At 43.5% G+C, this 72,089-nt stretch overlaps 1 long non-coding RNA gene across 1 annotated transcript; it reads right to left on the reverse strand.

Moving 5' to 3' along the window:
* Nucleotides 1–20,184: 20,184 nt before the first annotated feature.
* Nucleotides 20,185–21,122, reverse strand: LOC144785514 (uncharacterized). Its single transcript, XR_013601938.1, has 2 exons — nucleotides 21,030–21,122; nucleotides 20,185–20,672 (listed from the first exon to the last, which is right to left on the reverse strand). It is a non-coding gene; the product is annotated as an uncharacterized LOC144785514 (long non-coding RNA).
* Between the last annotated feature and the right edge of the window lie 50,967 nt (nucleotides 21,123–72,089).

Raw genomic sequence — 72,089 nt, forward strand, 5'->3', positions numbered from 1 at the left:
ACGTATGCTGTAAATACCATGCTTTGGAAAATTAAAGGAATTCCAGGACTCTAACCTAACGTAGTTAAATGCTTTTCCTGTACTCCCAAATTAAAGCACAGATTATTTGTTGTCTTCATTCATTCCTGAAATAATCCAATCAGTAGAACCAGAGATATGCAATGTTAAAGATACTAGACCAGGGGAAAGTCACAAATTCAGACAGACCACAATGGAGAGCGGGTTGACTACAGGCACCAAGTTTGCCCCGAAAGAAGAGTTACCTTCTGAGTCTAGCACTAAGAGTTCCGTTCATGGTGGAGGAGGCTGCGAGGAGCAGGTAGAGCATCGCGGATGGTGGAAGCTGTAGCACGAAGAGCAAACTGGTCTTTGCAGACAATCATTGCTGTAGCTTTCCGTTGACGCTAATCGCAGATTGTCATTGCTGTAGGGCAAAGTACGGCTCTGGCGTTGATGTAGTCAGAAGAGCAGGTTTCACTGGAGCTTCGTGTTGGCAGCAATGTGTAAAGTATTTGTGCAGCACTTCACATAGTAATAAAGTGAAAGCATAACACAAGAAAATTCCCACATCAATTTAGAAAAATAGAAAACATTTTAATAAAGAAAACAAGGCCAAAATTACAACTGGAGATATGCAAGTTTAAAGATCAGTACAAATAGCGCCAAAAAGTACAAAGCACCAACTGTGGCTATCTGGTTGCACCGAACTGGGACAAAGTCACAAGTCCAGGACAATTGCGATGGACTGCAGGCCGGCTACAGGGACCTAGTAAGGCCCGCTGAACAAAGCCCCTCAAATCCTCGTTGCGAAGCATTGCAAGGTCCTGCTCCACGGGGCAGAGGCGATGTGTCGGTTCTAAAGAGCTGTGATGCGAGGTCCTGCACTGTCAAGGGTTTATGATAAAAAGTCCAGCATCGATGATGCATCACGCAGGCAAGGCGAGGCATTGGTGGCAACGAGCTGTGAAATGAGAACCTGCATCCTCGTTGAAGCTACCTTTGAAAAGAGATTTGCAATGCAAGGGCCTGCATTGGTGTAGCTTCACGATGAGATTTGCGATGCATGGGCCTGCATTGGTGTAGCTTCACACAGCAGCGGTTCCGATGTAGGCTGCAAGGTTAGCACAGAGTCCTTGCGCTGGTTGCACCCTACCAAGCGATACAAAAGGGGGATGATGGACGGAGCGTTTGAACAAATCAAACGCTCACCCCCAGTCAACTGATCTGGGTTTAATCCATCACCATTCTTTAGTTCACTCAGACACCCCAGTTCAGACATGGCTATATGCAAATCAGTCTGACCCTGAGCCTCATGGGAACAGTCCAGCCCGAACTGCCAAGCCATGTCTTCCCTGGACCGGAAACAAGCATCCTGGGACCGGTTTCAGATTCATAATCCTCATCAGCCAGGCTATCTTGAATCCAGTGGCCAAGTGAACAAGGGACTCACGTCTGAGCATACCCTGCCACACTTAGGGCGAACAAAGCGATACAAAAAGGGATGATGGACGGAGCGTTTGAACAAATCAAACACTCACCCCCAGTCAACTGATCTGGGTTTAATCCATCACCATTCTTTAGTTCACTCAGCCACCCCAGTTCAGACATGGCTATATGCAAATCAGTCTGACCCTGAGCCTCATGGGAACAGTCCAGCCCGAATTGCCAAGCCATGTCTTCCCTGGACCGGAAACAAGCATCCTGGGACCGGTTTCGGATTCATAATCCTCATCAGCCAGGCTATCTTGAATCCAGTGGCCAAGTGAACAAGGGACTCACGTCTGAGCATACCCTGCCACACTTAGGGCGAACAAAGCGATACAAAAGGGGATGATGGACGGAGCGTTTGAACAAATCAAACACTCACCCCCAGTCAACTGATCTGGGTTTAATCCATCACCATTCTTTAGTTCACTCAGCCACCCCAGTTCAGACATGGGTATATGCAAATCAGTCTGACCCTGAGCCTTATGGGAACAGTCCAGCCGAACTGCCAAGCCATGTCTTCCCTGGACCGGAAACAAGCATCCTGGGACCGGTTTTGGATTCGTAATCCTCATCAGCCAGGCTATCTTGAATCCAGTGGCCAAGTGAACAAGGGTCTCACGTCTGAGCATACCCTGCCACACTTAGGGCGAACAAAGCAATACAAAAGGGGATGATGGACGGAGCGTTTGAACAAATCAAACACTCACCCCAGTCAACTGATCTGGGTTTAATCCATCACCATTCTTTAGTTTACTCAGCCACCCCAGTTCAGACATGGCTATATGCAAATCAGTCTGACCCTGAGCCTCATGGGAACAGTCCAGCCCGAACTGCCAAGCCATGTCTTCCCTGGACCGGAAACAAGCATCCTGGGACCAGTTTCGGATTCATAATCCTCATCAGCCAGGCTATCTTGAATCCAGTGGCCAAGTGAACAAGGGACTCACGTCTGAGCATACCCTGCCACACTTAGGGCGAACAAAGCGATACAAAAGGGGATGATGGACGGAGCGTTTGAACAAATCAAACACTCACCCCCAGTCAACTGATCTGGGTTTAATCCATCACCATTCTTTAGTTCACTCAGCCACCCCAGTTCAGACATGGCTATATGCAAATCAGTCTGACCCTGAGCCTCATGGGAACAGTCCAGCCCGAACTGCCAAGCCATGTCTTCCCTGGACCGGAAACAAGCATCCTGGGACCGGTTTCGGATTCATAATCCTCATCATCCAGGCTATCTTGAATCCAGTGGCCAAGTGAACAAGGGACTCACGTCTGAGCATACCCTGCCACACTTAGGGCGAACAAAGCGATACAAAAGGGGATGATGGACGGAGTGTTTGAACAAATCAAACACTCACCCCCAGTCAACTGATCTGGGTTTAATCCATCACCATACTTTAGTTCACTCAGCCACCCCAGTTCAGACATGGCTATATGCAAATCAGTCTGACCCTGAGCCTCATGGGAACAGTCCAGCCCGAACTGCCAAGCCATGTCTTCCCTGGACTGGAAACAAGCATCCTGGGACCGGTTTCGGATTCAGAATCCTCATCAGCCAGGCTATCTTGAATCCAGTGGCCAAGTGAACAAGGGACTCACGTCTGAGCATACCCTGCCACACTTAGGGCGAACAAAGCAATACAAAAGGGGATGATGGACGGGGCGTTTGAACAAATCAAACACTCACCCCCAGTCAACTGATCTGGGTTTAATCCATCACCATTCTTTAGTTCACTCAGCCACCCCAGTTCAGACATGGCTATATGCAAATCAGTCTGACCCTGAGCCTCATGGGAACAGTCCAGCCGAACTGCCAAGCCATGTCTTCCCTAGACCGGAAACAAGCATCCTGGGACCGGTTTCGGATTCATAATCCTCATCAGCCAGGCTATCTTGAATCCAGTGGCCAAGTGAACAAGGGACTCACGTCTGAGCATACCCTGCCACACTTAGGGCGAACAAAGCGATACAAAAGGGGATGATGGACGGAGCGTTTGAACAAATCAAACACTCACCCCCAGTCAACGGATCTGGGTTTAATCCATCACCATTCTTTAGTTCACTCAGCCACCCCAGTTCAGACATGGGTATATGCAAATCAGTCTGACCCTGAGCCTCATGGGAACAGTCCAGCCCGAACTGCCAAGCCATGTCTTCCCTGGACCGGAAACAAGCATCCTGGGACCGGTTTCGGATTCATAATCCTCATCAGCCAGGCTATCTTGAATCCAGTGGCCAAGTGAACAAGGGACTCACGTCTGAGCATACCCTGCCACACTTAGGGCGAACAAAGCGATAAAAAAGGGGATGATGGACGGAGCGTTTGAACAAATCAAACACTCACCCCCAGTCAACTGATCTGGGTTTAATCCATCACCATTCTTTAGTTCACTCAGCCACCCCAGTTCAGACATGGCTATATGCAAATCAGTCTGACCCTGAGCCTCATGGGAACAGTCCAGCCCGAACTGCCAAGCCATGTCTTCCCTGGACCGGAAACAAGCATCCTGGGACCGGTTTCGGATTCATAATCCTCATCAGCCAGGCTATCTTGAATCCAGTGGCCAAGTGAACAAGGGACTCACGTCTGAGCATACCCTGCCACACTTAGGGCGAACAAAGCGATACAAAAGCGGTTCTGCTCAAGCATGCATAGCACAGAAGAAACGATGTGCCAATTCTGCTGGGTTCACAGATAGAAGCAGGCCTGAAGGTGCTCTGCCAGCCCAAAGGTTCAAGACTGGAGTGGCATCACTTAGCAGAGTTGGACTCACAGATGGCAGAGTCCAGGTGCTGGGTTCAAGGAGGGGTGGGGACTTCTGTCCCTGATGCTCTAGGCAGGAGGCCAGTCAACTAGCCCTTGGAGTCACTCTGGGGTCCTGGGTTCAACAGATGCCGGTCCAGTCCTTCTCACCCAGGCAAGAGGTCAGCAAGTCAGCACAGCAGCAGAGTAGCAGTCCTTTCAGCAGCAAAGCAGTCCTACTTCCTGGCACAGCATCCACATGTCCAGATGTATACTGAAGAGTTAGTGCCAGGGTCCTATATTTATACCCAGGCCTTCCTTTGAAGTGGGAGAAGTAAGGATTCATTTTGAAGTGCACAGGTTTCCTGCCTTCCCTGCCCTGGCTCCAGACTAACCACAGGGCGTTTGCAGCCACTTGTATGGAGGCAGGACACAGCCTATTCAAGTGTTAATAGAGATGTGCCTAGCTCAGCCCTCCCATCCTGCCAATGATGGCCCATCCAGGCACACATAAGCTCTCTATTGTGTGTGGCTGACTAGGAGGAATACACAAAGACCAACTGTCAGCTACATCCCATCCTGTGGCCCAGAGATGGGTTGCAGCCATTAAATGGCTACAGCAGAAAAAAAGTGCCATTTTCAACAAGAGAGGATTTTTCATTCCAATTCCAAAGACTCCAAACATGAACGAATTACTTTTTCCCATTTGGTAATTATTAAGTATTAGATGTAACAAGATAACTCTAATGTCAGCCTATGGGAAAGGTAGGCCTTGCAGTAGTAAAACATGGATTTAAGAGCTTTTCACTACAAGGACATACAAAATCAGAAAGTACATGCCTCACTTTTTAATTACACTGCACCCTGCCCTCTGTCCAGGGCATACCCTAAGAGTGTCTTACATGTATTAACAAGCATTTGCAATGCAATCAGTCTAGCCTTTGGGATTTTATAGGATCTTATAAGTATTTAGACAAGCAGCACATTATCCTTCTGTCTTCTGTAGCACTTTGGATCGTTGAAGCAACAGAAAGGCAGTAAAAGGGCAGTAAACGTGTTGCCAAAGCTCCAACACGACACACACAGAAGAGAACCAAGCAGGCATGTACGCATATAACCACAATGCTCAGTATTGAAAAAATAGACAGTAGTGGCCTTGCTTACAAGCAGTAATTTTCTTAACCAGAAAATTACAACACTTTCAGAAATGAACTGAGAAGTGGGTACCTGAAATGTTAACGGCGGGCCTGCCAATTTCCGTCAAATTTTAAAGAAAGATTAATGTCGGGGCTCCGCCTTTTAATCAAGACACAGATTTCACACAAGTGGCAGCAATGCGTGTTAATGAGTAGACGGGGAGATTAAGTGAACTGGGTGGGCAGTGGGGTGGTGGTACGGCTGGGAGCAAAAGCTGAACGGCACCAAAGAGCATGTAAGAAAGAAATAATAAACAAGCATGAACTACGGGGCGAAAGGGACAGTCGGGCAAAATACAATGTCTAAGGTCCTCTTTATTAGACTTTGTTTAACTTAACATCGGCAATACTGCTGCTTTCAAGTGTGAGGACAGTTAAGAGTACAGCTCCGTTTATCAGCAAAGAGTTGTCCGTAGAGAGTCAAGAGCATTTTTTTTATGCACAGAACAAAATCTGGCTACGTGTCAAAAGAAGCTGTTGTGTTATGGGAATGTAATGAATACAGTAGAACAGGTTTAGGGATTAATAACTAAAACAATACAAATAAATAGCTGTACCAATTACACTTCATGGCTACGGTGACGGCAATGAGTGTCTCGGGCAGGAGTGCACATTCACTGCTTCTACACCATCCAAGGGGCTGATCAAAGAGCTGTAGAACGTAAGGCATAAAATCACTCCTGAGCCAGTGTGCAACTCTGAATTACTAACATTGGCATGTGTGAGATGCTTAGGCATAAATAAACGGTGTTAGAGAGATTAATTAAATCAAAACATCCATGGAATTAGTGTGGAAAAGTAAATTTTGCCATGTTCTGTGTCCCTACGTGTCCCCCATCTTATGTTATGTGTGTATGATTAATATGCATATGTATTCCCCATGTTTGATTAAAGACGCAATTACAGTTGTGTCCATCCCTAGTATGCTAGTTTCCAGTTCTCGTGAAAGCTACGAGTATTAGGCCTATGTAAAGTTACGTTGCCACGTTTCTCAGTGTGCACGTTATTTCATTGAAAAGTCCCCGTTTCTAGGCCTCAAAAGGGCCCGGACACCAGATTCAGCTCCAGTCTCCTGAACCCTCGCTGAGGAGCGATACAGCCCCCACCTGTATCCTCGACCCTTCACTTACTTCCTGCCTCGCAGTGCCCGGCTCGGCCTGGCTCTGCCTACGAGTCTGCCAAGAGTATGTTATGATTCTAGTTATCAGTCCAGCCCTCCTTCTCTGCATTCCTAAGCTACTGAATCGCATCAATAGTTTCCGTCATTGTCTAGCCTTTACGTCTCCATGTAGGAGAAATACTGTATTAATGGTCATTTAATATTCCTCAACACGCACTACATGTAGAATAATGCATGCTCCAGTCTTAGAGTCCGTTAGCCTCTCCCCTCCTGACTCTTAGTTTATATCAACATGTCCTCTAAACATTAGATACTAGATAGGGTTTAGGTACATGTCGCCCTGACTCTCCAGACTTCAGTCTCTGCTCCTAGCGCAGAGTTCATAGCCCCCAGCTTCTCCTAGTAACACGTCATTGTCAGTTTGCGCGCACCATTAGGTTAGAGGTCCCGGCTCCTTAGGTAGCCCCCTCCATGTTTCCGCCCCATTTATGACATATTCTGTTACGTTTACATCACATGTCCATGTATACGCCTCTTGTTACACCCACTTTCACCCTTATCTTTCGCGACTGCTATTGACCACACCCACTGCTCCGCCTATTGTATGTATTGCAATGCAACAGTTTTAGTATATATGCTTGTGTACTGTTATTAAATGTTACGCCAGTCCAATCCTGTCCCAGGCAGCGCTGCCATCCTATTCCTGTGCAGGTTGTCCTGTTCCTGTCCTTTATGCTGTATTAAACCTGCAAACTCCTACTACCTCGAATCTTGACTCTTATTTATTGAGCTATCTGTTATTGCTATGTCCAGTCAAACCTAGATCCGGTATTATTTATTTATATACCACATAATGGCGCCCGAACAGGTACTTGCCCTTTCCCCACGCGCCGGTGAAGCCACGCCGGCCCCCTGACCCTCTGCAGCCGTGACGGAACCATACCGTGCACGTGCAGATATTTCTGCTTCAAGTATCCCTCAGGCCCACGGAGGAGACGGAGGTTGCGGTCCAGCATCCAGACGAGGCGGTGGAGGAACGCGGCGAGTCCCGACCAGAGCCCAAGCCGAGAGTCCAAGGTCCGAGGTATCCGGAGGCCCACCCGTAACAGAAGTCCGAAGTCCGTCCGTCCGGCGTCAAAGCAGTCCAGTCCAGTCCGAGGCCTTCCGTTCTTGCTGCCCGGTGAGTACCGTTGCTGGGGTAGTATCTAGACAGGGTCAATCTAATTGACTCTGGTCCGTGGGGTTTGGTGGTACACAGATCCCAAAACGAAGTGTCCACTTCAGTGGATGCGGGTCCTGACGTGTCTCTTTATGAGACCGGTAAGTTTCGTACTGTTTTAGCAGTGCATCTAGTTTCTGTTCTAGTCAGTTCTGTTCTCGAGAAGATTCATGTATTCTGTTTTCAGTATTCCAGGTAGTATTCTGTTCGAACTGTTATTTTAAATGTTCTTCATGTATTTTTAATGTCGTGGTATGAAAGTGGTGTAATTACCGTGTTCATTGTGTATTGTATTGTGTCTAGATTACAGTTCAGTCATGCCGCTATTTTCCAAACTACGTCAGTTGAAAACTAGAAAAGGTCTGTTAGAAGCAGCAGTTCCTGTCCCGCCTAGGGACAGTCCAGGTCACTTTATGTATCAGAAGCATGGCATAAGTGCCATATTATATCTAGATTTATGGGTGGAGTACACCAAAGAGTTAGAAGAAAAGTATAGATGGCCCGTATCGGGTACATGGGATGCCGAGTGCATCATGCGAGTAGAAGAAGCATTATGGAAAAAGAAAGCCAGACAGTCACAGAAAGATGCCATCGAGTTATGGCGCAAAGAATCTCATAAAAGAACCGAAAAAGAAATCAGAAAGTCAGAACTAAGTAGAGAATCCTTAGAACGAGCCCAAGAAAGGGAACTAATCGAGATAGGTGAACGAGTTAAAATCGAACAGTCAGACAGACAGAGGCATGCCCTCATTAAGGGTATGTATCCTCTTCTTGCCGAGGGCTTGCCAAAAGCGACCCCGGAGGCATCCAGTAATTTTCCGCCACCATTAGTTCCGACCAAGCTACGTCACAAACCGACCGCAGCTGATATTTTTATTTCGTCCTATTTGGACGACACAGTCCCAGAATATACAAATCCTGTTCCGCCAGCTCCTGTAAATAATGTAAATCCTGCTCCTCCAGTCACCGGAGTACCTGCTACGGTACCCCCGGTCCAGCCCACATTACAATTTCCCACCGCGCCAGTACGAAGAGTATCAGTCGACGATTCTAGTTTAGGGGCCGCAGGAGGAGGTCCTCCTGGTACCCCGCCGCCACACCAACGTGTAACGTTAGTCAAGTTACATGAACGTGCGTTACAGCGTACGCCCAAATATAAGTCCGTTGCAGAAATCCGACGAGCCCTTACTGAATGCCGCTATGATCCAGTCGCAGGTGATGATAGTACAGTTATATATTCCATCCGTGTAAGACGGGTGACCGGGTATTTGGACACCCTACCGAATATGAAAGAAGATCTAGACAGAATTTATCGTTTCATCCGTACAGGGGATGATCCAGAAAGTATTGGCGAAGCCATGTCTCAAAGGAAAGCTGAGATCCAGCTCATGTTATTAAAGTTTCTGATTAATTGTTTAATAAGAGAACAAGATTCTCCGACTAAAGATCCGGCCGAAATGAGAATCCTGACAAGGTGGAGTGATAATATAGCCGAGGGTAAGCACAGAACCATCAGTAGTATAGAGAGTATGTACAAGAAAATTCGTAAAGAAATAATAAGGTTACACGAGAAACGCAAAGAAGCACAAGGAAGCGAGAAAGAGAATGACTCTTCTACTGAAGAGGTAGACGACGAGAATCCCACCAGAATAGCGTATGTAGGTAGAACTAGACTTTCCGATCGACATTCACGTCTAGACTACAAGAAAACTGTTCCTCATCCAGCACCAGAGCAAGGTTCTCTAGAACAAGTATTTCAAGTTACCGATCATATTCTGAAATCACGAATCGGTTACAGTGAGTTAAGTACTATGCATGAACAAGAACTAGCCCGATCAGCAGTCCGATGGATCACTGATTCTACCACTTTTCCAGACGAAATAGTGGCACAAATGTTTCTGAAACTGCCCCCAGCCGAGCAACGACTGGTGGGTATGTATATGATTCAGCACCTCATTACTCTGTATGAGGGTCAACATTCTGATCCAGGTCCGTTACATGATGTCCTGAACGAGTTACTCCAGTATAGATGGAAAGGTCTAGGTACCGATTTAATTAGTGTCATTCTAGAACAGCGCCATAAATATAGTACGTTTTTGAACCCGCATTTTGTTCATGTCTCACCCCCAGAAAGTAAACCCTCTTACATAGACAGACAGAATCCGTTACGAGAAGTACACCCAGTCAGGACAGCAGATGGTGAAATGCAACGAGTATTTGTTTACACCCCAATTACAAAGATGGAACTCTTAGAAATGAAGAAATTAATTCCCTGTCATGACAAAGATCCAGCAGGGTTCCACCGAGAATTAAAAGACATGCTCCGTATGGGAGAATACACGTATCCAGATATAATTAAAATGTTAAAAGTCCTGTTGCCCGCAGGGGTATACGAAAAACTCAAGGAAAAGGAATGGGAGGTGGGAGAGAAAAAGATCGATTGGGCAGTTCTAGAAGCTGAAGATAAGATACGAGTACCAGGTACCGGTCTTGGAGAGAAATGTAAAGAATTACCAGAATTATTAATACAAGTTTTACCTAGATTATTAGCAACTAAAAAGGAAGACTGGGATGCAATCTCAGCCTGTAAACAGAAACAGGACGAAGACACTAGTGATTTTTATTCTAGATTTGAGAAATGCTTTAGTATAAACAGTGGCCTCAAGACAAGTAGCGAGTCATACCCTCATCTCTTTGTTACTAAATTAGTCGAGAATTCAAGTCCACAAGTTAAGAATCGAGTTTTGAAAGTCGAAAGTACCTGGCAAGCTAATACCCCGTCCCAAATGTTACAGATGCTTCAGTATCACCAGAACAGAATCAGAGAAGAGCAAGATCATGAAAGAAAACGTATGAAAGACACGAAAATGAAAGTACTAGTTGCACAATCTGTTCCTCAAGACAGTCAGAAGAAGGGTACGAATCAAGCCAGTCATCCTGCAGTTCCCGTTAAAGGGACCTGCAATTATTGTAAACAGCCAGGTCACTATATAAATGAGTGTGCAGTTCTGAAACACAACATAGCTACCGGTAAGACTAAAGAAAGACTACGTCCGCCTAGACAAGAACAAGTTCCACAGATTTCTCAGCCACAGAATGCACAACAGACAGTTCCAGCACCGCAGCCTATTGCTGCAACACAGCATGTTACACAGCAGATGTACCAGTATGCACAGTCCGAGTATCCAGAGTATCAGCCATATTCATGAAACAGCCTAGAGAGGGAGGTAGGCTTGCCTCTCATCGAGATACCTGTAGATCAAGAGGGTCCCTATGTTCACAGTCAAGTATTAGGGAAAGACAGAAAGTTTCTGATTGATACAGGGGCAAGTAGGACGACCATCAGTCACGCCGAAGTTCCAGGGGCTCCGCTCTCAGGCTCTAGAAATGTTTCCCTTGGATTTTCAGGAAAGCCTATTGTAAACGAGATATCTAAGCCAGTCACTCTAGAAGTAGGTCCATTGTCCCGCACTACTGATCTGTTACTTACGAAGTCATGTCCAGAAAATCTGTTAGGTATTAAAACACTGAAAGAATTAGGTGCAGTCATATGTTGCTCCCCAGAGGGAATACGACTGTTTCTACGTGACTTCAAGGGTCACTATGTATTACGAGATTTTGATCCGAGATTGTCCAATGTTCCACAGCATTTATGGGCGCAAGGTCCGACTGATGTAGGTTATATGCAAATCACACCCCATCGTGTGACTCTCAAACCAGGTGTAGTGTTACCACGAATCAGACAGTACAGATTGCCACCTGAGGCTGTAACAGCCTTATCCAAAATTATTGACGAGCTCATCGCTCAAGGAGTAGTTGTAGAAACTAACTCCAATGTATGTAATTCTCCGATCATTCCAGTCATGAAACGTACTGATCCAAATGCACCCCCAGTATATCGATTAGTGATTGACCTTCGAGAACTCAATAAATGTATTATTCCCCAGTATCCAGTTGTCCCAGATATCTCTTCCCTATTGACAGCCATTGATTCTGAAGCCTCATTTTTTACAGTCATAGACCTCAAGAACGCGTTTTTCAGTGTCCCCATTCATCCAGACAGCCAGTTTCTTTTCGGATTTTGTTTAAATGGAAGGAGCTACCAATTTACACGAGCTCCTCAAGGTTTCACAGAAAGTCCTAGTATTTATAGTCAAGCACTTAAGAGACAACTAGACAACATTCACATGCCAACTGACACTGCCCTGCTCCAGTATGTCGATGATCTACTGATCACAGCCCGTTCTGAACGTGCTTGCGAGCGAGCATCACTTACGGTCTTGTATTTCCTTGCCGAGATGGGGCACAAGGTGTCCCCTTCGAAGCTTCAATTCTGTGTCCAGCAAGTGATCTATTTAGGCCACTTACTGTCCAAGAGGGGTAGGCAGTTGACACCTGACCGTATCCAGTTAATAGCGAGTCTTCCTCAGCCCAAGACCCAGAAGGAGGTACGTGCTTTTATCGGCCTTACTTCTTACTGCAGACAATGGATTCCTCAGTATGCATTTCTAGCCAAGCCACTGATACAGTTAACGACACAGGAGGCAGCCGTATCGACTGTCCTCCCTTGGACATCTGAACATACACTTAGTTTCAATGAGTTAAAGAAAGCTTTATGCCAAGCTCCAGTTCTAGCTACACCGAACTACAGTAAGCCTTTTACACTTTTTGTCACAGAACGTGAAGGTACAGCATTATCTGTTCTCACGCAAGATCAAGCAGGACAATACAAGCCCTGTGCTTATTTTTCGAGCACACTAGATCCTGTAGCCCAGGCGCTGCCTGCGTGCCTCAAGTCAGTTGCAGCCACAGCACTAGCTATCAGACAAAGTGATTCCATAGTATTAGGACATTCCTTGACAGTACAAGTTCCACACTCCGTGGAAGTTCTTTTAAACCGAACACAGACTCAGCACTTGACAATTGCACGTCTAACAGGTTATGAACTGACACTGTTCCAGCCACACATAGAAATCAGACGCTGCAACGTTCTAAATCCTGCTACACTGTTACCGTCAGTTAATTCGAATCCTGCCACACACGACTGTGTGGAAGTAGTTAATACTATGACTAAGCCAAGACAAGATCTGACAGATATTCCATTACCAGATCCTGACCTGACACTTTATGTGGATGGTTCATGTATGAGAACAAGTACAGGAGAACTAGTAGCCGCGTATGCAGTGACTACTGACACTGAAGTTATAGAGACACACCGTATTGACACCCTGTCTGCTCAAGCAGCAGAGCTAGTTGCTCTGACTCAAGCCTGCATACACGCCAAGAACCTGAAAGTTAATATTTACACAGATTCACGTTACGCATTTGGAGTCGTCCACGACTTTGGAGTGCTCTGGCAGGAGAGAGGTTTCATGACTTCTCATGGAACCAAGATTCAGCATGGTCTCCTTATTCAAGCTCTGTTAGATGCCATACACTTACCGACATCTATTGCTATCATGAAATGCAAAGCACATACGAAAGTTACAGACATTGTTTCTCAAGGTAATGATCTAGCAGATCGCACAGCCAAGCTTACAGCACAGACTCCAGACATGTCAGTTAATCCGACACAGACACACACTCCAGATCTGACTACCTGTATGACAGTTAAGGACCCCACTCAAGATGTCATAGATATCCAGTTACATGCTACTCCCGATGAAATCAAGAAATGGTCCGAACAAGGAGGGGTCCAGACAGATCAGGGATGGGTAACGAAGGGAAAAGCCACATGGTTTCTCCCCGACTCTATGGTTCAAGTCATTATCAATACCGCACATAGTCCAGCACATTTAGGAGAAAAAGCTATGATAGATAGTATCCAGAACATTTGGTTTAACAAGCATTTACGAGCTGCAGCCAAGCAGAAGGTCCGTACCTGTATGATATGTTGCCAGTTTAATCCAGGTAAAAGTGTCCCGGTGGAACAAGGTGGATTCCAGCCCCCTGACCACCCTTTTGAAGTCCTCCAGATGGATTATATTCAGATGGAGCGATGTCGAGGTTTCAAGTATGTCCTCGTAGTTGTATGCGCTTTGTCCAGGTGGACAGAAGCATATCCAGTCCCAGATTACACAGCCACGACCACTGCCAAGCAGTTGGTTCGTGAATTCTTCCCCCGCTATGGACTCCCTAGGGTCGTATATTCTGACAACGGCCAGCCATTCTCATCTGAGCTCATGAAACATATCTCCCTTTTGTTAGGGTACCAGTGGAAGTTCCATTGTGTACGCCATCCTGAAGCAGCCGGTCTCGTAGAGAGACATAATCAGACCCTGAAAATCCGCATTGCCAAAGTATGTAAAGAGAAAGGTGTGGACTGGCTAGTAGCTCTGCCAGTCGCTTTGTTTTATATGCGCATGGTCGCACATTCCAGATCAGGTCTGTCCCCGTACGAGGTCGTATTCGGCCGCCCCCCTAACATGTGGGGTACACCTAGACCCCGAAGTATTACCGATGTTTCAAGTAATATGCTGACAGATTACCTAGCTTCCTTGATGTCTGCCCTACACTCTTGTCGTTCACAGGTTGCCGCCGCATTTCCAGACAATACCGAGGTGGCACCGCATGAAATCGTTCCCGGATGCATGGTTCTTGTCCGGAATTTTGATCGTTCAAGTCCGCTGGAGCCCCGCTGGAAGGAGCCCAAGCAGGTCCTCCTGGCCACCCGTACTGCCGTCAAGCTGGAAGGCAGGAAGGGCTGGGTCCACCTGTCTCATGTGAAAAAAAATTACGGACTAAAGACTGTTTCCAAGAACATTTCCGAGGATTTTAAGGACTGCCAAAGTACTATTCTTAAGGACTGTCCCGCAAAAGACAATGATACAGATTCCTCCCTGTTAGAGAAAACTCCGCAGCAGGAGTACAAGCTAAAATTAAGGTCTAGTAAAATAAGTCAGCCAGTTTGATTGTCTAAGTCCTCCCCTAGGTGAAACGGTTAGACCGGTTTCTGACATGTATATAATAGACCCCCACAGAGAGAGAGTTAGTGAGAACTCTAAAAGTTGCACTATTATTTTATGTTTTCTGCTATATCTCAGCCTTATGATTACCTGCATAAGTTATGCATTGTATTTATATTTTCCAGTTTCTCATGTAAATGAGTCTGCTAATGCTACAGTAGAGCACACGTTTAGTGATCTACCTCCTCATGAACTCTCATATCGTCTTGCTATGCGTAATAATTCCTTTATCCGCATGTTACATTATTCACACCAGACCAGCAATGCCACTAATTGTTGGGTGTGTGGTCGACTCCCCCCTTTCCAGACATCGAAGGGAGTTCTGCCACTCTTTCCTTATCCATTTTCACATAACGGTTCGTGTGGAGCATGGTCCACGTTAACGTCATCCTCAACAGATATGTCTTTTCTTAACAGTACATGTTTCCCAGGCAAGCAAGGTCTGCCCCACAGAACAGGGCTAGATCTAGAAAATGAAGTTTATAATTTGGGTAATTATTCTTCGAATTTTATGGTCCTGAATGTTCAGTCTGATACTACTCCAGACTTACCTGCTATGTCAGTATTACCAGTAAAAGGTGAATTATGTGTCAGAAAGAATGGTTCCGTACATGTAGGCCATAGTGATTGTACTACTATTGTCAAGTATAGTGACAGTAGGAAATCTATTTTCAAAGCTTCACGTCATTCTTATTTTGTTTGTGGTCAGACCGCATATGTTCGTCTGCCCCTCGATTGGGAGGGAACCTGTTACATTGCCTTCCTACTGCCACCAGTTTTTCTAGCCCCACCTGACTATCATAGGAATTCTCACCTAGTACATACTAGACACAAGAGAGACCTCCCGATTGTCGATTATACTGAAACTGCTCTAGAACAATACATAGATATCAATAAAGGTGTCTTCCCCTATTTAGGTACTGTCGTGAATAGTAAACTGATACGTAGATTAACGAGAACCCTTGAAGCAGTAGTGATTGAGACTACTTCTGCTCTAGGTAACTTAACCGAAGAGCAATCCTTTATGAGAATTGTCGTGCTCCAGAATCGTCTCGTCCTTGACGTCATACTGGCCGATAGGGGCGGGGCATGTAGAGTCATCGGATCTAGTTGCTGCATTTTCATTCCTAATAACGCACCGTCTGTTTATTCAGCTATTACCAGACTCCATAAAATTGCCCATATGTTACACCAAGATCCAGGCACCTGGACATGGTCCGGTTGGTTCTGGAATATAATTTCCGCCTGGGGATGGAAAGTATTGTCCTTTCTAGGTATTGCAGTAGCGATCATATTCAGTTGCTGCCTCTGTTTACAATGTGGCCCTGCGATTTGCGGCATTTGTGCTACCTCTTGTATTCCTAGTCCCAAGTCCCGTTCTAAATCCCGTTCCAAGAAAATTCGAGACGAGCAAATGATACTGTATGAAATGATAGATGGTATCATGAATATTGATGTTTCCTGATGGAAACGTAGTGACAAGGAGGGAATGTGGAAAAGTAAATTTTGCCATGTTCTGTGTCCCTACGTGTCCCCCATCTTATGTTATGTGTGTATGATTAATATGCATATGTATTCCCCATGTTTGATTAAAGACGCAATTACAGTTGTGTCCATCCCTAGTATGCTAGTTTCCAGTTCTCGTGAAAGCTACGAGTATTAGGCCTATGTAAAGTTACGTTGCCACGTTTCTCAGTGTGCACGTTATTTCATTGAAAAGTCCCCGTTTCTAGGCCTCAAAAGGGCCCGGACACCAGATTCAGCTCCAGTCTCCTGAACCCTCGCTGAGGAGCGATACAGCCCCCACCTGTATCCTCGACCCTTCACTTACTTCCTGCCTCGCAGTGCCCGGCTCGGCCTGGCTCTGCCTACGAGTCTGCCAAGAGTATGGTATGATTCTAGTTATCAGTCCAGCCCTCCTTCTCTGCATTCCTAAGCTACTGAATCGCATCAATAGTTTCCGTCATTGTCTAGCCTTTACGTCTCCATGTAGGAGAAATACTGTATTAATGGTCATTTAATATTCCTCAACACGCACTACATGTAGAATAATGCATGCTCCAGTCTTAGAGTCCGTTAGCCTCTCCCCTCCTGACTCTTAGTTTATATCAACATGTCCTCTAAACATTAGATACTAGATAGGGTTTAGGTACATGTCGCACTGACTCTCCAGACTTCAGTCTCTGCTCCTAGCGCAGAGTTCATAGCCCCCAGCTTCTCCTAGTAACACGTCATTGTCAGTTTGCGCGCACCATTAGGTTAGAGGTCCCGGCTCCTTAGGTAGCCCCCTCCATGTTTCCGCCCCATTTATGACATATTCTGTTACGTTTACATCACATGTCCATGTATACGCCTCTTGTTACACCCACTTTCACCCTTATCTTTCGCGACTGCTATTGACCACACCCACTGCTCCGCCTATTGTATGTATTGCAATGCAACAGTTTTAGTATATATGCTTGTGTACTGTTATTAAATGTTACGCCAGTCCAATCCTGTCCCAGGCAGCGCTGCCATCCTATTCCTGTGCAGGTTGTCCTGTTCCTGTCCTTTATGCTGTATTAAACCTGCAAACTCCTACTACCTCGAATCTTGACTCTTATTTATTGAGCTATCTGTTATTGCTATGTCCAGTCAAACCTAGATCCGGTATTATTTATTTATATACCACATTAGCCATGTCTGAATTTCGCTCGGCCCGCTGTTTCCTAAAATGGCTCCTGCTGGAGCCTAGTTCAAAGGTCAGCGACAAGAGGGTTCTCTCTCTATCTCTAGTACACTAATGTAACTATTCTACAACTAACAATATGTGTGAATACCTGCAAGAAACGTCATGTTAGCAAAAGCATGAAGAATTATAGGCTTATTGAAGACAACTAGGTATTTTGAACAAGAGAGCACATTTAATATGCGTGTGCACATTTAAACATAAATGAATATGGAAAATCAGTGCATTCGGTTCATATTACATAGGGCACACAGTAAATCCTTTGAATAATCATAAGTATGGCTAAGAACTGCATTTAAATGAAATATATAAAACATTAAGGCACACATTACATAAACTTTTATCGTTTATAAAGTAATCACATTCTACATATGTGATAATGGTTTCGATCCAGTTATCTAAACCGTAAATATTATTATTGGTATTCGGCACACATCATGAAAGTCGAATTTCATCTTTATATTGAATACGTCTTGATTGGAGCACTGATCATTTGGAAGGGGGTTGCTGGAAGACTATACAAGAGAATATATATTTAGCAATTGTCAGTGACCCGGCCAAAGAAGGCATGAAAGAGTTGAAAAAGGGTAATAAATTCAAGCTTGGTCCGAACAGGGGCCCCAAAATATGTTTGGCCCAGGGCCTCCAAAATCCTTAAGATGTCCCCGCGCACCGCCCTGCAGCACTCCTTCAGCGAGCCGCCACTGAGTGATGGTCTGAAGCCTCCATCAGTTTGTGGCTCCTATCAAAGTATCCAATATCAGTTATCTTGGTGCTCGAATGTGTTAGCAGCAGCTGTCTCTTCAATCTTAGACTCTAACACAGTAAGTCCCAATGTATCTCTTTTAATTTGTGTCGCATTGGTAAAGTCAAACTTGCATAGTTGCTATCTGTGCATGCTTCTGTTAAAGCTCAGGCTCCTGTAGCAGGCGCAGAATGCACCCCTGCTGAATAAAATAGGAAGCACACATCATCTTCTCACAGGTTGGTCCATTGCTTACATGTCATTGGCCTGTTCCCGGCCCAATGTTAGATCCACATTCATTATACTCAGTAGGCCTTTCAAAGTAAAGCAGGTCTTAATTCCTGCAGTAAACGGTGAATATTCACTTTTGGTTTGGCAACTCAATATTCACTTGCAGCAAGCGTTTGTCTGTGATTAAATGGGAAACTATTTTAAAGGAACAACATTATTTGTGGTGTTGTTCTACGTGGTGTTAGATGAACACCTTTGGGCTTTCTCCAACAGTAACCATCGACTCCCACCTAAACTGGGGCATGCTTTTGTAATGCTCATTTTGAAACTGACAGAGAAGTTTGGGAAGAAACTAACTCATTGTTCACTCACACTCAGTTCTGTGATCTGCATGTTACACCTTTGTAGCAGGCACATTAACCCTTTGCTCTACTTTAGAATATAGGCTGACCGTGCCACTAGACATTCTCTGCTCTCTCACCACCAGGAGCATTGATCACCAGAGTTGTCTCGACACTTATTGTTGCAAGAAACTGCTGGATACCAAAGGAAATATGTAGCACCTGCTTTTATACTGAAACTTTATTTTGAACACAGCACCTCCCACCCCACAAGGTCATTGCCAGGTATGACTCACCAAGCGCTAAAGCCACACAGCAACAGAGCCACAGCATAAAAAAATCAAAGATGTCCATCATAAGTCATCATTTGAAACAAAACCCAAAACATAAAAAACCATTAGAAAAAAGCAGTCAAAAAATATTTATCCGTCTGAAAGTCTGAACCTAAAGCACAGCCGTTTAATTATTTAATTTGAGCAACTCGACCAGGGGGCGGTCTCTATATAGTAGGCGGGGGAGGTGGAGAAGGCATCACGTGGAGCGAGCCTGCACTATAGGGACTGGCATGTTGTTTACAGTTCATGTCATAACAATGAAAGTGCAAAGCAGCTCCAATTCTACAGTGCGAACAGCGGTAGTTTGACAAGAGCTTACAAGCATACCAAACCAACATGAAATAAGAAATTATTGTTTCTTGTAAAGAGGGTGTGCTGCACGGATGCTACAAACCGAGCATACTCACTGAATTGAAAATAAACATTTCTGGTGAATGCTTGCAGGTCCCCCACCCCTCTGACACAAAAGCAGAAAGTATAACTGCTGCCTTCCCTAGACTTTATGCTATTCCACGTGACCTAACCAGAAAATAAAAACCTGCTGCTCCCCCTTGCGTTTTAGATACCCACTGCACTTCACCACCAAGGAAAAGACCGTACTTTTCACTGCGCTCCTATTCAAAAGGCTGTGGCTGGTGAATCGTCTAAATCCCTTGTGAATGTGAGACGTGCACGCTTTGATAGACTGTGTGCGCGCTTGGGAAATGACCTGTACGCGCGCGCACATGCGCGCATGTTCCAGGGAACAATGTTTATAACATTCTCATTTGGTGGAGTTAATCATGAAGTGTAGGTAAATTAACTAGTCCTGCAGTAAATGTACTTTCGTTACGAACATCAATATCAACACTTAATCTTAATATCATTAGACCATACAAGAATCATGTGCTAAGTGCACACTCCTAAAAACTGCAAAAACCTCCGATCTGACCCATATCACTTATATGGCTGGCCACTATGACTCATGCATAGAAGAACTTGTCCCCAAAATATTTTGGTTTTTCTCTTTTTTGTAAAGTTCATTATTATAAATTAGCAGAAGACATAAAAACAAACATACAGAGTAGTCCAATAATGTTAATACTTTAATACATTTCATGTACTTAGTTTCATGAATGGCTTGGTTTCTCAATTAATCCAGCATGGCTAAATAGGACAAACAACACAATTTCATCATGGACAAATATACAATACACATGAGAAAGAAACAATTGCAACATGAAATTAGCCTGAAAATAACTCCACACTCAATCATCAAACCTACATTCATACCCATCACATGCCTCATCCATACTATCATACATACTGCACCAACAGATAATACAAATAACTATTCAAAAACATAGAAGGGATCCAGTAAGTTAGGAAAAAGTCACTAGCAGTGTGACTACACTATGCTGATACACCACAGCATTTTCTTATTTTATTTGTGTCTCAAACTGGATTCCCGTCTGTGAAAAGTAGGTCATCGCACGTTTCGGTGGGACACCAATAAGACCACCTTCATCAGGACCAATTATAATTCATTAATTTTTCAAAAATGTGTGGGGTTAATCTGAAAAAATGATAAAACACAAATTTGAGTCAAACCAGCCTGTTACATGGGACAAAAGACTAATTTTCAATAATTAAAGGTTACTAAATCCAAGTATCACAGCTAAAAAAGTAGAGGCTGTGAGCCTATCCCAAATTAACCATAGAATGTGACAGTTATCAATTGCATGCCATTGTTAAAGTCAAATAACATAAGATATTTTGACTGACTTTCTCCTTGATATAATTAAATTATATTGTATAAATAGGCCGCATACCCAGAAGCGACACAAGGGAACATCAGATGATACCACAGTCAAAGTACTGGAATACCATGTGCGCACATGCAACATGAACGCATCCCTATATTTGGGCACACCTTTAGGTTCTTCATAGAAGACTCGTTTCAACATAAAGAGTACTTATTGTGTTCTTTAATGTTCAAATTGATTCGTATTCATCAATGTCTTTTCAGTGTCTTTTCTCCGTTTCAAAATAAAGATTTTCACATATAGTTAACTTTCAGTGTTCATATCATGTTATCATGAAAAAATGCTCCAATGCATTTCAGGCTCCTCCGCACTTTATCAAGGAGCTCTGTAAACAAAACATACATTGTAGCCCATCAACATAAAAACTCGCTCATGTATTCATTTATCGTATATAACAAATATGTATATATATATGCATTTAAAATTAAGCTTTTTTTAACACTACGCTGTGCACCTTGCCTATTCTTATTGAATACCACAGTCAAAGTATACACTACAAACAAAAAGGAAAGAGATTTCACCAAATAAATCCGTGAAGAAAGGAAAAATCTCTAAAATATAGAAAAGTGCCCAATAGGTAAAGCAGATTAATGAATAGAATATTTACACGTGAGGAGATTTTAATAGGGTAAGCACCCGAGTTGATTTATTTGTTTCTCATTTGTTGGGCACGCAGTGAGTCAACCTACAAAGGTGACCCTGTTTATTTTACCAGCTATGCAAATGCGAAACCATTTCTATCTGGAAGAAAAAGAACAGAGGGAGCTTTAAATAGAGTGTGTCCCTAGATGTGGATCAGATGCCGTTAGACAGTAGGGTTTACGGAAGGCATCTCACCCTAAAGGACAAGCAGTTCTCCTATTCTTTCTCATTCATGTGATTTGGCAGCTGCAACAAGGCGTCAACAGTTGATCGTCCAGTAGGATTACATAATCATCCTGAGCTGTAAGGAAAGTACCAATACTTTTGTTCAGTGAAAGGGGTATGTAATAGTATTACAAGGTTATTGACTAGCAGAAGACTAAGGTGAATAAATGTCCTACTCGGTTGGGTGTATCCTACATAACGGATATATTAAGCGTAATGGTCTTCATATTACATTAATATAATTATTTTAAAGAGAAAAGTTTGAAAAACTCTACGTGCCTAAAGAGTGCTCAAAAAAAGTATTGGGCATGCTACTAGCTGTTAACAGAGCTTAGAATGATGATATCAGCACTTCTATCTTGCACTCGTATTGCTAAGGTCCAGCTCTCTGGATGTGTACATTAATGGCCGCTAAGCTAATAAATCGGAGATACTCGGTTTTTATCTTATTCAGGGGAAGCATATAAGTGGCGGGTAAGTCCGAATATAGGCTACCTTTACAATCCACATGTCGCTAGTTTATCTACTACTGATATTTACCATGTAGCTGGATGTTTACTGCTGTCGGCACATCTCAACCGGCTTTCTTCGGTGTGGCGGCGTTTCCCCAAGGTTTCAAAAATTACTAGTGTTACTTCCTGTTAAATAGGGCATACGCGTGAAAAGTGCAGACCTCTCGCTTTATTTCACTATCTGTAGGTCGTAGGGCGATAGACTAAGGTCGTTTTGATGTGCTGACGCGTAGGTGACATATTGAAGATGTAAAACACGGTCTGAGAATAAGTATATATCTCTTCAGGTAAGGGCATAATAGACCCGACAACGCCCCAAATCGGATAATGGCAGTTAAACTGATAACCGGTTTATGGTATAGATACGGTGTGTCTTATTCACATCATTGAGAGAGCTCAAATCGGATGTGTGAGTATGTTGTCACTACTGAGGTGCAATTAGACTCAATTATGAAATTGAGGCAATAATTCATACCACTAAGCCTAAAATGTCTTACAGAAATATCAATAGGAGGCTGGTCACACCTCGTTTCTTATCAGTGTTTATGTGATATTATCTTAACAACAGATAGATGTATTTAAGTTTTCTGCTCTCCACTCATATGCTCAAATGGGGCTTTTATGTAATGGCAGTTAAACTGATGACCTGTTTATAGTATAGATAAAGTGTGTCTTATTCACATAAATGAGAGAGCTTCAATATAATTAGAATGACTACCGTCTATGGGGTAACACTAAAGATACAAATAGTGGTAGAATTTTCCAGGTAACGTGTGGGATTAAATACCATGTTCCAGGGACTATATTTTGGCTGACAAAAATTAAGCAAGTTACTAAAAGCTAGGATGCAAATTTAGCTATACGGTTGCATTGCCCTAATGTGATGATTCCTGCTACTGGGGAGATATTTTGGGGTAAAGTGTGTAGCTCCTAATGGTACAAAATCATCATTCTTAGGTCACTATCCAAATAATGTCTTCATTCAGACCTCTGCGTACTGTCAAGAGTATGGATCCAATACTCTCCCTGTCCTTTGTCATCTTTTCCACATTCTTGCCTGGTACGTGTCTTACACGTTCCAGGATCAGTCAGCTGGGGGGTCACACAATCCTGTCATATATCTGTTAGGAAACTGTGACATGTAAAGGGCGGGCAAGATTGCGCCGCACCAAGAACATTCAGGATCTTGAGGTGCTCTGATGAGTGGTTTCGTCTCATAGTATGATTACAGTCTGATGTAATGTGGAGTATCCCAAAAACTCAATAAAATAATGTTTGCACTCATGGATCAGGTGCACTGGGGATTCAGATCGGGGGCCTTGAGGAGCAAACATGTTACCTTAAAAAGAAAAGAAAAACACCAGCCATTTGTAGTGGATGTGTTATGTTATGTTAAAATTTCTTATAAAGCGCACTTGCACCAGACGGCTTCATGGCGCTGAGAGCAAAGGGGAAAAGAGAGACGTTCAGCGGTAAAAGGTGAGAAGATGTTAGTCATAGGCTGAGCGGAACAGGAGGGTTTTCAGACAAGACCTAAAGTGAGCATAGGAAGTGGTAAACCTCAGCTCGGGAGGGAAAGAGTTCCAACGGGTAGGGGCAAGAAACGAGAATCTGAGGACCCCATGTTTTTTGCGCTTAAAAGTAGGGGTCATAAGCAGGGCAAGGTGGGAGGAATGCAAATTACGAGATGGGCAATAGCGGTGGAGGAGAGAAGAAATAAAGACTGAACCAAGGCCGGCCAAGGCCTTGAAGGTGATGCAGCCTAATTTGAATTCACAACGTTTGGCTACTGGGAGCCAAAGAAGGGTTTTGAGCAGAGGGCGAGCATGATGGTGTCTGGGTTGGTGGAAGATCAATCTTGCAGCCTGATTCTGGACCAGCTGTAGCCGGTTCAGCTGATATGAAGGGATGCCGACATAAAGGGAGTTGGCGTAATCTATCCTGGAGATTACGAGGGCCAGAAGGGCTAAGGTAAGGGCCTCTGTGGTAAGGAAGCGGGAGATCTTGCGGATTTTGCGGAGATGGAAGAAACTAGAGGAAACCACTGCATTAATGTGAGGCTTCATCGAGAGGTCCTTACTGATAATGACACCAAGGCTTTTAGCAGAATCAACAGGACAGGGAGGTGGACCAAGACATGGCGGCCAAAAATTGGAGTTACAAGGATTGGAGACGCCCCGATCAAGACCAACTCGGTCTTGTCGGGGTTAAGTTTTAGATGATTTTCCCCCATCCAGTCACTGATGAGACACAGGGTCGACTGGAAGTTGTGGATGGATTGATCCGAGGAGTCGATATGTGCAGTTGTATATAGCCATGCCAGCCTTTTGACAGTGCGTTATCTTCTTCAATTAAAAAAGATGCGACTGGGAGTGTTCATGCTTTGCCTAGGGCCCAGAGTTACTAAAGTTCCTGCTGCACTCTTTGAAAATCTGGCACATATCCTTAAATAGTCACAAGGTGATTACATCAACAGTAGTGTTCACGCAAAAAAGTAGGTTTTGCACAATGCTTTATGTGAGCGTGATATTGGTACTCAAGGGCCACCACCCGTAGGTTAATAACATAATTATATGTGGAATTTACAGCGTAGGAAAATCAAATTTGTTCTACTTTCAATTTGGAGGTGGGATTTCACGGACAGGCAGGACGGGTGGAATCATTCATATGGCTGGTTGTGCAGGTTTTAACCTGTTACGAACTCATTGTGTACACTATCAGGAGTTTGGCACTTTGTGACGCAAAGTACATTTATGGAATGCTCGTGTCAACTCTTTAGCACAAGCAAACAGATGTGGGAAAGTAAAGATGAGCACTTTGCGACGTGTAGCGATGCTGAGCATCGCCTGAGTAGAAGTGCAAAAAAGTAAGCAGCCCAGATTGTTTCTCCTACTTGGTCGTCCCCTTCTACCATCTCCGATATAAGGCCTCACATGGAGAGAGGAGATATCTGGGAGGTTTGTATTTATTGAGCCTGGCAGGAGGGGTTATAGGCCAGTGGTTTATTATCATTAAGACAAAGCGGTGTTGTCCAGATCATTGGGAGATTCATCCCTTACCAGCTGATTAGTTGCAACAGCCAGGCTTGAAGACCACAGTGAATGAGGCAGAACCAGAGAGGAGCACTCCATAGCAAGGCAGAGAGGCCCGCTATTTAACACCATTCCTTCACAGATGAGGCGTATAAATAAACTCCATGCACTGAGAACAGTTACAAAACAAGATAAAGGCACAAGCAGCCTGCACGTCGCTGATTGTTCCAGTTAATACTCTATGGGGTGTGGACAGGCGGTGTGCATCTGATGCAGAGTTTCATTGGTGTCAGCACACCGAAAGTACATTCAGGAAGAATCAAACAAAAAGATACAGGCACGCAAGCAGCGTGTGTGGCGCTGCTTGCTACCAAGGCAATACTCCATGTGAGTTAACTTGCAAGAAAAGGTGAGGCAAGGGCCAACCATTAGCCAATTGCAGGCTATGAATTTGGAATGACACAGACGTAAGTCAATCCAAACTGGTGGGATGGGTCAGACCCCATATACAACAGATCACCCTACAACTGCACTGTCTAGACTCAACCTAAAAAGGAAGTTTCGAGCCTTGCAACAGGTTTATTTTTCCAGATCGACACGGTAGTTCAAAACTGCACACAGAGGCTGCAATTGCAGGCCGGATACAAGTTTAAAGTCTAATTAAGTGGGTGGCACTAGCAGCATTTAATTTACGTAGCCTGGGCATAGGTAGTGCCACTTTACTAGTGACTTACAAGTAAATTAAATGTCAATTGGGTACAAGCCAATCTTACCATGTTTTAAGGAGAGAGCACAAGCAACGTTTTAGCAGTGGTAAAGTGTGCAGAGCCCTAAACCAGCAAAAACGAAGTCACCAAAACAGGAGGGATGAAGGCAAAACGTTAAGAGGACAACCACGCCGGGATGGCAGGTCTAACATTTGGCATCTGGAGATTCTCATGCAGTATATAGAGATTCTAGAGGCTCACGCATCTATGCCACTCCTTCCCCCCCTGCTGGTGCTTGGCAAAGAGGGTGAGAACACACAGGAAATTGGAAAGGTCAAATTCTTTCTAGTAATCCTGGAGGTTATGGTGATCTGAACAGGGTTATGGATAAATACCCTGCTCAGAATAAAAGATGGAGTTCTGGGGCTGAAGTTCCCCGCAAGTTCTTCAGACATCTGTGGCATCATTGTTGTCTAATATAAGGAAAGAAGGCCCTGTAGATCTGTCAGTAGCCTCACTCTCTATTTTTAGGCACAGAAAGACTGACACCAAGCACAGACGTGTATCAGATGAATCAGTCTATGTTGCCACACTCCCTATGGAGCGAACATTTAAAATGGTTGCACCGCTTAAAAGAAATTCAAGGCCTAAAGGCCAGCATGCTTTGTGCGTGAGCTCCTGGATAAGGGTGATAAATTCCTTAGCACAGTTAACCAGAGGATATACTAGAAGCCTCTTCCATACCAGGCCACTGCGGAGGATTTTGACAGGGCACCACAAGTAGTACTTAGTAAGCTGTTTGGCTTTTCATGTCCACCCCTAAATTAACTCCCTGGAAGTAATGGAAGACAGAAAGCTGTGAACAAATGGTAGTCTGCTTTTCAACATTCAGGATAACTTCTCTCAGCGGGAGGAGTGCTAGACCCTATTTCCACCCAACTGCACAAAACACATTTTATAACAAACTAGAAGCAGCCACGCTTCCTACTTATTGAAACAGCAGAAAGACATAGAGGCTACAAAAAAGATTGTGAATTTGAAAATGTCCATTAGGACAGCCAAGCGAGAAAATAGGTTTTAAGGAAAAAGGGCGCATAAACCGTTCAGACTTGGGAACGAGGTTATGCAACATTTTAATTAAACAGGTAAAATTAAGTGTGAAGAGCTCTGAACATTTCTACCATGTAATACAAAAGGTGTTGCACCTCAAAGAATAACCTCAAATGCTAACAGGAGTAAGTTTCCATGAAACTTGGAAAATTCCTGAAATCTCACTTTCCATCCTGCCTCTTAGCCCCATGGTGCATAGCTTGAAGGCGGCTCATTTCATGATGGAGAGGAGCTCATTCTCCATCAGAGTCTTGTAGGGTTTTTTCTCAGGATCATCCTCTGAAGACATCTAGACGGCAATGAGTAAGTCCAGTCCCTCTAGTATGGCTAGCTGTTGGCCCCGGTCCCTGGGTGATCCACCATCTCCCAAGAAGGAGATCAAGACCTTGGGAGTTTGGTTGGAGGAAGATCTGTCCTTTAGAACCCACGCCAGGAAGACCGCGGGGACGTGTTTTGGCCTGCTGCGGTCAGCCCGCAAGGTGTTGCCATTGCTCCCGGATCCAGCAAGGAAGCTACTGATCCGTGGCCTAATCTTGTCGAGGCTCGACTATGGCAACGCATTGTTTCTGGGGGCTCCTGAAGCTACTTTTAAAATTCTTCAGCAAGTACAAAACGCAGCCGCCAGACTGCTGTTGGATGTTCCCAGAAGGCATTCAGCGGCCCCAGCTCTGAAAACGCTGCACTGGCTCCCTATTAGGGAGCGGGTGAAGTTTAAGGCGTTATGCACTGCCCATAGAATTCTGCATGGTAGGGGTCCCCCTATTCTCTCTACTTTGGTACGTCCCTACAAGCCTACTCGTCCTCTGCGGTCGGATCAAGGACATCGTCTGCAGTCAACCAGAGTAAGGCAGGCTCGCTCGGGGGGCAGGCGTTTCTCAGTGCAGGTGGCGACGCTGTGGAATTCCCTGCCCCTTAAGATCCGCTCAGAGCCCAGGATTCTACTATTCAGGAAACTTCTTAAGACTCACTTGTTTCCAGTATAGTGGGTCAGCCTAGTTTTCTTCTTATCTGTCTCGCGCCGGGATGCTCATGGGTAACTGAGCGCGCTATAAATTTTGTATAATAATAATAATACTAATAATGAGGGCAACATTTAAATTTAAATGTCAACATTTTATTTTAGAGGACGTGGGCCAGTGATCTTTTTTTGCAATGCCAGAAAATGCAGCTTTCTGCAACACCTGTAGTTGTGGCTGACGTAGATCACATTAAGAACACAAATAATTTAGCCATGAATTTCGAGCTCGGATTGTCCCTTCTACAACAGATTCAACACACTACATGGGCATAGGTAGTGCCACTTTACTAGTGACTTACAAGTAAATTAAATGTCAATTGGGTACAAGCCAATCTTACCATGTTTTAAGGAGAGAGCACAAGCAACGTTTTAGCAGTGGTAAAGTGTGCAGAGCCCTAAACCAGCAAAAACGAAGTCACCAAAACAGGAGGGATGAAGGCAAAACGTTAAGAGGACAACCACGCCGGGATGGCAGGTCTAACATTTGGCATCTGGAGATTCTCATGCAGTATATAGAGATTCTAGAGGCTCACGCATCTATGCCACTCCTTCCCCCCCTGCTGGTGCTTGGCAAAGAGGGTGAGAACACACAGGAAATTGGAAAGGTCAAATTCTTTCTAGTAATCCTGGAGGTTATGGTGATCTGAACAGGGTTATGGATAAATACCCTGCTCAGAATAAAAGATGGAGTTCTGGGGCTGAAGTTCCCCGCAAGTTCTTCAGACATCTGTGGCATCATTGTTGTCTAATATAAGGAAAAAAGGCCCTGTAGATCTGTCAGTAGCCTCACTCTCTATTTTTAGGCACAGAAAGACTGACACCAAGCACAGACGTGTATCAGATGAATCAGTCTATGTTGCCACACTCCCTATGGAGCGAACATTTAAAATGGTTGCACCGCTTAAAAGAAATTCAAGGCCTAAAGGCCAGCATGCTTTGTGCGTGAGCTCCTGGATAAGGGTGATAAATTCCTTAGCACAGTTAACCAGAGGATATACTAGAAGCCTCTTCCATACCAGGCCACTGCGGAGGATTTTGACAGGGCACCACAAGTAGTACTTAGTAAGCTGTTTGGCTTTTCATGTCCACCCCTAAATTAACTCCCTGGAAGTAATGGAAGACAGAAAGCTGTGAACAAATGGTAGTCTGCTTTTCAACATTCAGGATAACTTCTCTCAGCGGGAGGAGTGCTAGACCCTATTTCCACCCAACTGCACAAAACACATTTTATAACAAACTAGAAGCAGCCACGCTTCCTACTTATTGAAACAGCAGAAAGACATAGAGGCTACAAAAAAGATTGTGAATTTGAAAATGTCCATTAGGACAGCCAAGCGAGAAAATAGGTTTTAAGGAAAAAGGGCGCATAAACCGTTCAGACTTGGGAACGAGGTTATGCAACATTTTAATTAAACAGGTAAAATTAAGTGTGAAGAGCTCTGAACATTTCTACCATGTAATACAAAAGGTGTTGCACCTCAAAGAATAACCTCAAATGCTAACAGGAGTAAGTTTCCATGAAACTTGGAAAATTCCTGAAATCTCACTTTCCATCCTGCCTCTTAGCCCCATGGTGCATAGCTTGAAGGCGGCTCATTTCATGATGGAGAGGAGCTCATTCTCCATCAGAGTCTTGTAGGGTTTTTTCTCAGGATCATCCTCTGAAGACATCTAGACGGCAATGAGTAAGTCCAGTCCCTCTAGTATGGCTAGCTGTTGGCCCCGGTCCCTGGGTGATCCACCATCTCCCAAGAAGGAGATCAAGACCTTGGGAGTTTGGTTGGAGGAAGATCTGTCCTTTAGAACCCACGCCAGGAAGACCGCGGGGACGTGTTTTGGCCTGCTGCGGTCAGCCCGCAAGGTGTTGCCATTGCTCCCGGATCCAGCAAGGAAGCTACTGATCCGTGGCCTAATCTTGTCGAGGCTCGACTATGGCAACGCATTGTTTCTGGGGGCTCCTGAAGCTACTTTTAAAATTCTTCAGCAAGTACAAAACGCAGCCGCCAGACTGCTGTTGGATGTTCCCAGAAGGCATTCAGCGGCCCCAGCTCTGAAAACGCTGCACTGGCTCCCTATTAGGGAGCGGGTGAAGTTTAAGGCGTTATGCACTGCCCATAGAATTCTGCATGGTAGGGGTCCCCCTATTCTCTCTACTTTGGTACGTCCCTACAAGCCTACTCGTCCTCTGCGGTCGGATCAAGGACATCGTCTGCAGTCAACCAGAGTAAGGCAGGCTCGCTCGGGGGGCAGGCGTTTCTCAGTGCAGGTGGCGACGCTGTGGAATTCCCTGCCCCTTAAGATCCGCTCAGAGCCCAGGATTCTACTATTCAGGAAACTTCTTAAGACTCACTTGTTTCCAGTATAGTGGGTCAGCCTAGTTTTCTTCTTATCTGTCTCGCGCCGGGATGCTCATGGGTAACTGAGCGCGCTATAAATTTTGTATAATAATAATAATACTAATAATGAGGGCAACATTTAAATTTAAATGTCAACATTTTATTTTAGAGGACGTGGGCCAGTGATCTTTTTTTGCAATGCCAGAAAATGCAGCTTTCTGCAACACCTGTAGTTGTGGCTGACGTAGATCACATTAAGAACACAAATAATTTAGCCATGAATTTCGAGCTCGGATTGTCCCTTCTACAACAGATTCAACACACTGGGACAATCTTTTCAATAAACACCCTCCCACATTCAACTTATAAAGGACCTTACCCCAGAGGTAGAGTAGCTCAAAACAGAACACTTGTGGGGGAAGGGTTCTTATTTTAAGGAAGCCAAGATGTGTAGGAGCAATGATCATCCCCATGAACATGATGGGCCTAAACTATAGGTCAAAATAGGAGCCCCAGGATTACAACTGATAAAAGAGTTCTCGCCACTTTCTTCTCCTCCTCTTATATCCATATCCTACCACCATTGTATAACGAACAAAGGGGTTGCCATCCGAGATGTGTACCATGAACCACTTACCCTGTAAACTCAATGGCTGGCAACTCATATAATGATTTTCTTTTGTATTGTTTGTAATTTTATAAAAACCATAAATAATAAAGATTGCCTCCCTCCCAAAAAAAAAAACAAGAGTCCAGGTGGTAGTTCCAAGTGAGAATCTTTATTCAGGTTGAAGTACAGAGGTGGAACGTAGGTAGGTCAGGGTAGAAGGTAGGCCAATATGCAAGATGATATGAAGGCCCCACCAGAAGCTGTTTCCTTGAGCTCAGCCAGAAGGAGTCAACTGACACACGAGTCACATCAGATTTCATTACAAGACAGGAGGCTACATTATGCATTAATACTTTAATGCAGCCGCTTAAGTCATGGAAAGAAAGAACTAGAATGCTGTGACACCATAACAACAATATAAGGCATGAGCAACAACAGAGCTGCCCCTTTTCAATGCGGCTCACAAGCAGATAAGTTGCTCTTACTTGCTTTTTGTATATATCTCATTGAATGCTTCCTTGCATCTATATTGATTGCCTGCCTTTGTTTTAATACCTACATTCATTGCCCTTTATGCTTCAATGGTGTGTATTCAGATTGCACTTGTGCTTTAACGTTATCTGTTTGATTGCCTTTGTCGTTAACTACTCTATTCCCTTTCTTCATCGCTCTCTAGTCCAAGTTGCACCTCGAACTTACCGACTCTCTCCATTGCTTCATTGCATTTAAGAGGCAGCTCTGTTGTTGCTCATGCCTTATATTGTTATGTTGTCACTGCATTATAGTTCTTTCTTTCTATGATGTAAGCGGCTGCATTAAAGTATTAATGCATAATGTTAGCCTCCGTGTCTTTAATGAAATCCAGATTCTCTGGTCATGTTAATAGGAAATCGCAATTCTATGACATCATTGAACATTCTAAGTGTCCCCAGTTTCCTTCCCCAACAATATTCTCAAACATTTGTTTTCTTAAAGTCTTATAGGAAGGGTTTTCTGTTTTCAGCGTTTTTGGTGTTACAGTGGTTATTTTTTTGTGTTTTTACAAAAACTCTGAAGAATCTCAGAGGTCATCAGCGTTAAGAATTACTTTGCCATTACAAAAAACCCCGATTGCAGCTTTTCGGCTTCCTGGAACGACTTGCGTATTTTTTCCCCCCCAAGTCCAAGTAATTTGCTAACTGTCTGGACAGAACATATGAGGTCACAGCTTTCTTAGGCTGTAGGAATTTTTTGATGCAATTACATAATTTGTTCTCTGCCCACATACATTTTAATGCAATATGGAAATTATGTTCCTCTGGAAGCTGTTATGTTGCTTCAACTTATATAACGTTTTTAAACCTAATATTTACGTGCAAACCCTGCTTTTATATTTTATGCTGCAACTTAATATTTTGTTTTGTTTATCTTGTCGAATGATGTTTGAGCACTTTGCAGCTTGTTTTTCCGACACGTCGGGTATATAAATTAAGTAAATTATTTATTTTCATTTTAAGAGTTACCCTTTATATCATCAATGTCAAATTTGCAAACAATTGTTTCTAGAGGTGTGAACGGAAGGGGGGGGGGGCGTTTTACATCACCTCCTTCCTGAAGAGATAAAGGATGCTGTTTTTGTAATTACCACTGTTAATCATGGCTCCATACAGCAATACACGCTCCTTGAACTCAGCTCAGTCCAAAAGCCTTTGCCTACACCTCTGGTAATCATATCTCCCTCACTCCGGTCAGCCGTTGCCTTGTCCATATACCCTCTCACACCCTGCGACTTAGCCTGCTCCCTGCAGCACACTTCAACTTGGTCAACCAGAAGACTGCTAGTTCTTGGACTGTGAACCTCTGCTAACCTTTCCACATTACCCACCCTTACTTGGTCCTGTAAATCACTTCGGCATCTGCCTCACTCCTCGGCATGATGAAAACATGTTAATCAACACAGCCTGCCTGCCTAACGAGTACACTCTAGTTTCTTCCTGCAACACGCAATACACGGTTTTTCATAGCCATCCGGTTTGTCAAGAACTTCAGAAGCATTACACAGCTAGACTATCTATGCCTGCTGTATTACTTCACACCTGGATCCTGTTAATGTGCTTCTTTTAGCCTTAGTTCCATTAGATACTCACATTTCTGTGCTTAGTCTCGGACTGCTACTTGCGTGCATTTTCTACAGACCTCCTTTCATATATCCAGACCGTGCTTTTTCGCTTTGCTGTACCATGCCTGTTAAGCATTCTACAGACAGAAGGGAAAGAGTGAAAGACCCCAAACATCCTGCACAACAAAAAGACATTTACCTGCTAAGTCAAAATAAGGTGCTCTGCAAGCAGAAATATGCTGTGGCCTCTTTGCCTGGGTGGGCCCTCTTCAACCAACAAACAACAACCTCGGATGAGGTTTCATCAGCCTGAGGGCACAAAGCTGTGGCAGTGGCAATCCGTCCATTACTGGGACAAATTATGACAGCTGATTAAGATTACTGTCCACACTCTTTAAACTACCTGTTCCTGGAGGTTCTGCTCCAGGGACCACCTCCTTTATCAAGCCTTCCTCCCGCCATCCCATGTGGTAGCTCCATGGTCTGAAGGCCACAGATGAAGCAAAGTCTGCAATTACTGTACACCAATAGGGTCTTCAAATGGCTGACATTTGGCTGCACCATCTGCGGACAGCACTTCCTTTCCCTTGGCCCCAATCAGTGAGCATGTGTGAAAGCATTTTGGAGTCAACAATAGGTCAGATAACAGAAAATATTATCAAAGGCAGTGTATTCCCATTTCAACTGAAGACACAAACTTATTTGGTGGTTTAAAATAAAAAAAAGGGCTTTCTGGATTTAAACAGAGTCCCGGCTAGCACAGCTACAGGCAAACAGCATTTCACTTGCTCTTGTATGGTTAACTCTTTCCTCAATGAGCATCAGTTTTCATTGAATTGCACATATTTATACAGAGTGTGTGAGTGAACTTCAATTTAGGATGGTGCAAAATCACACAAACGACAGCATGAATCTCATGGTTTGGCTCTAGGAACCAGCAGGATAGGAGTAACCCATTGCCTCCGAGAGTCTCACCACTACCTATGAATTCTATAACTTCAAACCAGCTTTTTAGAGACAAAAATGTGCAGAAAGTGGGGGGTGTAACAAAGACTGCCCTTTGCTGAAGTTTGCTTCTGTATGATTATGGGAAACGAGAGGCAAACTTTAAGCTGAACCCTCCTAAGTGTACATCTTCCAAATAGCTAATTACCACCAAGTGGAAATTATTCATGCTCAAACACAACATCTATTTGAAGCTATCATTTTCGTAAGCTTTTCTGCAGGGGAAATACTTTTCAACATGAAGTCAACCATTCTGCTGCACCACCAGGGAATGTTGGGAATACTCGTTAACCATTCTCAGCCTGAAAAAGCATTTATTGCTGGCCTTGACAGAGTATTTCAAGGGTTAGAACACTTTCTGCAAGGGTTTTACTTCTTGCAGATCCATTCAAGAGGAAAAGAACATAAATCAATGCACAATCCTAGATCTGCAATTGTGGAAATGTCAAAATACTGACAACATTTTGACATCAACATGATTTGCGAATGTAAAACCCCACAAATCCCGAGTCAAAGAACCAAGAGGAATGTTTACACTTGCAAGTACTTTTTAGTGTGTCCCAAATTTTAATTCGGACAGCTAAAAAACTTGAATCGGACCAAAAATGAGCACTCCAAAACTTGATGAGAGATCTATAAATTCTCCAACCTGTATTCACTGTAGGATATTTGCTTACCTCTAACTGGAAAAAAGGCAGATAAACCTCGTAGTAGGTCCCTTCGGAATGTTTAGAGGTCCATAAATTGGAGAGGCCTGCTACACATGCATTTTGGCTAACAATTGCCTGACGTAATCTTTGGATTGTCAAACAGCCACCTTTCTATAGACAGTTCTGAATTAAGCTTCAGGGAGGAAGTTCCAGAGGAAAGAATTTTGGGATTACAGAGACCTTCGCCCACACTGCATTATTCTTGGAGCAGAAGGAGGCTGTTGTGCAAGCCAACTTTCAGCTTTGGGTAGGAAACGTATTCATGGGATGTTGCCTTACCTCCAGATATGGAAACACTGCTCCTGCTGGCTATATGTCAATGGCAGGCTAAGCTTCCCAGATTCTTTAGGTGTGCCACAGCACAGGTCTTAAGACTGAGGGTTTTGAATTCAACCATTGGCTTAAAACATAGGCCGCCATTGGAGTAATGTCAGTATAGACATGATGTCCTCATTTCTTCCTAGACCAAAGAGGAGTGATGCTTCAAATGTTGCAGTATTAAGTTGGAACAATATTTTCACAGACCACCCCGTGTAATCTACTGCATTAGTTGATGCATGAAAAGACCGTTTTGAGGGCAACAGCATATCAAATGGGGAGGTGTTAGAAGGCTGTTGCAAGCTCATGTTTGATTAGAAGCAATGAAAGGGGAGCTTCACTGTCTCCCTTAAGCCCAGTACCACTACATCTTGTTCCTTATGTGAGTACTTTTGTCTCTGCTTCTTTCATCTGCTGGTTGGGATTGCAAATTGTAGCTGGTGCTAACATACCTTACTCCCCTTACCAAAGTCAAAATCATCTTCTACTTATCAAAAAGAATCAACTCTGCCTTTTTTAAACACTGGGGAGCTAAACTGAGATAAATCCCTCAATACCCTCTGTTCTCCATGGATTTAGGTGCTTATCTTCCAAAATCAAGAAAGCAGGGTTTTGTTGTGTAGGTTCTTTTGTCTTGCTAGACGGCCGTTATCAATGGTTTAATAAATAAATAAAAATACTAAAAAGGCACAGGAGAGCATAGGCTTTGGATCGGCCTCTTTAGCCTTTGGATTTCAATTGTTTTTCATGATTTACCAATGCTTGTTTGGGCTGTAATAGTTGGTCTAATATACCCTCATTTACGTGATATCAAACGTTCACTAGATCATAGCTAGAGCCAGTGTGTGTTTTTTGGGGATTTACTTTGCTGACATTATAAACTGTGTTTTGACGCTTGTTTAGGAAGTGCTGCTGTTCAAATGCCTTAACCTGTAATAATGCCTCACTAACTGCACATTCATTTGCTTCTTTTTGCTGTCATGATAACCCTTTGTATTCATTGCTTTTTTTTGTTAACAAGGAAACGTACCAACAGGCTTTTTCAATGAAAATACGTGCCCCTTTAAGTACACCACTTATAATACAAACCTTGTTGACTGACACATTTTCACAACACACTTCTTTAAATTTGTTGCAGTCTATGAAGCTGCCTCATTAGGTGGTTTTCTTTCGAGGACAGCTGGAGATAACCCACAAAAGTCAACCATCTATTAGTAAACACTTCAACTACCCAAAACAGCACCCAGAAGGACGTTGCCAATCCTCGTTTAATAATTTTGGCACCAAATCCCTCCAAATATTCCGAAATGCATTTTGTAATATGGCCTTTAGTTTGCTTGGTGCTGAGTGTCAATGGAATGCCTTTTTCCAGCAGTTGCAACACACATCTTTTAGGCCAGGAGATTATGTATGAACGTGGAATTGGATTATTATAAATCGAGCCAAAAGGAGTGAAGGGCTGTACAGGATGAAAGGCAAGGATACTACCACTAAATACATTGTAAGGCAGCTGGTTTGTGGCCTGTTCATGCATTAGGATGTAATAGTGTTCTTCCAAGGCGAGCCTTATATGATTTTCTAAATTGGATGCGGGGGTAGCGCAACCCAATGGTTATAGGAATGTTGTGACACATCCTGGGTATAGATAAGGGAAAAGTCTGTTACTTTGACTCCAGTATGATGAGTGAAATTATTTTATAAAGCGCACAATTACACTAAGGTGTCTTAGCACTTAAGGGAGGACAAAGAAAACCAGTCTGTAATTTCAGACACTCCTAACTAACAGCAGCTTATTCCACTGCTGCAGTAAACAGCCGTCTTCAGCTGCTTCCTAAATTGCATCAGGGATGGTTGACGATACAGAGCAGTACGCAGAGAGTTCCACCAGTTCCCAGCAAGGACAGAAAGAGCTCCGCCTCCCCATCTAGCTTTAACTGATCTTGGAATGTTGACGGTTCGTGAAGAGCTAGAACTAAGGTTCCCGCTCAGCCTGTACCAGGAGAACCATCCTGGCTCAGGAAAACTCGCCAGACAGTGAACTTGCCACTCATATTACCTTCCTAGAAGGAAAGGTTAACCAGTGAATGCTCAGTGGACACCATGTGAAAGAAGTACTAACATTCAGGATAATCTATTTGACGTGTATTAATCGTGAAGTTGAGGACATTAATCCTATTTTTGAAGGATCTGCTAATTCAGTATTTACTTCGGTTGATCCTGTGCAGACTATATATTTTTTTTTATAGAAAGTAAAACGTCAGGCAACAAGGTAATTACAAAGCGGTAAGTTGGCTACATACATGGAAGTTGTTCTTCTCATTTATCTAAAGATACTACAACAGTGTAAAATTGAAAATAATCCATTTGGTAGCGTTTCTCGGCTTGACAGGTAACCAAAACATACAAACTCCATGAAATCAAACGGCAAATACAGAGTCCTCAAAAGACATCAACATAACAGTGCTCATATCTCACACCAAACCATCTAAAAACCTACCCATTGGGAGCTCCATTACACTACTAGAGTCAGTAAGGCGCAGAAGCGCGATTCATGAACACAGCTGCTGCTTACAAGTGCAACTCCCTCCTCCCCTGTCCCCCCCAACCCCAATAGGTATGCTCGTTTCCGGTTCAGGGAGGACCCAGCTTGGCTGTTGGGGTGGTGTGTTCCCACGAGGAGCTGGGTAATGAATGATTTGCATATGGCTGGGTCCAAAGCGGGGTGGCGAAGTGAGCAAAAGAATGGTAGATTTAACCCAGATCTCTTGAGTGGGAGTGAATTTTTGATTTATTCAGCATTCCATCCTTCATTTGTTTCCGTAGCATAATAATTAGCTGGGCACTTTTTTTTGCTGTTTCTCTAACATCAAACTATAGCAGGGATATTCAATAAAGCACTGGAAAGGGGGAACACCACTCATCTTTTATGCCCGTCAACCTAAAGGGAGGGGATGAAACAAAATAGCTAGCAAGAGTGGTTAAGCTTAACAGAGCAAGTGGTACAGACCACAGAAGAGCATAGGAAGGGTAAAACAGAATAGCCTGGGAGCAGCAACATGCAAGACTAATGTACAGGACACACCAAGGTTGGTCATATCAGTAACCAACACAATAAAGACATTGGTGGAAACACTGGCCAATGGTTAAGACTTCGGTGGCACCATCAACAGAATAACTAAAATTAATAAGCATTGGCAAAGCCAATATGTGTTAGCTTTAAATTGGCAGCCATTAACACTTGCTTATACCTGCATGCAAAAACATGAATCAAGACACGTGCACACCCACATCCAACAATCCTTGGATTGGATTTTTAGTGAAAGGGAAAACACTCCAAGAGGACTGGCATACATCTCAACGTAGCCGCCATTTGTTTTTGTTGTTATTATTATATTCCACCACAGCAGAGACTATCTTGAAGCACTAGATTAAAAAATAAATCAGTCCAAAAGCATATTTTGAGAAAAGAACGACCTGGCAACAAATTGAAGTTTTTAAAAAATGAACGCAGATGGGAGGGGTAGGGTAGGAATGGTAAACCAGGCTCAAGTGGGGGTGGGAGGGTTAAAGAACATTGAAGAGCAGCAAGAGTAAAGAAAGGGTAAACTAATGAGGAATAGTTCTTTTTTTTTTTTTTTAAATGCTGCAAGTGGATACAGCGTTTGGGGGGGGGGGGAGCAACAAATGCAAACATTCCCACAGAATGATGAAAAGAAAAAAAGTAGTTCCCTAAATACAAACTACTTCGGAAGTGGAAGGATGCAAGTCAACCAATCTCAACAATGTGTGACGAAAATGCTCCCGGGCAAGTCAAACAAGAATGTGGAGTAAAGCCATTAAGTGAAGTGAGAGAAACAACAAAGCCCTCCAATCACGAGGCTGACACAAATCCAACTATGTGTGTATCTGAAACAATAGGTTGTCAAACAGCTAAAGAAATCTGTACCAGTGACGAAACAAATAGGACATACTCATTTAATAGGTATACCATTCACAAGGAAAGGGTTTGAAAAGCAGTGAATAAACCATGCCATTCTCAGCATGTCAAGCTATTGAGTAACGACTACACTGAATTACCAGAAACATAAAAGGAAGGACATTCAATTGGGCAACTTTATAGATGTATACTTTATATTGAAATAGTGTACCTCTTAATGGTTTAGTCCCTTGTGCACCACTATCTCTTCTTTAATTCCAGGTTCAAGGGATTGTACTTATTGGTGGTTCTGAATTCAAGAATATGGATCAGGCTTGGATGTCTTGGAGCAAAACGTTCCGATGAACGGGCCTCAAAGTTAGACAGAGACAAATGTGGATGATGCATAAGGGGATGGGTACGATTAGCAAATTACGATTGACAAATTTAAATTTCTGGAGTGTGTGAATGCAGGACAGTATCTTTTCAAGGTAGGTTAGGATCTTAATGTGAATCACGTTCTATATATCAGTAAGCAATTTGCAGCATGCCCCATTTCTAGTGCAGAGCCACCCAACTTCATGACATATGATTGAATTTAGAACCTAGTGGCGAAGAGGAGACATTTGTTCAATGGTTACAATGAACACAGATACCCAGATTGTTCTGGCAGAGGAGGAGAAAATGTACGGACTTCTAAAGGAAAGGAAATAAGACTAGGCAGAGGAGTGACTATGGTTCACTTTTTACTTCTGGATAGGCCAATTTTGGCACTTCACAAAACGTCTAAATAAGTGTGATATAACTATGTCCAAACAGCAAAGGCCAGTGTTCCTCAACCAGTTTCTCCAAGAACCGAATTGAACATTCTAGGATGCTCAGCACCATCCACGAGTTTGTGGCCAAATAATAGGTTGCCTGGATAAAAGTACCATACCCAGACATATAGAACGAGAAATTTGAACTAAATCCACAAAGCAACAAGTACTTCAGGATGCCAAGCAGAGAACACTAACCTTTTAAAGGTTATATGACAACATGGACTGAACTTCCAGGACATGTGCTAGACAGGAGACTTTTTTTTTCCTTCCATCGCCTCCCACTTTTGAATAAACCTATAATAGAAAAAAGTCCTTTACCAAATTCTCTCCCCCAAAACTTTTTATATATAAACCTAAATTAAAAAGTGTGCGAATATGATATGAGAGTATAGATTTGCTAATTTTTTTGAACCACAGAACACGTTTCCTAGGATACATATTTAAAAAAACAAATTTGAATTCTATTTTCACACGAGCAAATATACAGTTGTATATTTGTTCAAGCAAAAATCTGCCAAGTATTTGCTGGGTTTTCCTCCAAAAGGAGAAAATATCTTCCCAGTGGAGAAAACTCCTTCCCCGTAAATCTCTAACAATTTCAAGAGTGTTCAATTCCCCTATCCAACCTGAAAAAGTACTTCCTCTGCAAAAGTAAACCTTACTAGTGTAAGGTGGGAACCTTGAGCACTCCAAAGTGTCGTAGCACTTTAAACAAAAAAAGGCTCACGTAGTAATGTCAGTACGATAAAAGTTTTAATCACTTTGTAATTGGATCATTTCAGTCAGTTGTAAGTTATATGTCCAAAAAATACACAAACTGACGTGATCGAAGGTGCATTAAATGCAATTCGTCATCATAGAATTCTGAAAGTATTTACTCTGGCCAGGAGCAATTTTCCAGCCTGTTCCAAGGTCAGAAGAACATATGGAGAAATGTATAAATATCAACAAACATGCATTTGTGTGCTTACAAAAAAGTTGCAAGACATACCATCCCTGTAACGCCCACTCATCACCCTCGGGAGTAGACTTACACAAAGGTCTTATGCCTTATTACGGGTACGGTGGCCCTAGGACCGCCCTGCATGCGGTGGCGGTCCGATCACCACCACCCGCTATTTTTCAAGTGCAGCAGTCGGACCACACCCTCCTCCAGGATCCTGCAGCAGGAAGGAGTAGGAATATGCTGTCAGTGCCGCTGCGGCACCGTCAATCATTTTCTGAGTAGCATTTTCACCAACCATATCATGGCAGTGTACCTGCCCCCAAAAAGGTGGCAGAGATGCAACTAAGGAAGCTTCTTGGGATGCATGAGGGAGGAGCACATGTTTGGCTCCCCTGGAATCTCACCTCGTTCCTGCACTGACATGGTGCATGCCACACCGTGCAAAACGTGCTGCAGGCACTGTCATGGCAGCGGTCCACTGTTGGGGCTCTCCTATGAGTCTAACACAGCTGCTGTGAGACCGCCGCTGCACCAACCGCCTGCCTGCTCTGGATTCAACTCAGAATCTGACAAGTGGGCGTACCACAGGCTTGGTGGTCCTCCTGCAAGTGCAGCAGTGTCGGTAAGGGGAGCTGCAGGAGAGCCGCCAAAGTAGCATTAAGGCCGTTAGTAAAATTAAATCCTTTTACTGGTGCAAAGCCAACTTTTGTTAATTAAAAAAATGTAGACTTTGATTTCTTAAAAATAAAACACACACACACCCCCTTTCAAAAGAATTCCACATTTCAACTTTAGATTGAATCTGAAAGATGGACGATTTAACTGGGTTATTCGCTAAAAGAAAGCAGGCTTAAACTGTATCTTTATCCACCTAGACTTTAGGACGTTGGTTTGTAAATGGATATTGGCAATTTTTCTAAATGAATCAAAACATGCAATAATAATTTTGTATCCGTATTTAACCTTAACATAGGGTCTGACTGAATACATCGCCACACCAACACGGTTGGTTGAATAGTTACCCCTTTTAATTACCTACGCTATCACATTAATCTTAAATATCATATTATGCTAAGCCACCGCAACATTAATTACTACCCTAATAAAAGATTCTTTGTACAAACACAAGAAGAAAATATCCCGTATTTCACAGTTTTTTGCCTGTTGACTCACTTGCCTCTAGCAATGGCAAGAAAAAGTATTCAAGCAAATCAAAAGGCATTCTACGCATTTTTTACAATTATTTTAAGCTTGCTTTGGGGGCATACCAAGATATTGAACGGTTTGAAAATACAGCTCAATTGATTAGCTTTGAAAAACTTTTGTCACCTGTGAAAACCATTGTAGACATTTCGCTATACATAAAGGCCCTGGATTTCCGTTAATGCAGAAAGTCACAGGGTGTCAAGACAAAAGGTATATCTAACATGCACCTTGAAATTTTGGTCTAAGGGAAAAAAAATGTTTTACCAGGTTAAGAATTTGCAATCAAGTGGCATTTTTGGAAAAGGGAATACAATTTAAAAAAAGTAGCAATCTAAGGAAAAAGTGCACAAAACAATTATCATTAAAACTCTGCATAATGCATACCTCACAGTCCAGGCACCTCCACCGATGAAAGTGAGTGCCTATTACCAACTACAGGCAAGAACATATGCATGGCTTTGTAAGCTGGAAAATATTATATATCATTCTTTAAAGTTAGGATCAAACATGTGTTCAGCTACTTTTGCTGGTAGACCCAACACACCATAGTCTTCCAATCTTCAATTTGCAGAGACGAAATTCCAACAAACTGGGGAGATTTCCAAACTTGAAAAAGCTGTTGTGCAATTCTATCATCATGATCCTTTAAATCGGGACTTAGAGCTCACAAGCACTGAAAGTGGACAATGTGACCACTTCTATACAACTTAGGAGCACAAAATGCTTTGTGAACTAGGCCTCGGATACAATTTCTGTTCAGACAAAATAGGTATTAGAACTTTAGTTCCTCACAGTAAAGGACAGAATGTGTCCCAAAAAAAACAACAGTTAACAAAAAATTGCAGATGCAGTTTCCCCATACATAAAATTACGTAATTAAAGTGATGCGATGTTTTTAACTGTCTTTCAAGTTCTTCCCATCCCCAAAATAATAAATGAATACTTGGCAAATATGGAAATTTGCCATCTTATGCAACTAAAGGGCAGAGAAAATTGGCAAATGGGAGAGTGGGTTAATGACTCGGGAGAGGTATTTGTGATACTGCTGTCAGAATATGTGCTGTTAGACGAATAAACGTTTATGTATGTACTAAGTAAGAGGCTGTATGAAGGTGCAGTTTAAGAATGGCATAGTCACAAAGGTAGAGAATGGGCTGACTTCTTATTACAGTCAAGGCATAAGAAAACTCCTATATTGTGTTGGCTTGATGAGGCCACATTTCAAAATTATAATACCACTAATTACAGAACTTACCGATTTACTACAATACATTGAATCGCCTATATTATATACAGTGAACTATATCCCACAAACTTACTAAAATTTCAAATTCAGGTTACAATAAACAAACTCAAAGACTGGTTTAGATCAAATCCGTAAAAAAATTAAACATTAAAGAGGGCAAATTGGTGTATTTAGAACAAGACCGGGAATAATTTTAGGAACGCCAGGTAACAGAGTGAATGTGAGAAAAATATGAATGTCAATATTATACACCTGCAATTAGAATTAGTTAGGCACCATATGCAATACACAAACACTTAAAAAAAATGGTAATAAGCTCTATTAAAATTGATAAATCCATGCAAGAAGTGACAACTTGTATAATGGCATGGGTTTTCATCGTCAATAATTAACCTCATTAAGTGTACAGGCGTTGAAGATGTAAGGTGCAATACGACGTTTTGAGTAATTGAAAAACGTATAAATGTACATAAAAAGGAGTCTTAATTGAGAGCAGATATGTGGAAATTAACATTTGTTTTAATCAGCTAGTTACTTTGCACAGCAGAAATAACTCGATCGGAAAAGGTATTGCAAGTGCTGGCCTGGAGTAGAAGTTCTGGTCCGGTGCTCCACCTCTCTCTCTGCCAAAGGAGAGTCATGCTTAGGCCGTGTGTGCAGTGACGTGTCCACCTGGCCCAGGCACCCCTCCTCTTCTGCTATGCCGCTGCAGACTTCAGAGACAAAGTTCTGTAGTGCACTGACTTCTTTAATACTCGAGTCTAAGTGTCACAGAACTTTGTCACGAAAGACCAGATAAGAGGCTACTTACTCCACGCCATTCTTTTTTTTCTCCAGACTAGCAGAAGCTAAAGACGAGACAGAAAAAACAAACAATGAGTAAAGACAGTTACCAATGTAACTGGCTGCATTTATTGGCACGCAGGATACAACATTCAAAATATAATGATCAGCTAAGAAGCAACTGAGTTTGCAAAGAAAGCATTATGCTAAAATAATAACTTTACTTAAATATTGCGGTACAACGATGGAATTCATGCACATTCCAGGTCTGTCTAGACCTGGCAGCAATTAAGTCTCCCAAACCTCCGTTTGCAATCTAAAAGGGAAGAAAGCGATTAAATACACGTCGCGTGCAATCTTTTCAATATTCTGAATAAAAGCAGACGTTTTTTAAGAACAGCATTACAGGAGTGATTTTGATCTCAACCCAAACTATCGAGATAATTACTTTGCCCGACTTCAGCATATGGCAAAACTTGTAACGTATGTCCCTATTTTGGGCAGCGAGACGATGCACCAATACTTACACTGCATTGCCACATTCCAATAGGGGTGACCACACATACATCTTTACAAACTCTCCTTACCTCTACCTCGACAAACCAGTGCAAGCAAGCATAGCGGCTGTTGGGAGCTGCCTCCTACCTGTAGATAAAAGTAAACGGGTCAACGACAGAACCGAGGGTTTCCCCGGTTCTGGATCTTCCACGACACCCCAACAGCACTGCCCAGCCCAACCACCTGCCCACTCTGCCGTCTAAAGAGAGACCACCTGATAGATAGCCCAGTCTGCAGAGCAACAGGTCTGCAGGCGGAATGCTGCCGCTGCAGAAACCCGGGGGAAGGCTGCCTTCCCGGGGCGGTGCCCGCTGCCTCAGGCACCCCGGGGAGCAGGGAGGCCGCACTGCAGCAGTCTCGGATTGAAAAACCGCCGCCCTGGAGCTTTGCACCGGCCGGGCCGCACAGCTCTCCCTGCCGCTCCTCTTCCCTTCCATCTTGACTTTTGCCGACGTGGAAATTTTGGGTCTGTGAGACGAGCCGCGCTCTTATTGGCTGCCGGGTGGCCGGGGTGGGAGGTCACGGCTGCTGCGCGCCGGAGAGTGGCAGCTGTGCAGTCAGCAGGTTTTTTCCCAGGCTCGTGCGCTTGCTCGGCTGGCGGCTTCAGGTTCGGCGCTCAGGGCGAGGGAGGTGGCACCGCCACCGGGGGCATTCTTCGCTTTGAAGTGAGCAGGAGGAGATGGGATATGGGGGCGTCGCCCTCGCGAAAGTGCCCTCTCGCTACACTGAACACTCAGGGTTGGGTCTGCACCGCTGGCTGGAAACGTGCACGGGCCGACGGCTCCTCCCCGACGGCCCCTCCTTAGACAAGCTGTACCTCATTTGGGAAGTGGAAATTGCCATTTTTGGTGCACGTGTATATATTCTGTTCCTCCCACCCACCCATTGCATCATCTTTAAAAGCGAAACATACTTGCTAATTAATCCCCGTCCTTCTATTTAAAACGAAAGACTTTGCATATTAAAAATAAAAACTCATCGACAGTTCAACGACAAATGAAGTCTCTTCCTATCTGGACTACTTATTCCCATATGGTCTATTTTTATTTATCCCTTATCGTATACTACGTCGAACGAGCGTCGTGAAATAGATTTACACGTTCAGTATGGTTTCTGTTTCATTCTGGAACTAGGGTGACCAACTGGCATAGTTGCAAATTCAGGACAGTAAGTTTAAAAATTCAGGACAAAGGGTCAAAATTCAGGACAGATGGTCAAAATTCAGGACAGAAATTTCAGACAAAAGGTACGTTTTCAGACACATCAGAAGAGGTCGTACACTAGTGTATAAGTAAATAAATAGACAAGCAACATAAGTACACGTCAAAATAAGTTTATATTACATTGAGACAATCGTGCACCTCACCGTTTTGATATGTGCACAGCTTTGAGTAACTGTGCAGGTCTTTTTGTGGTATTTCATATGATATTTTGTTAACAGTTTGGAGTTCCTTTGAAGTGTTGTCCCACCCAGTGCTTTAAATGGGAATAATAAGTGCAGGTACTCATTAAAATAAGCTAGGGGTGTGGCAAGGGGGCGGGGCTATGGGTGGGGTATGGGCGGGGCTAAGGGCAAGACATAATGATACTTGATGATTACTACACCAGTTGCAACACATGTCAAAACACAACAGAAATGCATTGATGTACACAAAATAGGTGAAATCATTACACAAAATGAAAGCCATACATGATATGTTAACATTTCCTTGTTTTGCAATATTGCAAATTCTTAATGTCAAACCGTTATTTGTTGTTGTTTTGCACAATTCTATATATTCTCAAGCATGCACACACACAGAAACAAACACGCAGACGTACACAAAAGCATTTAACTATGCAATGGAGCCTATGCTGAATAGTCATCAGCAGATGAGCTCGGGACAGCAGAAGCGCCTTGGCTGTCAGAGTAAGCTTCTTCTCGGACAGCCTTGTGCTCACCAGCACTATCAGCCAATGAGCCTACCAGTAGCGAAGTGCCGGTACTAACAGTGATAAAAATAAGGCGTGCCGGTACTCAGTACCTGTGAGTATCGTCCCATTTAAAGCACTGCCTCTGCCCTTTTCACTAAGGTCAGGCTCTTCCTGTCTCTTGCTGGTTCAGTGTCTTTACATCCACATCTCCGCTCCGTTCGGAATTCACCTCTCATTTCTACCCAGCCTCTAACCTTTTCTCCGTGGTTCTGCCCCTCTTACTCCCACCTCTCGCTTACTCTCTCCACAAGTCTTAGATTTTGTTACTATTTTTTCCCCACTTGCCTCCTCTTCTCTATTCAGTGATGTACCCATGCCCTAAATTTGTCACCTGGCCAGTATTTTGTTGTGCTGTATTTCATTATTTGTGTTGATAGAGCATGCCTACTGTTGAGGCCTGTACGTTTAAATAAAGGCTTGCAAAAAAAAAGTTGCTAAATCAGGATTGGTATTTTTTCCAGTAAATAAAAGCATAAATCATTTAATCACTTCAAAAGTATTTACAAGCTGCTAAAGTGTGTGCCTGAGTGCGCGCGTACGCGCCGTCGCGGCCCTGCAAATTCTGCAAGGCAATGTTTTTAAACTAAATTTCAGGCTAAAAGTTATTTAATTTCTCTTGATCAGACTGCTTCCCGGCATTAAAAGAGGCAATTTGATTGAAATTGCATGTGGTTCATCAATAGTTAAACCAGTTACTTCAAGAAATACAGTAGATTTTTTACTTTACACACATTTATGTTAAAATATCATTTATAAGCACCCATTTCAGAATTGAACAAATATCTGGTATTTTCATCGGAAAAAAGTGGCAATCCTGACTTAAAGTGTCACCACACTTTTATTTACATTCATTCTCCCTTCCTTCTATGTTTATCTCGTTTTTCCCCAACCAGATCCATTGCCAGTTGTCATTCCTGGGGTGCTGCAGAGGTGCAGCGGTCCCTGCTATTCATTGCTTTTTGGGGCATGGCTGCCTTCACACCTAGGGATCCCTTGCTGTTATCATGTAAATGCAGCCATTTGTGTTGGAGGGGCGCACAAAGGAAAGCAGCTACTGTGCTTAAAAAAATGAAAAGAAAACCCGCTTTGGCGAGGGTGTAGGTTTGTTAATCACTGGGTGACACAAGCCCTCTCCAACACCTCCTGCAGTGTGGGGAAATTCCTAATGGGCGATGCTAATCTAGCAGCCTCGCTGCAAAAAGGCTATTTCAGGGCCTCAGGGCGATTTGCGAGATCAGGAAGCAGAGTGGCATATGTCTGCTTTAGAGGAGATACCCAACCCGAGCCTGCCGTGCCACAATCAGGGTACCGGTACTCTCCCCGAGTGAAAAAAAAGTGCCGGTACTGGCGGCTAGATAATTTGGAAGTGCCGGTACTCAGTACCGGTGAGTACCGGCCCATTTAAAGCACTGGTCCCACCCACACTGCAGGGGATGCAGAGGCCATCAGCCTTCATTTCACCCCTTCACCAAAGACCTCCTCTGCACAGATTCTGTCACTAACTACCTCCCGTGGTGCCCCACATCTCTATATAGACCTACCCTCTTGTATATGTCATTTATTTTACGGTGATGCTCAGCCCAATGTATAGTGTTATGCGCGTCAGATCACACACTTATTGTTCAGAGACAATGACTCATATAAGTATGTAAATCAATATATAGGAAATTGTTACTTAAGACAAGGAGCTCTACAAGGTGCATGAGCCACATGGCAGCCATACTGGTAGGTATATATGGGGCCACTGGAATTATGTGGCAGGGAGGGCCAAATTATGCTGCAGGGTTGACTTAATTATTTGGCAAGAAAAGGGAATTTATGCAGCGGAATGCTGCACTTTTTGTCATAGTATTACCATATTAATTTCTCATTTTTGCACATTTTAACACTTTTTGGTCTTAGGTTGCACCTCATTAATACCCATATAACACCCAACTATAGTAATATGCAAAGGAAGGTGACCAGTCAAACTTTACATAGGGCCTTTGCAACACATCACTGCCTTTTTAGTTATTTTTTAACCATTTGAGGAAGAAACTTTTTAAATTAGAATCTTCAGCTATATTCAGCTAATGATGGATTATGTGGCACATGTGGCAAATCCATAATCATGGGGAAACTGTTGAAGCCACACAATCACATAATTCCAGTGACCCTGAAATACAAACTGTGGGTATAGCACATAACATAGTGGTTGGGGTTGTCTTTACAATTATTGTACAATTAAATACTTTGCTCTGAATATTACACTTTGTGCTTTACAGGAGGCACATTTTGCCTCTTTGCTTCTTTATGATGAGTCAAAACAGGGATTAGTGAAACCTCAGATCTCTCCAAGAGATACATTAATCACCAGAGTTAATTAGACATTGTTGTTATGGCCCAAAATTGCAGGCGCGTAAAGCACTCGGAAGGCTTTGCCTTTCTTCCTGACGGATATTTCAAAATGTAGCTAGGTCCTCCAGCATGGCTCCTCCACAAAAGCAGCATGCTGTGCCCTAGACCTATGCAGAGGATGGCACGCCACATGCTGTAACTACACAAGGGCCCATTGGAAGGCAAAGGCCAGAAAACTAAAATACCCCCGCTTTATATGGCAATAAATAAAGGAGCAAAGGGAGCTATCTCTATCCCGGTCTTTCTTTTTTAAGTCTGTGAAAATTTTTCCCCTGATGAAAATTTGCAAAAGTATGCTTTTTACAGCAGGAAAGAAACTTGACCAAAAACTGCATTTACCTATAATGACGTTTGGCTTTTATTCTGTCCATATTTTCATTTTCTTTCCTCATGTCCTTTCTATCCACCTTTGTTCCCTACTTTCATCTTTACATCCTCCATTTATTTTTCTTTACATCTTTCTGTCTGTGCATCCTTTCATTTTGTCTCACTCTCTATTCTTTAAATTCATATTTCATTTTCTTTTCATATTTCCATATTCCACATTAACATTCATTTTGTGTTCCTTTATTTCCATTTTATCATCCTCTTGTCCTTCCTTCCATTGTTAAATCTAAATCTTTATCTATCTTTCCAGCTTTCTTTCATTATTTGTTTCTATGCTCCCTTCGCTTTCTCACTCCATTTGTCTTGTGCTTCTTTTTGATTTACCAAGAACCAGCTTTTGGCTACTTCTGCACCCTCTGCCCCTCCCCACACACACAAAGCTGCATCACAGTGATCATTCCTGCTTTTATTTGTTTGTTATTCTGCCCTGTGCTGATCTGCGAGTCACAGATCAAGTTAGGAAGGGCAATGGAACACTGATCTGACCCCCTTCACCCCCCCTGCTTCTCCACACCTTTGGCCCATTGTCATTCTTTAGGTGATAATCAGCCATATCAGAATGACAGTGGGCCTGGTCAAAGACTGAGCGCCTCCAGCATGGCTCCTCCACAAAAGCAGCATGCTGTGCCCTAGAACTATGCAGAGGATGGCACGCCGCATGCTGTAACTACACAAGGGCCCATTGGAAAACAGAGGCCAGAAAACTCAAATACCCCCACTTTAAATGGCACTAAATAAAGGAACAAAGTAAGCTATCCTGGTCTTTCTTTTTGAAGTCTGTGAAAATTGTTCCCCTGATGAAAATTTGCAAAAATAATGCAAAAGTATGCTTTTTACAGCAGGAAAGAAACTTGGCCAAAAACTGCATTTACCTATATTGACGTTTGGCTTTTATTCTGTCTATCTTTTCATTTTCTTTCCTCATGTCCTTTCTATCCACCATTGTTCTCTACTTTCATCTTTATATCCTCCATTTATTTTTCTTTCCATCTTTCTGTCTGTGCATTCTTTCATTTTGTCTCACTCTCTATTCTTTAAATTCATATTTCATTTTCTTTTCATATTTCCATATTCCACATTAACATTCATTTTGTGTTCCTTTATTTCCATTTGATCATCCTCTTGTCCTTCCTTCCATTGTTAAATCTAAATCTTTATCTATCTTTCCAGCTTTCTTTCATTATTTGTTTCTATGCTCCCTTCGCTTTCTCACTCCATTTGTCTTGTGCTTCTTTTTGATTTACCAAGAACCAGCCTTTGGCTACTTCTGCACCCTCTGCCCCCCCCCACCTCCACCCCCCCGCCCCCCCACACACACAAAGCTGCATCACAGTGATCATTCCTGCTTTTATTTGTTTGTTATTCTGCCCTGTGCTGATATGCAAGTCACAGATCAAAGTTAGGAAGGGCCATGGAACACTGATCTGACCCCCCTCCACCTCTCCCCCTGCTTCTCCACACCTTTGGCCCATTGTCATTCTTTAGGTCAATTCTTTTATTGTATAGTTAATAAAAAACATTACAAAAATAAAATGCAGTGCTTATTAAAACTGGTCAGAAAATACATACATGATTAAGAATTAAAACCCTAAGTAAAATATGATATCCTATTAAACTTCGAAAAACCAAGTCACTATTTGAAGAAAAGGAAGTTACGGAACTACAAGATCAAGGTTTGTGTTGGCTCTTTACAGAAGTTCTTCTTTTTTTTCCCTCATACTTAGTGAAACATTTAACTGATTTACAGAGGAGTTATGGGTCCACTAAACACAGGACTTGTGTAATCACAGAACGGCAGGTGCGAGTTCCATATTCTTTAAACTTGTTACGGAACAGCGAGATCCGGGGTTGCATTGGCTCTTTGCAGAGGTTCCTCTTTTTTTCTCAAACTTAGTGATAAATTTAATTGATCTACAGATAAGTTGCGGATCCACTGAGCACAGGACTTGTATAATCGCAGAATGGCAGGTGCGTATTCCATATTCGTTGAACTTCGCTTTTAACCCGCTCTGACGTTCCTGGTCCAGTGCTGGACAAATGCAAATCAGGTGAATAAAATCTGAGGTATTTGAGTTTGACATATGATGAAAAAGCAAACCCTAGATAGGCTGCAGGTGTGAGCTTTTTGTATGATTGTATTGTCATCCAGGCATTTGAGCGGTGGCTCAGGGTTGTCTTATCATTGATCAGTGAGTGTCTATTGGTCGCTTTTTTTACTGCCAGCTTGAATGTTGAAACAGGCAGCTTGGTTTTCCACAGTAATGCTAGTTCGGTGGTTTCAAGGGAGAGTTTTAAAAACTTAGCGTACTGAGAATTAGAGCTGTTTTGCATTGCTTCCCACATCGCGCAATTGACTTCTAGTTCCCGGTTCATCCAGATGTCATACCAGAATTTAACCTTCTCGTATTTTTTTTGCAGTACTTGGAACTGCAGGCCAAACTCGAGTCAGACCTGTGCGGGAGAGGCGTCATATGGTAAGCTGAATACACGCTTGTACACTCTCGTTTGAATTTTATCTAAGAGCTGTGCACTCCATCCATGATGTAACACACTGCCATAGGCTATTGTTGGAAGTAGCTTGGCTTTGATGACTGTTAGGAGGGTATTGACCAAAGGGCCTTTTAGTTGCTTGGATAAACTACTAAATGCGTATAACAAGGCTGTTCCCTTCTTTTCGATGGCGTCGAAATGCGAAGAAAAATTAAGGCGCCTGTCCAGATGTATTCCCAAATACTTGTAGCTTCCCACTACTTCCAATTTTTTGTTGTCTATTACAAAGATTGGTGGTACTTTGCAGCGGCGAGTTATTATCATAATCTTTGTTTTCTTACTATTTATTTCAAGAAGGTTCTGTTTTGTGTATCCGGCCAGTTCTTGCAGAAGACGCTGCAAACCTATTTTCGTCTGGCTGAGGAGGACCACATCATCGGCATAGGAAAGATGCGTTAGACGTAGTGTTCCTAGTCGCGGTGGATGAGCATTGATCCCGTCTAGCCTTGACGTCAAGTCGGCCATGAATAGATTGAAAAGATGGGGTGCCAAAACGCAGCCATGTTTTAATCCGTCGTAAGTACAGATCTTCCGCTTTAGCCGGTTCCCGTTGTCGATCTTTACCTGCATCCAGGTGTTGGTGTACAGGTCCATCATTGGGTTTAGGATTGAGTCCGGCAGGTCCTGTTGCTTTAGTTTTGACCAGAGTAATTGTCTGCTGACGCGGTCGAAAGCTGCCTTAAAGTCTAAAAAGCAGGAGTACAGCGCTTGGTGGGTTTGCAGACTTTTTTCGGCTATTAAGCTTATCGCCATGGCATTAGCCATGGGGCCTGTGCCGGGGCGAAACCCTGTCCGGTTTACCGGGATTTTGTTATTGGCTTCAGACCATTGTATAAGGTCAGTTAGCACCAGGGATGCATAATACTTAGCTTCAGCGTAAATGAGTGCTATCAGGCGGTAATTAGCTGGATTTTTACGATCTCCGCCTTTATAGATAGGATTAATGATCGCCCCTCTCCAGCTTTCTGGGAGCCGACTTGTGTTATTTATTGACCTAAACAGAAAGTTGAAATTACGGGCCCAGTAGTGGGGGTCCTCCTTGTAAATTGCCTGGGGGACACCATTTGGTCCTGGTGCACTCTCTTGCCTACTTCTTTTTATTATTTGTAATATTTCTAGTTCCTCATATGTACGCTATGTTTGGTCGGGACCTTGCTGTTTAATACCTGAGCTGTTTAACTGAACAAGGACAGGGGTCATCGGGACCACCACATTTGATGTTTTATGTGCTGTGATTGCTGTTGTAATCGGAGGCGTCAGTGAGTTTATTGAAAAAGTATCAACTAGATACTGAACCCATGCCTTTTCTGTGATACAGGTCATACTTATTGTTTGTGCTGGTCGGTTCAATGAATTTACTTGCAACCAGAATGCTCTGGAGTCGGATTTTTTTATGTTGTGTAATATTTTGGTCCAAAAGTCAGTGACTCGTTTTTTTTTTTCAATCCAGATTTGTTTCTTGTATTGTTTTCTTATTGATCGTACTACTTGCCAAACATTTGAATTTGAGCTGTGACCATGGGCTCTCCTCGTGGACTTTCGCAGACATCTTCTTAAGGAAGGTATGGTCTTGCTGAAATGGCCATTGTTCTTTTGGTTGGACTTCTTTTTAGGATTGACACCTGTCTTAGGTAGTTTATTCAAGAAGGCAGACCATGTTTCTGCGCACAATTCGTTATCCTGAGTTAGCGTTTGAATTAGCTTCTTAGCGTCCTGTGCTATTTGTGGTAGCGAATTACTCGTCCACCTTAGGCGCTTCAGGTTGATTGTTGATGTTTCCCCAGCTGTTGTTGGGGCTTGTGAGTATTTAATCGGTGCCAATTTAATTTCGATGTGCTGCATTGAGTGGTCTGGAGAGCATATGATTTGGAACTTTTTGATTAATCCTAATAGAGGAAGCGAAACTATGGTATAATCCAGGATTGTGCTTGTACTGGGGCCTATATAAGTGCTAGAGGGAGGTTTATCCTGCTCGGTTCTTCCGTTTAGCACTCGCAACCCTTGGTACTCGAGGTCCCACATCAGCTGTTTGCCCACTTTGTCTATCTTCTTTGCAAGCGGAATCTCCTGTGTTTCAACGCCCCAGAGTTTGTTAGCGGTGATGATATTATCCTCGTCTTCCGGGTGTTGTAAAAGATTAGCGTTGAAATCGCCTGTAAGGATTATCTCCCATGCTGGTTGTTCAAGGCGGAAACCGGATATGACATTATTAATGCAATTGAATAGTTCTTTTTTTACTTGGATTTTTGGGTGAGCATATATGTTGATTAAGATAATAGTTCCAATGCTTGCCTGTGATACCCTTTCAAGTTTGATTATTTGCATATCTGCAGTAGAAGCGGCCATTTGGGAGGCCTTGATGTTTAAAGCAGTGGTTATATAAGCCGACAGACCCCCCCTTTGCTCGCCCATGAAGCTGAGTGCGGGTTGCACTGACATGAAAGAATTTTTACTGGGCTTCGATCGGTTTTAGCTGCCCGGCTATAGATTCAGTCTTCATTTGTACCTTGTTTTTGTCTATTCGGCCATTTGATTTTAAAGGATTCTGCACCCATGGCACCTTGCAATACCGAATATGTAGGCCGACTTGCCCGTGTGTAATCTTCTTTTTTGGCACGCTTCCTTAGTAGGGGGGACGGATAACCTGGTGTTGCCTCTTCTTTAAGAGAAATTCCCCACTCTTCAAATTTAGTGGTTTCATTGAGTATCTCCTTAACAATTTCCGCATTCCTCCAGGTTGCGAGGGTACCTTCCTTAGCTGTGTTGTTGCCGAGTTTGATAAATTCTATTGTTAGTAGGTCAGTAGGTGTTATGTGGTTAAGGCTCGGAATTGCAGATGTCAAGTGTAGGATATTTCCTCTGTTTAGATAGTCTTGTGTGCCTTGTATTTTATAGTTAGGGATAAAGAGTAACCTTCCCGTTGTTATTAATTTCATGTCATACGATTGCTCACGGATAAACTGTATGTGGTCGTTTGTCCAAATTCTCCTAATTTTATTGCTTCCATTGACCTTTACATCATCACATGTATTTTTTGCTTTTTGCCTATGGACGTCATTCTCTGATTGCTCAGGTAGCTTGCTTGCCTTAGCCTTTACTTTCTGACTAGCTCTTTTTTGACCACACTGTTCTGTGTTGTGCGCGTGTTCATTAGCGGAGATCGCAGGATAAGAACCTATCCTTGTCGCTGTTTCCAGACCTATGCTTTGTTGCTGAACATACTGATCTGTGATTATCTTTATTTGTAATTGGTCTTGCGTGATCTTGTCAGCTTTTACTGTGACTTGTCTTACATTTTTTTTATCCCTTTTGTTAGTAGTGCCGTCGATGCCAAAGGTTGTGTGCGGGATAAAAGTTATTTTATGTTTGTTATCAACGCTTTTGGTGACCACTCTTTGGCATTCCTGCTTGCTTGGCTCGTGCATACCGCACTCCTGCCTCCTTGTATGGTGTTTGATATCTTGCTGAGAGGTCCATACTTTTTGTCGTGATTTATTCCCATTGTTTTTTGGTTCACACTTTGAACTCCTTGGAGCTCTGTTTGATTGTGTGAAGTCATAATCGGCACTTTCCAGACTCTAATCTGCGCTACTTGAAGCTATGGGTAGAGTCGCCTGTTCAACATCGGTTGAGTCCTCAGTTCCTGAACTTGTCACGTGGACAATCTCCTCTGTTAGTATGGGTGTTTTTGGTCTTACCATATAGGCTAACCCGTTTGCTCCTGTAATGGTGAGCTGTTGTCCTTCTTCTTTAGTTTTACTTGGGAGCTTTGTCATCGTGGGTAACTGATGTAACCCCTCTTCAATATCGAGTTTGGGTTTTGGTAACATTTTTGGACGGTTGAAAATTGGAAAGTTGATCAAAGCCTGCTTATTGGCAGGTATGCGATTTAATAGTTGATTTCTGTTTTTTCTCGCACGTTTTTTCTGCCGTTTGGTTAGAACTTGTTGGTTGTTTGAAGTTTTTTTCCAGTCCTGTTCAAATTGTTATTTTTCTTATGATTCACGGCTGTTGTTATGCCTAGCAGAGGGTTTGACCCCTATTGAATTTTGTTCTTCAATTAATTCATCTTGTTCTTTTTTTGATGATTCACGGCTGTTGTTATGCCTAGCAGAGGGTTTGACCCCTATTGAATTTTGTTCTTCAAATAATTCATCAGTTCCTTTTTTTATTAACGTATTTTGCTTCATTTTTTGATCTATTGTTTGTTGTACTACTACTGCTGTAGGGTCTTCGTTCCTCTTTTCAGGTTTAACTGTTTCTTCTTTAGGCGTGTCTTTGTAGTGGGCTAGGGAAATGAGGTCTCTTCCATTTAATTTACTATTGGTGCCCTGGTTTGCGTACTTGCATTCCTGTAGGATGTCTGTGAGTATTAATGGCAAATCCTTCAATTTTTCAAGTATGGGACTACAGGTGCATTTTGGGGGCAGTACCCAGGGGCGAATCTGGTCTTGAAAAATGTCAAATGTGTTAACCATGGTGTCCAATTTTTTGTTTATGCTGGATATATGTTCAGCTATTGTGCTCATGAGGTGTATTTGAATGTCGAGTTTGTCGGACTGCATGTTCAAGGTTTTAATTGAAGTTTCCAGTATATTACCCAGTGCGCTGTGTAGAGTGATTATAGATTCCAGGTTTTTATTGAGACAGTGCTTTCCTGCTTGCTGGCACTGGTTTACTTTGTTATTGTTCAAGGTTTTAATTGAAGTTTCCAGTATATTACCCAGTGCGCTGTGTAGAGTGATTATAGATTCCAGGTTTTCATTGAGACCGTGCTTTCCTGCTTGCTGGCACTGGTTTACTTTGTTATTGTTTGTGGTGGGTTTCCGGTATGAATGTTCTTTGGGGGTCATAGCGATTCGGTGATCCACATTTTGTTTGTAGAAGAAACATGTGTTTCCAGAGCTTTTAGCGGTTGCTGGGTCGGCCGATGCTGACGCACTTGAGAGTTCTATTATTGATGGTTCCTGACAGCGATCAACATCAGGGCCTTTGGACAAATCTGTGTGTGCGTGGACTTCTACGTCCTGGTTCGACCCACTAGATATCTCAATTAGGTTTTTGTTTACTAGTTCCGAGGTCAATAGATTTTTTGGGTGCCGTCCATTTAGTTATAGTTATTACTGACTTGTTATGCAGTTTCATTTGCTTAGTACCAGTTACACTTGTTTTGTTGTCTTGTTTTGCATTGTGTGGCGTTGTGCCTTCTTTCCTATCCGAGAGGGTTTGGGACTCCAACCAGAAATTGCACACCTCACTGTTTTTATTGGGTTTAAGCATTACTTGATTTAGACGTGACTCCAGCCTTGGGGTCGAATGGTTGTTTGGATGTTCCTTATAAGCTGCTTCTAGGGTGCTGGTGTTGTGACATCCATCGTTGTTACCTATGACCGGTGGGCTACCTGCCCTTGAGAAATCTAACTTTATGTCGCTTATTGATGGAAATGACGATATGGATATCCTTGTAGTTCTTTTTATACTTTTATGGGGTATACTTTTTTCTGAAGGTTTTTCCCTGGGGCTACCCATTGTTCTATCGATGACACCTGGCGACGTTAGATGTTTCACTTGTTCTTGTGACGTATCATGACTACTATTTTCCATGTGTACTTGGGCTTGTGTTTGTATCGTATACTTATTGTCCCCCTGAGCTGTTTGCATGCACTTGCCTGATTCTTCTGTTCCAGTGCCCTTTGTTGGATTAATGTTTGAACTGGACAGGGGGTCTGTGAGAGTGTTGACTGCGTAACCACTTTATTCGGAGTCATTGGTTTTTGGAGTCCATTTGGAATTACTGGCATTGTGTAAATTGCTGTTACAGGGTCTTTCAAAAATGAAAATTTGCCAGTAGGATTCATTGAGCCGAAGATAGAGTAGATTGGAGGTATCAATGTGGTGATAATCAGCCATATCAGAATGACAATGGGCCTGGTCAAAGACTGAGCGCCGTCGGGTAGGGGCTGCTGCAGCCTCAGAGAAGTGCGAGCTGGCTCTGATTGTCCCAGGGGAACAACACAGCTGGCTGCCATCCCCAAAATTATGGACAAATGGCGTCCGTGAAAGAAATGCTCACGGACAAGAGACAAGGGGCCCAAATAACAAGCAGTCCGTGAAATTTACGGACGGTTGGTCATCCTATCTGGAACAAAAGTAGTTCTTGCAGCTGTAGTCATTGGACTGACTACTGTTGCAGGAACTCATTCGTATTTCAGTGTCAGAAACCCTTCTGTGTTCATCTGCATATTCCTATTTAGATCACTGCTCTCTAACCTAACATTGTTCCTCAGTTCTTTTAATGAGCAGGCACTGACTATCCACTTCTCGAATTTGATAGGGAGAGCACCAGCACTTCTGAACAATGATGCAATAGGTCTAATAGGAGAGTGCTGGCACGTCTCGGGAGCAAAGCGACACTATGGATAGAGAGTACCCGAAAGTCTAAATTTCCATCTAAAGCATTAGTTCTAGTGTGTCTCCTGTGCTCCTCGGTCGCCTGCCTGTGTGACGTTCCTTTAGCAATAAAAAATGGCATTTTGCTTAAGCTGACCCCACAGATTCATGCAGTACTAATCATTTCAATTGAAAACTCAAGTTAAACTTCCATTTCAATGTCAGAGTGATCCAGCGGTTCACCAGCAACATGTACTCCAATACCATATACTCACCTGGACCCATAAACACACACTCAGCCTGGCAATACCCGCTGGAGTCAAAGTTTATGATTTACTATCATTTCAAGATTAGTCACCTCTTATTCTCAACTAATCTTTCACTGATCAAAAAGTTATTTCCTATGGTCAATGGACTATTAGTTGAACTAGTTGATGGTGAAATGACATAAAATAAGCGTCTTACATTTATAAAATTACCATAGACTCGGGAAATATTTTAAATCTTTATCTAAATAAATGTCATGTGAACCACTTACAAAGTACAGTACAGTCTCCGTCTCTCATAGGAAGGAAGATTCAATTAATCAATCATCAAACGTATACTTTATATTTTGCAATGACATATGCTCAGAAAGGAGAGGATAGTGAGAGAAGAACATCTGCACATACACAGAAAATAATAATTACCTAGGTAGGTGTGAAAACCAACCCCCTGGCCAAGGAGCTGGGAAAGGTCCCCCAGGAAAGATCAGGCGATAAAGACTTCAGGACAAGATTCGGGATAGGATAGATGACCTCTCTATCACCGACGCTCAGTAGCACCCCTCTCTGACACTCTCTTCCTCCTCGAGATTCTTCTTCTAAGTAAATTAATTTAGGATGGATGGTTGTGCATTCGATTCTTCACCAGCATCTCTCATCACTCCGACAGCATCCCAAGCTCTGCAGCATTCAGCAAATCTCTGTCTAACTAAGACTACCTCAATTATACTCTTCGTTATTCATGTACCACCCATTAATGTTTCAATATCGTAAAAATACTAACTGATTGGACAGGAAAGGAGGGAAGATTATCACACCATGCTTATTTTTCACCTTAGTCTATCAGTCTATTGTTCATAAATCCAACCACTTAATTTTTTATTCAAAATTTTTATTCCCACCCGTATTCACATCTTAGTAGAAACAAATGTTAACATTTCCATGCAGGTCTATTCATTCAGGAGTCTTCGATGCTAGGTCCCAAGATATGTATCTTTTGTGTCCTTGGATGGCGTCCAAGAGTCTCGTCACACTTCCGGCTCAATTTCACTAGGCATGCGCAGAGGTCAGGGGGTTAACAGACTCTGGACTCATACGAAAGGCCCAAAATATACACTAATAAAGAGTCAAAAAGACAAATGTTAATTTAAAAAATAAATGGTTTCACTGTATACCACCTATTTCTACTCTAATCCCATTTCATTTATTAATGCTTCCCCGCATTAGCATTAGTAAAACTTGTGTTAGTTTCAACAAAGCAGATGCCAAGCATGTGAGCTTCCAAGCCGCCATCTTAATAGCGTCTGCTCTTGCGCAAGAAATTCTTTCCAAGCAACAGGTCGTCATACTGCGTAGATGCAGCTGACGCATGCGCAATAAAGATTTCCAGTTAGCAGACATTTTAGAATTTCGCTTGAGTTACTTATTAGTAAACACATAGGCAAGCTTCTCTTAGCACTTATTTTGATGTGATGCGTGTTAGTTTACACAATACATCAATAATTCAATGTTAGGGCGTTAAATGAGAGGATTGCTTCCGAGCAATTCTCTATTCTACGAGTCCTTGCTCCGTCAAGAGAACCCTCCTTACTATCAGTAGCTAAGTATTTAGAGTGTGGTAGTTAATGGTGGGTGCACATGCCTTGTGCTTTTTCAGAGCGAAAAAATATTTAGGGGCCGATTAGGATCGCGGTGAATCCGCATCCTCCAGGCCGGCGGAAGCCACCGCCGGCCCGGAGGATGTGGATTCACCGCTGCGGTGCCTCCAAAGACCCCCCGCCAGATTAGGATGGCTGGGGGATCATCGGCAGACGGCAAGACCGTCTGCCGCTTTTCCGCCGCAGTCGCCTTCCGACCGCGGCGGAAAAGCTCTAATATGGTGGCGGTGTCTATCAGACACCGCCAGCCATATTAGGATGGGGCAGAACACATGCCTTTCCGCGGCGGCTTTTCCGCCGTGGAAAGGCATACGGTCTTTTCTTTGGGGGCCCGTTGCGGGCCCCCAGGGTGAAGGGGGGTGGGGGGTGCACATGGGGGGTACCTCTGGTACCCTCCTGCATTTGCATGCACAAAGTGGCAGGCACCGCGCGGTGCCTGCCGCTTTGTGCATGCAAATGCAAAGCATGCATATTTAACCTTGCGGCGGGTGTCGCTTAAAGCAGCACCCGCCGCAATGTTAAATATAGAGGATGTGACCGCCAGGGTGGCGGTCACATCCTAATTGCACTGGAGAGAACGCCGCAGCCCCTGCGGATGTTCCCTCCACCTCGGGGGGGGGGGGCGGACGGACGGAGGTCCATCCGCCATCCTAATAGGCCCCTTAGTGTTTTAAATTGCCCCCCCCCCCAATCAAATTCAAAGATATGTGTGATAGTATCCCATTTACTAACACCCAGTCATAGTGATGTGGCTCGGGATAGGTTTGCAACCGTTATTAGAAAAAAATGCTGGCCGTTTGTTTGTGCTTTGCTATTCTGGTATAGCCTAGAGGCGATATCTGAAAAATATATTTTTTAGAATTGTCAGGGTGTTTTTATAACTTGGCAATTATCCCTTTGCTCAAATAATTATTCTGAAACTATTTAGATAGTTCTCACCTTTTAACTGATTTCTTAATGTGTTTGCTGTTTTAGGTTTGTCAGATGGAAAACTATACTGTTTTCATTCCTGTACGGAATACTTTTACTGGCCTGGACTTAAGTATAAATGCCAGGCCAAGAATACATTGAGCATGTGGCAACCCTCAGTGGAGCATGTGATCCATGATGAGCCCTTGGCAACTGATTCATAAATCCATCGTGAGTATGTTTAGTTGTACATCATTGATGTAGGACATTGTCAATCTTTTAGTGAGCTTTTGAATACTGTAAGTCTATAGTACAGTGTCAGGTACTCCCTTACAATGTTCCTATAGTCTCCTTAGTAGATCAAAGCTAGGGGTTGTGCCCCTGCCCACTTCACTGTCAGTGATTTTTTTATTACTGTTCCTATCCAATTCATGTACCTTAAAAAAGTGCCTCTAGAATTGGAGTCCCTGCAGTACATTGGCCACCTAAATGACCATGGTTGTGATTATTCTCAAACAAAAAGGAGAGAGAGAGATGGATAAGGGGAACTCGCCCGCCTTCCAAAGCAGCCAATAATACAACAGACAAAAACGAGTTTGCTACCTACTCAACTAGAGATTAGGAAGTAGAAATTCTCATAATCCCTGTGGCAAGTGTGCCTTGGAACCTGCAGTGTATTTTAAAAGAAACATCAGTCACCAACCTAGTTAGTGACATGCTTCATCTTTGGGTTCCCACCCTGGTCGCCAAATGTGTCCAGGGTGTGCTACATCGCCTGATTACAGTGGAGCTGGTTTTTCGGGATTGTGACCGTGAATGTGGTAGTGATATGTGATTTTAAAGTTGGCTCAGGAACTTCCATATATAGTGGTTTTATTAATCGGGGTCCATGTCAAACTTAAAAAATACTGGTGGATCTTTTTGGGATATTAATTGATCCCAAATATCTTCAATGTGGTCAACATGTTTCAGCCATCTACCTAAGTGCCTCTAAGGGTCAATATGGCTTTCATCAGGAACAAGTATACACTACAGCATGCAAAAAATGGGTTTGCACTTACAGACCCTTCAGTCATGGGGAAATTCACATCTTGCAAACATTCTCATACTAATATGGTTGATCGCAACATGGGATTCTCGGAAAGGGTGGACCCTGTCGTCAAACTTTCATCAAGGTGTCTCACCCTCCGCTCCCAGATTTCCGCTTGGCATTGATTAATGCATGTATTCTTGTTAAATATGCCCTCGAGACTGCTGAATTTATTGAAAGTCAACAATTAGATGTCCTCTTTGTTACAGAAACCTGGGCTACTAACCATTCCAGCCCAGATCTATTGATAGCAAACCCCAGGTTACTCAATGATAAGAGCAGACAGACTGACAAAAAAAAGGTGGAGGTTTAGGAATTATTTACAATAGTCATCTTAAGCGTAGGATGGACCCTACACCCAACCTAGATTGCGAATCCCTCCCCTTTAGTTTGGAAATAACAAACAATTACGCTTTTAAAGGCTTGCTTATCTATCGCCCCAAGGCCCAAAACGCGATTTGCTACACTCCATCTCCACTCTTGTCGAAGGAGGGGCCTGCAACAGCAATTATACTGTACTTGGGGATTTCAACTTTCATTTAGATTGTAAGGAGGATATAGAGACTGAGGCTATTTTGAACATAATGAATGCCTTTAACCTTCCCCAACTTTTACAGCAGCCCACACACAGTGCTGGGCACATATTATATGCCCTTTTTTCCACCAATCATTCCATCTAAGTGAAGGATTTTCTTCCACTCACATGGTCTGAACATAAAGCTATCACTTTTAATTTAACTCTTTCTCCCCCATTCAAAGTAGGATAACAGACTCCAACCCCACATTACATTATCTCTGATCTAAAACCAATTTCAGTATTCTGCAACAACATTTCCTCAGGTGTATCACCCACTAGGGCGAGATCCAAATCAGGCCGCAGAATATTACACTCAATGGCTAAGCTCTGCCATCTCTAAAGCTGTGCCCCAAAAATGTAGGGGCCCTCACAAATTTAAACAATTTGCACCTTGTTTCAATGAATCTCTTTGTCTGGAAAGACAAAATTGTAAAACACTTGAAAGAAAATGGTGAACAAACTATAATTCCTCTGACAGAGCAATCTATTAACAGTCCCTTGCTATTTATAAGGCAACCATTCATAAGGAAAAATCTGACCATTTTTAACAACAAATTGAAATATCTAAACATTCTGCCACAGAACTCTTTGAAGTTATAAATAAACTCACCAAACCCTCGGAGAATAGAGGCAGCAACTGCAGTCTATCTTTTTGTGAGAAATTGGCCTCTTATTTTTGTGATAAGGTCGAACAAATTTACAATCTGTTTACCTGTTCTAGTATCACTGACCCCCAACATCATCCCTATTCCAGTACTAGATTTCACTCCTGACCCCAAGTTTCTGGACAAAAATCTTCAACCCAAACTCATCCAATTCTCGTCTGTCATGGATGCAGAGGTACTTAATTTACTCTAGTCTACCAAAACGGCATCACCTCAAGATCCCTCCCCCCTTCGATTCTCAAAAAGGTTCCAATTCCTATTATCTCTTATATTACCAACATGTTTAATGGGATGTTCAGCTCTGGGACCTTCCCTAAATTCTTCCACTTCTTAAAAAACCTAATTTGGACCCAGACAATCCAGCAAACTATTGCCCTATTTCAAGGTTGCCATTTCCATCAAAGATAGTGGAAAAGCTGATTAATTCACAATTGACCCAGTTCATTCAGGATAATCATTTACTGGACCCGCCCAATTTGGCTTTAGGGCAGAACATATCACAGAGATAGCTCTAATCAAGACTACAGATGAAATAAAAAGAATTCTTGATAAAGGAGGGTCTGCAGCTCTTATACTCCTCGATTTGTGGGCGGCGTTCGATACTGTAGATCATGCCACCTTCATTGATCGCCTTAAAAAATTAGGCATCACTGATAAAGCTCTCAACTTACTCCAGTCATTTTTAACAGACAGGGAGCACTGTGTCATGTTGGGAAATTTTACATCTGGGCCCTTTTCCCTCCCTTGTGGGGTCCCGTAAGGGTCTTCCGAGACCCCTACTCTTTAATATCTATGTCATTGAACACTCCTCCCTGTTCAGATCATTTGGGTTTTCAACCACCTCGTACGCTGACAACATGCAGATTGTCGTATCAACCTCCAACGAAGTATAATGCAATACTTCCCACTTTCAGAACTGTATGAGAGCAGTCAGCAACTGGATGGGTAAGCATTGCCTTAAACTGAACATAGAGAAAACCAAGGTCATTCTTTTTGGCAATAAACCCAATTTCTGGAGCCCAGCATGCAGGCCTACAGAGTTAGGAACTCTCCCCATCCTGGTCCAAACAGCGAAAAGTCTGGGCATAGTCATTGACGAGAAACTGAATTTTAATAAGCATATCTGCTCGGTCGTCTCCTCCAGTTTCAATACTTTGAGAATTATTAAGAAGATTCTCCCATTCATTCCCCTTACCTCCAGAATAACAGTTATTTTGTTACTAATCCATTCCAAATTTGATTATAGTAATGGTCTGTACGTTAACCTCCAAAAACAGTACACAAGGAAATTGCACAGCATTCAAAATGTAGCAGCAAGACTTATCCTTGATCTGCCCAAATTTCATCCTATTTCAGCTTCTATCAAAAAGCTCCACTGGCTTTCAGTGGTTAACCAGATCAAATTCAAGGCATTGTGCCTTACTTATAAAGCCTTACATGATTCCGGTCCCAGTTACCTCAAACAATTCTTCTGCTGGTACATACCCAATCGAGATTTACTATAAAAAAATACATTGATGATCTCTCGCCCTAGATTTAAGAGACTCAAATGGGGACAGCTGTTTCTCTTCTGAAGCTTCGGTGCTATTGAACAGCTTGCCCATAAATATCAAAGCAGCTCCAACTTTACTGAGTTTTAGTAAACTTGTAAAAACGTGGCTTTTCAATACTTAGCCTCTTCTTGTTCCTACTACACTGCAATACCCAAACTTAGTGCCAAGACCCCCTCGTGGTAATCATGCTCTTTAGAAGTTTTTATAACATAACAATAGGCAACCCTCCAAAACACCTACCGATCTTGCTTGTGAGAGGATGTGACTAACCCTCACTGTACTAGGATGGCAAGTGGGCAGCCCTATCTTAGACCCTATGATTGCCCTAGTCATAGCACTAGTTCAAATGGATAGGCCAATAAGAAGGCAAGCAAGACAGCAGTTGCATCATAACATCACTATTCTGTTGTAGGGAACATTCCTCACCAGTCAAAATAGATGCAGAGTGAGTCAGTAAACTAGAAAAGACTCCACTTGAAAATTGGGAAGGATTGGGGCTCATGGACTTAACAGCTAAACAGAATAAAGAAATCGACTAGTTTGGTTAAGCCATGACAAGACACAGTAAGGGTCTCAGTTGCTAATTGCTCTTCATTCTGAAATTGGCATGTCTCATTGTGGCCCAGTCAGACTCTACAGCAAGCATCAGGTTCTTCCAGCACTTGACCTCTCAGACTTGCCAGCCGCTCCCTTCTCCACCGCTGCCACAGTCGCCTTGGCTTCCTGAACAGAGGGTCTACTCTTCTCCAACCTGCAGCCACCAGTTCACCCCCTCTGCCAGGGGCAATACGCAGATCGCCGCCCCTAGTTAACCCCTCTCAGTGGGCTTTAGCGTCAACTCATCCAATTGCATGGTTTAATTTTAGGGTGTATTGTGGTATATTCTGTGTAATTTGTGGTGCTGATAGTTGTTTTTGGGGACTTGATATTGGGCTAATCCTTTCACTGTGGTTGGGTGCACTTCCCCGTTTCTGTTCACTTCATTCCTGCACTCAGCTCGATCGCTCCATAGCTCACCCCCTCCCGCCGCTTTTCAATAGGTTCCAGTTCCTGCAGGCTTTGATGCCGCTTGCCACCCTCCCGCCTTACGGCCAACCCCTCCCACATACCAGGACTTCTTATGGAGGCCACTGCATGGGAAGCACGTAGCGTGCACGCCACAGGCGTGCCAAAGGCAAGCCGGTCTGCGCGTATCCATGCTTGGACCATGCCCAGCGCGAGAACCCTGGCCTGCCAAATCCCCTCAGGTACTCCGCAATAGTTCTCCAATCCCTGGACACCATTCGCAACAACTGTTACCTTGCTTCACCTTTCTCTACAGCGGGAACTTCCACCTGCCTCCATTGTTGGTTCACCTTAACCACAGGACTGACCACCCCCACAGAAGACCTCCACACGCCGTCCCGCACACCAGAACCTCCATGGAGCAACTCAGATACCTCCTGGTTAACACTAGATCACTCTACATACACTCCACTGAAGTCTGGGGCAACATCTCCACCCTTCCCTGAGACCTGGCTCACCCCGCATGTGCCCCTGACATTGTCATCGCATCGCCCAATGGCTACAAGATGAAGCACCACAACCATACCAACAAACACGCAGGTGGCATTGCCATCGTACACAAGGAATCTATCATCTGCACGACCACAGAAGATGAAACCAAGGCAATCATAGAACACCTGAACTTCCAACTTCGCATCAACAACAAAACCTCCTTCAAATGCACCTTCGCATACAGACCCCCATGACCTTGCACCAGCCTCAGCTACTCCAGCACAGAAGTCTCCACCCCGCTCGCCACTGAATTCGAACACTTCTTTATCCTGGGAGACCTCAGTTTCCACCTGGATGACCTCACCGACAACAACTCCACCGACCCGAGGAACAAATGAGCAACATCTGCCTCACCCAGGTAATCTCGGACCCCAAACACATAGGGCACACACTGGACCCCATCTTTACATCCAGCGACAAAGTCAGATACAGCCACATCTCAGACTTCACCTGGTCCGATCACTGCATCGCACACGTTACGATCGCCGGAGCCCCACACACTACCCCCAGTCACCACAGCACCCCCTTTTACAGCTGGTCCAAGATCTCTCAGCACCAATGGACCAATGTCCTCTGCAGCTCCCAGCCAGACCTCTCCACCAGCCTGGATCAAGCAGTAGAGAACTTCAACACCTAGATCACCAGTTTGGCCGACCGAGTCGCCCCCATCAAACAAGTCAGAAACACACAGACCCACCCAATGAGCCAGCTGGTACACCCTGAACCCTGAGTGCAGCAAAATAAAAATGCTAACAACTGGAAAGAAGAAGGCGCACCAGCAGAAACAATATTGACTGAGCCACTTTCAAGTCCCTCCTCAACAGCTACTATCACCAACTCAGAGTCACAAAAAGGAGGTCCTGAAACACTACAACGCGGTCAGCGCCAACCAGACCAAGGAACTCTTCACCATCGTCAGAGAGTTCACCTGCCCATCGCCCCCCACCCCCCCCAGCCACGGAAAGCTCAATCCCCGCTACACAGAAACTCTGCAGTGGTCGAGCTGACCAGTTTCACAACAGGATTGCTATCATATACAGAAACTTCGATCCCCAATCCACTGACCTCAACATCCTCACACCCATGAAAACAGACAACGACCACCCGCTCACCTCATGGTAACAACTCAGCACACTGAACACTACCGCTTTAATCAGCTTTATCCACTCTGGAGCACCCACCAATCCATGCCCCCACCAACTCTTCATCCTCGCAAGCGATGAGATCAGTCACCAGCTTAACATCATCCTCAACTCCTCCATCACCACAGTTGCATTTCCCGATGCTTGGAAACATGCAGAGGTCAGATCTCTCCCCCCAAAAACCATTGGCAAACCAAATGATCTCCAGAACTACCACACCATCTCACAACTCCTGTTTCCAGCCAAAGTCCTGGAGAAGGCCCTCAACCTCTAACTCACAAACACTTGGAGAAAAATAACCTACTCCACTCTTCCCAATTAGGTTTCAGAGCCAACCGCAGCACCAAGACAGCCCTAATTGCATTAACTGATGACACCCACACACTGCTCGACAGAGGAGATTCAGCTGCCCTGAGCCTTCTCGACCTCTCCGCATCCATCGACACTGTCACACACCACACATTCATCTGCCGACTACACCAGATCAGAATCAAAGATGGCGCTCTCAGATGGATACACAAGATGATGGGCAGAGCGCTGAAACTTTTCAGACGCTCACCCGCAATCACGGATCTGGTTTGAATCCATCATAGCTCTTTAGCTCAGTTCGCCACCCCAGTTCAGACCCAGCCATATGCAAATCAGGCTTGGCCCTGTTCCTCATGTCAACAGTCCAGCCTGAACTGAAAAGCAAGATCTTCCCTGGACCAGAAACAAGCATCCGGAGGCCGGTTTCGGGGTAACCTCCCCCTCATCAGCCAGGCTAGCTTGAATCCAATGGCAAAGTGAGCAAGGGACCCACGTCTGGGCATACCCTGCCAATTTAGGGCAGTTTGCTATGTTCGCAACTTGCATCTGTAGGGTGTAGGGAGCTATGGCATATCGGCAGCAGCTCACTGGGTCTAACACCTTCTTAATTATTGATTTCAACAAAACTTTTGATTCCCTTGACTGGAACTTTCTGTGGGATACCTTGAGGCACTTCGGCTTTGGGCCTCCTTTTGTGTTGTATGTTTGAGCGCTAAATGCTGGCTCTACTGCACAAGTGCAGGTCAATGGGGTAATGTCCAGACTTTTTCGATACAACCTGGTACCAGACAAAGGTGCTCCCTGTCACCCCTTCTTTCCGCTCTGGAACCTCTGTAGTCATGGGTGTGGTGTGATGTGCAAGTCCAAGGATTCCGGTGGGGGGCAGACATAGAAGATTGGATAGCGTTATATGCAGACGATATCCTTCTCTTCGTCTTCATCCCAGAGACCACAGGATCCAGACTACTTCATATGTTAGCCCAATATGGGCTGGCTTCGAGCCTGCTTGTTAATTTGTCCAAATAACTTCTGGTTCCCTTGACTGGAACCCCATTGCAAATGATATGGCACACTCATATTGCGTTCCGCAGACTGAGTTTCCTTTACTTAGGCCTTTATATATCCCTGCATCCAACGCTCACTTAGGGGCAGATGTATCAACCGGATTTTTAGTCGCAAACGCTGCGATTCACAATAAATCATGAATACGGGATGTATGAAGGAAATGGCATCGCAAAATTAAGGAATCGCAAAATTTGCGATTCCTTAATTTTGCGCAAGCATTTAAGGAATCGCAAAAAAACGATTTCTTAAATGCTATGTAAGAAACATTTTAGTTTTGCTAATTCACCATAAGAAATCGCAAATTACCACCAACTTCAAGTTGGTGTTAATTTGCAATTTCTTTCACAAAGGCACTTTTTGGCATTTGTGAAGGTGCCATGTGGCGCTCATACATGCATGTAAATTTCAGGGGTGCATCAGGGTGTCCTTATGACACCCTTGCACCCTTGAAATTATTCTCAATTTGCGATTCTCAAATTGCGAATTGCATATTGAGAATAACTTCACATTCCTTCCTATGGGCCTCCTGGCTCATAGAAATGAATGGGAAATTATTCCTTAATTGCAATTAGCAATTTGCTAATCGCAATTAAGGAATTTTAAGAAATCGCAAAAAAATTGCGAATTTTTACATACATACCATTTTGCAATTCTCAAATAGCGATTCTCAAAAAATCGCTATTTGAGAATTGCAAATAGGTATTTTGATACATCTGCCCCTTAGCCACTTAACCTCACAACCATGGTTCATAAGATGCAGAAAGTCTTGGATTGGTGGAATCACCTGCCACCTAATATATATGGGGAGGGTAGCTATCGTCAAGATGATGGTCCTACTGCAGTTTTTATATGTCCTGCAAAACTTCCCACACCCCCTTCTCAAACACTGGCTCACAAGGATACATTCCAGAGTGCGCTCCTTTCTTTGGGCTGGTCAAGTACCACGCATCACGTTTCAGGAATGTGTACAATTTACCTTAGACTAGGGCCTCTTAGTTGGTGGTCCATAATGACTGGCATCACGGAGGCCGGGACAACCTGGCCTACAAGGTTGAACTTAAGTCAATGCGCTGGGATACCATAGTGAACAGGCTTTATGGCACTCCCATACCTACGCCCTCCCTGACCTCACTAGAAGAGTGCTCCTGGCGTTGAGATTAACACTGCGCTGAACCGGGTGGGTGAGCAAGATTACGCTGAGGACCCCATTTGGAGAGGCACCTGGCTGCGCCAGAAGGCTAAATTAGTGGGGTTTGGCTCATGAGACCTCATGGGCATTTCCAGACTAGGGGATGTTTGGCAGGGACCACACATGCAGTCCTTTCAGGAACTTCAGGAAGACTTCAGCCTACACCAATCCAAATTTTACAGGTCCTGCAAATCTGCCATGCCCTGGCCTCTCACCGGGAGTCAATTCAGAAAACTCAATTGGGGAAACTCCTGAGTTCAGCCCCCTGGAGGCACTATTGCTCATGGTTGCTGTAGGAAAATGCCTCTTTTGACATGGTTAGCCCCCACTTTTTGCCTGGTGTATGATGTAATTTTGAATTAAAAGTGCACTGGGTTCCTGCTAACCAGGTTTCCAGTCACGATTGTTACAACTCCAGTAATTCCTGTAAGTCCCTAGTAAATGGTACCCCAGGTGCCTCGGGCATTGGGACTGAAGAGGGGGCCACCTTAGGGACCCCTCATCAAGATCATGCACACTGCCATTAATGGCAGCATGTCTTGGTGTAGAGTCAACAGAAGAGTCAACATAGCACACATCCCTATGTGCCATGCCTCCATACACTACATGAGGTATAGGTACGTCACTCCTACTGCAGGTCTTACTGCCCTAAGGCAGGGTGCCAAACATTCATGCTCACTTACATAGTGCCCACCACTCCTCTCACTGCTCTGAGAGCAGAGCCGATCTGCCCACCCCACCAAGACGCAGCAGCAGGAACAAATACAATTATAATAATGTCGAGTTATTATCACTTTATTTTTTAATTCGAAAAGCATTGGGGGCGACACTCCTCCGCCTTAGCGGAGAAGCCGCCACTGTACAAAGATGCCAATAGCTTGGCAAACCTGATTTTCATAATTACCTTTTCTGTGGAGAAGCCTGTAGGCTTTTGTAAAAGCATTAATGGTAATTCCTACTTGGATGGTTAAGGTGTATGGAATGTGTAAATATATTTGATTTTCATTGCACAGTTTTTGCCAGCACAAACAGTTAGCACTTGTTTTAAACCGCACTACTACCATCCTTGTTGTACCCGATTAAACTTCTGCAATCAGTGACATGTCTAGGCCTGTTGACATAACACGATCAGTTTTTTCTCTTTTTAGTTCTCTATGCCATCTGTTCCCCAACCAATATAATCCCAGGAATCCAATCTTTGTATTCTTGGTTGATGTAATTAGGGAATATTGGGAATAATATCTGAGTACATCGATTATTAGGCAAGAGCAATCTTGGACAGCTCTTGGAGAAACTCTGAAGTTGGGGCTGGTTACCATGCTGATCAGCCATAGTGTGTTGGTCTGACAGCATTCTTTCCTTCTCTTCTGTTTCCTGCTCCAGCGCATGCCTGGTTCCAGAGGGCGGGCCATGCCCTCCCATAACAGCCCATGGCCCATTCAAGACCTATTCACAAGTAGAAAACAATCCTTGGTTCTTATAGTTAATGAACAACATAAGACGGCACTGTAGCCTCGCTATCAAAGCCTAAAGGCTTGGGCTACCATAAGTGCCAGGGGACAGGGTTGAGGTCATGGGGGATGGCTGCTATTACTGTCCAAGTGTAAATTGAAGGAGTACCTGAGATGCCCCACTATATCTCTATATCTAGACCGCAAGGGAACACAGTAATTAAGAGATTAGAACAGTTTTC

This window comes from Lissotriton helveticus, chromosome 10, assembly GCF_964261635.1.
Source record: "Lissotriton helveticus chromosome 10, aLisHel1.1, whole genome shotgun sequence".
NCBI lineage: Eukaryota > Metazoa > Chordata > Amphibia > Caudata > Salamandridae > Lissotriton > Lissotriton helveticus.